Source organism: Ochotona curzoniae, unplaced genomic scaffold (genome assembly GCF_017591425.1).
Source record: "Ochotona curzoniae isolate NIBS_2020 unplaced genomic scaffold, NIBS_Ocur_1.0 contig_1274, whole genome shotgun sequence".
Lineage (NCBI taxonomy): Eukaryota > Metazoa > Chordata > Mammalia > Lagomorpha > Ochotonidae > Ochotona > Ochotona curzoniae.
This window is the reverse complement of record NW_024465023.1, coordinates 687,493-759,581: the sequence shown is the minus strand read 5'-3', so window position 1 is coordinate 759,581 and position 72,089 is coordinate 687,493. Positions and strand designations below refer to the sequence as shown.

The 72,089-nt window shown below is 43.5% G+C and overlaps 1 protein-coding gene across 1 annotated transcript; it reads left to right on the top strand.

The window, feature by feature from the left end:
• Positions 1–22,241: 22,241 nt before the first annotated feature.
• Positions 22,242–57,625, top strand: CLTRN (collectrin, amino acid transport regulator). Its single transcript, XM_041001218.1, has 6 exons — positions 22,242–22,553; positions 22,880–22,938; positions 27,076–27,161; positions 41,285–41,398; positions 46,422–46,616; positions 56,671–57,625. Exons 1-6 carry the CDS (start codon positions 22,496–22,498, stop codon positions 56,807–56,809), a joined length of 651 nt encoding a protein of 216 aa, XP_040857152.1. The 5' UTR covers positions 22,242–22,495; the 3' UTR covers positions 56,810–57,625.
• Positions 57,626–72,089: the final 14,464 nt, after the last annotated feature.

Below are 72,089 nucleotides of genomic sequence, written 5' to 3'. Positions count from 1 at the left end.
ATGTGACTGGGCTGCTTTAATGCAGGCGGTCAAGAGAAGGCATCTCTGAGGATGTGCTCTTTAAGCCAAGACTATATTAACAGGGAGACTTGCGCAGTTGTCTCTTGGCAGGAGCCCTAGATGGAGGGAAGGGATGGTCTGGCTGCCAGGCAGTACGAGTCCCAGCAACACTGTTGTTAGTGGGATGAGTAATGAGGGCAAGTTAATGAAGCAGGACGTGTTTAAGATGCAATTCAAGTACTGGGCTGGATTCGACGTGAGCTGCCATAAAGAAGGCTGCTTCCTGCGTAAACAGGCTTCTTGCACTAGGGAACAGCACCATGTAATGTAAGAGGGCTGGAAATGGCATTGCAGAGAGAGGGGCTGACAAGTGGGTGGAAGAAACTGATACTTGGGGAAATGGGTCAGTTTTGAAATGACAGCTCCCCTGGGGATGCCTTGTGGTGGTGGGAAGCCTACTGTAGCATCTGTTCCTTTAAGACCCTTGATTGGCTGGGGAAGGGGATACGATTTCCAAAGACAGGTCCTGGCTGTGTCCTCACAGGGCTTGCCGGTGGGCTCATCTGGTCCAGTCACCGTCAGCCCAGGCAGGCAGTGGAGGAGAAGCCAGGGATCCCTAAGAGGGACACAGGCACAGGGGGTGGCCTGCGGAGTCAGCAGTGGCATCTCCACTCCCCTCCTCACAGGACATGGGCAGGAAAGGCTTCCTGTGCACACGGCTAGGGCATGCAGTCAGGCTGGTGGCACAGGGCCCTGCTCCAATTAGCTGGTGCCCACACCATGCCAGTGACTGCATGTTCCATGTTCTCCTGGTCATTTCCCTGCTGACCTCAAGTCAGGCAGAGCAGTGCTCCAAGAGGGTGGAGCTGTCTATGAAGAGTGGGGACCACCTGTTGCCCCCAGGTGATGCTCCCAGCTGGCAGACACTGTCAGGGCTCCCTCAAGCAGCCACAAGAGCTGTGGCAGCTGAGGCTGTGGGGGATGTGCTCGTGTGCCGTACGTGTGCCATGGGAAAGAGGTAGTGCACACCTCTGAGCTAGAGGAGCGTTAAGGAGGCTGGTGACTTGAGTCACCCATGCATGGCTGGCAGAGGACAGCTTTCTGAGCACAATGTGGAGGGTGCAGATGGGTACATGTGGGAGTCCCTGCTACTGGGCCCAGAAGCAAGTGAGGAGAGGTGAGGAGAGGTGGCAGAGCCAGCAGAAGGTGGCCGCTGGAGGCAGAGTCATCCCGGGCATGCAGCAGCTTCACCAGCGTGCACCACCCATGTCAGGGGAGAGACAGTGTGGGGGTTCCCAGAGGGGGCTCCCCAGGTCCCACTGAAGCACTCTGAAGAGAGGGCATGTGGGCATGTGCCAGAACAGTGCCACTGAGTTTGAGAGGGAAACACAAAGGGCCCTGGTGACAGACTGAACCTGGGCCTTTTCTTCTCTGTCTCGGCTCCCTTTCCCACATCTGGGTGAGTGAGGAGGGGGTACGGGATGGGCACTGCCTGCAGGAGGAGGCAGAGCAGATGCGAAAGGGCCCTGCTTCTAGAACTACTGCAAGAGATGCGGCTGCGTGAGCTTCCATCTCACTGGTGGCCAAGCTTGGAGACCGGCAGGGACTGCAAAGCCAGGCCACCTGCTCCAGATGCTGTTGCGAGATGAAGAAAGAGCCGACAGAGAGCCCTAAGACCCTTCCTTGGTCGTGTCATGGGAGGCCAGCCTGTGCAACTCCACTGCTGTAGCCGCACACACAGACCCAAGTCACCTGTGTTCTGGCTGCTGTGTGCCGAGCACTACGAGATAACCCTGCTGGGGAAACCACAGCCTCAATCCGCATCACTGCATGGATGGCAAGATCCTGAGTACTTGAGCTACCACCAGCTGCCTCCTGGAGTGCACCTTAGCAGGGGCTGGAACCAAGAGTGGGGCTGGGACTCTAATTGGACACTCTAATAGAGGATGTGGCAACCCAAGTGGTAGCTTAACTTGCTGTGCCAAATGCATATCCCTGAAGAATCTTAAAATAGAATGTTTTATATATAAAAAACATTATATATATAGACATTATATATATATAGAATATATATATATTATATATTATATATATATATATATATATATATGTTCTTCACAGTTTTTAAAGAATTGCCTCCGTTTGATTTTAGAGACACAGTTACCTTCTATTTGCTGGTCCACTTCCTAAGTACTCACAGTGGTCTAGGCTAGGACAGGACAAAACCAGAAGCAAAGAACTCAAAGCAGACATGCCACCCACAAAGGGGCAGAAAACCAAGTACTTTAGGCTACTTCCTTCTGCCTCCTAGAATGTACACTGCAGGCAGCTGCACGCTTACCGGAGGAGGGAAGACTCCATAGCAAGCACTCTGACATGGATGTCAACATCCGTGTGGCACCTTAAATGCTTCACCAAACACCGGCACCTAGTTTCCACTTGGAATCTGTTTTTTTGAACCTGAGACTCTGGGAGTATGTTTGACCTTGTGTTTAAGATGCTAGCATCCAGAGGAGAGCACCTGTTTTTGACACCCACGGCTGCTTCCTGATTCCAGCTTCCTGCAAATTTGGACAGTGATGACTCCAGTAGTTGGGCTCCAGCCATCTGCATGGAAATCCACATTGAGCTCCTGGTTTCAGTCGATTGGTGAAAGAGTGGCTGAGAGCTTTCTCTACCTCTAAATATCTGCCTAGCTTATCCAAATACTGGCTCTTAGGTAATTGACCATTCTTAATAGAAGCACAAGTCTAGCACGTCCATGTAATGAATTTCTTCTAATTATTTCAAGATGAATCTTGTGATCTGAAAAGGAGCACCATGCTGTTGTCCCCACAGTAAGGAGATGAACAGTCTTGTGCTTGTAATCCGGCAGAACAGTTCCTAGTTACTCTTTTTGATTTCCAGAAACAAGAGCTCAATTCTTACCAGCACTTGGACACAACAGGCCCTGACTGGCGCCACTGAGGGGAAATGGCAGGGGAGCCAGCTCTGAAGAAATTAGCATCACCGCAGTGTCTCCCACACTGGAGGAAAGGCACAGGGCCTTTTTACGTCTTTTAAGTGATTTACTGCAAGAAACAGCCTGCTTGTGTGTTAATATAGTTTCTTGGTAAAAATGACTACAGTTATTACTGAACTGAATTCTTAAAACCAATGTTTACTACCTCAAAAACACAGATTTTGTAGGTATTTGTGCTGCTGACATTTCGGTGTGTTCGTTCCATTGAAACCTTCTGTTCCAACACGTTCAGCTTGCCACAAGCCTGTGGGCTGCTAGCTCTCCACTCTGCAGATGCCGGAGGACATGCAGTGTGGCCACCTCTGAGAGAAGGCCCATGCAGAAGTCAGCTAGTTGGACATAATCTGTCATTGGAAGGGGTATATACCCTCTGGTTTACCAGTAAGTTAACTGCTGGGCTCAGCAGTCAGGCCTCATTTTACTCCTGTTTAGCACCATTTCTCCTTTCAACAATGTACACTTCTTCTTGGCTACCTTCATTAACAGTATATTCAGAACCCCTTTTTTTATTCCAGTTTTTTGTTTGATAATGTGTCTACTATTCACTGGCTTTCTCTGCAAATGGCCTCAATGGCCAGGGCTGGGCTAGGCTGAAACCAGGAACCTGTAACTCCATCCATTTCTCCCATGCAGACAGCATTTGAGCCATCATTTGCCACATCCCAGGTACCCATTAGCAGGAATCTGAAGAGGAGTAGCTGAGACTTGAACAAGTCTTAAAATATGAGATGCTATTGGAAGTAGTTCGTTGTGTGGTACCCGTACTGGCTGCTTAATGATCGAGATGACAGACTCAGAGAGGGGTGGTGTGGTCAGAGACCCAGAGTAGGTCCAGTAATCTGGGCAGCTGGGCATCAGGCAGGTAGGGTCAAACGAGCCAAATTCCAGCAGGGTGTCCTAGCCAACAGAACAGGTCACAGAGCCTTAGAGGAGAGAACCACTCCGGAACCAGGTGACAAGGCAGCCATCATACCAAGGGCTGACAAGGTCTGGCGCTCAGGGGCAACTTGGCCTTCCGTTCTGTTAGAAGATGGCAGGAAAAGGTCTGAAGTTTGCTCTTTCTCTGCACCCCACTGCAACACCCTTCATTTGGGGCGACACCCTTCATTTGGGCTCCCACCATCTTTTACTTGCATTAATATGGCCCTGCGGTCCTGTAAGTGAAGCCATGGACTGTAATGTTGGCATCTCATTATGGGTGCCAGTTGGAGTCCTGGTTGCTCCACTTCTGATCCAGTTCCCTGAAAATGTGTTTGAGAGAGCAGTGGGGGGGTGGACCACATGGTTGGAACCAGCACCCACGTGGGAGACCTGGAAGAAGGGCCAGGGTTCTGGTCCAGCCTGGCCCAGCCCTGGCCATGGAAACCATTTGGAGAGCAAAGAAGTGAATGCCAGGGCCAGCATGGTAACGTAGTGGTTAAGGCCCTCGCCTTGCATGCCCAGGATCCCATATGGTAGCCGGTTCTGATGCTGGTGGCCCTGCTTCCCATCCAGCTCCCTGCTTGTAGCCTGGGAAAAGCAGTTGAGGACAGCACAAAGCCTAGGACCCTGCACCCGTGTGGGAGACCCAGAAGCAGCTCCTGGTTCCTGGCTTTGGATTGGCTCAGCTCCAGCCATTGCGGTCATTTGGGGAGTGAACCATTGGATGGAGGATCTTCCTCTCTGTCTCTCCTCCTCTCTGTATATCCGCTTTTCAATAAAAATAAATAGATCTTTAAAAATTTGAATATAAAAAATAAAATAAAAAAAGTAAATGCCACAGCACTCATTCTGGTATTATTAATTCATACAGATGTTTTTGTAATGGTACCAAGCAGAGGAAAATCAGCATATACTCAACACACAGAAAATAGATTTCTGGCAGTTTTAAATATACTAAACGCTGTATCTTTCATATTATAAATCTTTCATAATTATAAAATTGATGCACCCATGGAGCCAGTGGAAGACAGGAGTTCACATCACCACGTGGGAAATTAGAATGGAGTTCCAGGCACCTGGATTCAGTCTGTCCAAGTCCCTGGCTATTGCTGCCAACTGAGTGGAGAACCAGCACATGGAGAGATCTCTCTGGCTCTCTGGCTCTGTAGCTGTGGATTCTAAAAAAACAAAGGAAATTCTTTTAAAGACATCCAGTATGTTCCACATTCTTGCTGACAAAGCTCAGTCAGCACGGCCAGAGGGAGTCTGGTGCTTCCTCTATGGAGACGGCAGTGTTCTCTAACTCCAGACAAAACCACCAGACCGTGTCTCACCTGACTTATCCATAGAGTCTTCAAATTCCACAAGGAAAGAGTATCCGTTATTCCAGATGTGGAGGCAGGTAGCCGGATCATAAGAGATGGCCAGCGGTGTTAAGCCAGGGTCGTAGACACTGTCTCTCCAGCGGATGTTGATGGGTGACTGCCGGTCGCCCCCAGGCACGAGGTCCAGGCTTTCCCAGAGTGGATGCACTAGGAGCGAGCGATGCAGAGTGCGCCCATCAGCAAGACCCCATGCTCCCGTGCTCCCGTGCTCCCGAGCACCACACTCGAGGCACTCCCACCTCCCACCTCCCACCTCCCACCTCCCACCGAGGGCAAGCTGCCCAGAAACAGCAGCTCAAGCCTTACAAGTTAGCCAGAGGAGGGCCTCCAGCAGCTGCCTGGAGTAGGACAACGGCAGGCCAGAGGGCACGGTGCAGAGCCCCAGCACTCTGCCAGACGGCCTGTGGGGCCAGCAGCACCTCCCAGGCTGCTGACCAAAGGCACCGAGACCCAGAGCCCTCAGACTGGGGCAATGGCCACGTGCATGCAGAGCTGCGCACCCCCGAAATGCGAGGGCTCCCAAGGGAGTTCTCTCTGCACCGGTGTTTTCCTGCACCCCGGCTGCCCCTAACAAGCTCTGCAAAGTCTGCTGCAGGTACTGATCATGAGCAGACTACTGCCAGCACAGGCGATGCAGGCAGAGCCTTGGGCAAGCGGACCCACTGCTGCTGTGTGGTTGGTTGTTCTGGAGAAGCCGAGGCTGCCACGGGCCTTCTGCAGCACGCTGCCCCCACCTCAGCGTGCACACTGGGTGCCCGAGCGCTGCGGTCACCTCTGACATGAGGGCTAGCAAACCCTGCCGACCCTGAGTCCATGTGCACCCTGCTCGCGTCTGCGCAGTCCGCAGTCTGCCGCCAGCCCTGGACGCATCTTGAGAGCAGGATGCGGACAACTCATCCCACACACGAGCTGCTGGTGCTCGGCTGATTCTCTTCCACAAATACCATGTCCCCATTGCAAGTCCCCGAACAATGCCAGCTGCCGTCCTGACAAGCCACACAGGCCTGCAGAGACCTCTGGGCATGGTGAGCACAACGCAGGACGCACCACAGGTGCTCAGGATCCAGACCAATGGGAAAACCAGGACCAGCATCAAGGGGCAGAAAACACCATCAACCCTCTGCCTCTCTCCACACTGCTAAGATGAGGCTGCGGGGTTTAAGTGGTAACAAGGCAATTGTTGTGTAGTCCAAACCATCAGATATTGTTGGGCCATACTCTGATTGTCATAGAAAACTTCAACCTGTCTCTAGAAGCCACCCGCAGATACATTTTCCTTTCTTCTGTTGCTGTCCAAAGACAGAGGATTAAGATCGTATGCTCTTCCTTTTTATGGGGGTAGGAGGGCAAAATTACTCAGGGGTTATGGACATTCTCTTCTTCTGTTTGTCTCTAGAAACGAGTGAGGAATTCTGTCCTTTTAGGCCAGTTGGGAATGTGTACACTTTCTGGTTGTCAAGCTAGAGAATGATAGTGCCACCTTGTGGGCTATCAGCAATGCTGCTAAATAGCCTTCACAGTACAGGATTGGGCCTCTATTGCAAAGCATGATCCGGGCCAGCCAGAGTTGTAGCATGAAGCTGTTTCTTGGGAAACCTGCACACCATAGGAGCACCTGCTCAACTCTAGGGTTCTCAGCTTCTGATTCAGCTTCCTGCTAATGATCCTTGGAAAGCAGAAGATGACACAACTATTTGGCCCTGGTATCTAAGCGGGACACCAGAAAGCAGCTCTGAGGTGTTGGTTATGGTCATTTGGGAAGTGAACCATAGAACAGATCTTTCTCAAACTTTGCCTTTCAATAAATAAATCTTAAAAAAATAATAATCTGGGCCCAAAGGTTAGGAGTGCTAAAGTTGAGAAATCTGGCCCCAGTTCAAGACTATCTACCCCCACTGATTTTCAACCTTTGCAGAGACTTCTGACTCGAATGTCTGTTTTCTTGGTTTAACAGAACCTGCTCCTATGAGAACAAGAACTTTTTAGAAAATACACCCAAAGTAGCACATGTTTTAGTATTATAGTCTGACCAGAATACAGACATCATCCAGAAAGTCTGTGATGAGAGTTGCTTTTGTTTTAAAGATGGTGGGCCTGGCATGATGTCTCAATTGGCTAATCCTCCTCTTGCAAGTGCCAGGATCCCATATATGGGTGCCAATTTCTGTCTCAGCTGCTCCACTTCCCATGCAGCTCCCTGTTTATGGTTTGGGAAAGCAGAGGAGGATGGCACAAAGCCTTGGCAGCCTGCAACCATACGGAGACCTGGAGGAGGTTCCTGGCTCCTGGCTTTGGATGGACTCGGTTCCAGTTGTTGTGGCTATTTGGGGAGTAAATCAGTGGATGGAAGAGCTTTCTCTCTGTCTCCTTCTGTTAATCTACCTTTCCAATGAAAATAAATTTTAAAAAATGACTGGTACATGGGGCCAATGTCATGGTATTGTAGGATAAAACTCCACCTATAGCACCAGCACCCCATATGGGCACCAGTTCAAGTCCTGGCTGTTCCACTTCCCATCCAGCTCCCTGCTTGTAGTCCAGGAAAGCAGTGGACAACGGCCCAAGGCCTTGGGACCCTGCACCCATGTTGAAGACCCAGAAGCTCCTGGCTCCTGGCTTTGGATGGGCTCAGCAACAGAAACTTAATTGTTAGGCTCTTCTGACACGTAAAAAACAAAATTAACAGACTCTGTTAGACGATCAAAAGGAAATAAAGATAGACGTTCTATAATGGCAAATGTATGGATGCTCCCAAAGTTAGCAGTGAGAGAAGATAAATGCAGAATGGTCACACTATTTGTGCCTTAACTGCCACCTGCTCATTTCTCTTACATCAGGGCCCGCTTGTATTTAGCAGGGACAGGAAATGATTCCCATATGGGAGGCCAATGTTTGCAGGTAGAAGATTAGCCAGTTAAGCCATTGTGTCATCCCATAAACTTAAGAATAAACTTTAAGAATAAACTTTAAGAATAATACTGTCGGGCCCGGCGCGGTGGCGCAAGTGGTTAAGGTCCTCGCCTTGCATGCCCAGGATCCCATATGGGCGCCGGTTCTAATCCCATATGGGCCCCGGTTCCCTTCCAGCTCCCTGCCTGTGGCCCGGGAAAGCAGTCGAGGATGGCCCAAAGCTTTGGGACCCTGCACTCACATGAGAGACCCGGAAGAGTCTCCTGGCTTTGGATCGGCATAGCATCGTCCGTTGCGCTCACTTAGGGAGTGAATCATCCGACGGAAGATCTTCCTCTCTGTCTCTCCTCTCTGTATATCCGCCTTTCCAATTTAAAAAAAATAATAAAAATAAATCTTAAAAAAAACCAATACTGTGTATTTCTCACAGTGCAATTATAATTATATAAGCAGGTGCCCAATGCTTGGTTTCTGCTCTGTGAACTGGCCTGCTTTCAGTGAGGCTTGTGGATGGAATGAGGAAGCGCTACCATGCCTCTCCTTGTTACCATAGTTCCTACTTCTTCTAGAGTTTGCACATTGCTTCTCTTTGAAGAACTCTTCAAGTTTATTTCTTCTGTGCCTTGCCCATGACCAGTAGCTCCCACCCACGACTACAGAGAAGCTGCTTTCTTCATGATGGAGCCTCCTCTTTCCTTCCCTCCCACTGGTGTGTTTGCTACTAAGCAGTTCTCCCAAGCTACTGCATTTATCATGTTGTGTTTGCACGAATTCTAATTTTGCGTCAACTTGCTTCACCTTTAATTGAGGTCCTCACCTTGCACGCTCGGGATCCCAAAAGGGCGCCGGTTCTATCCCGGCAGCTCCACTTCCCATCCAGCTCCCTGCCTGTGGCCCGGGAAGGCAGCAGAGGACGGCCCAAGGCTTTGGGACCCTGCACCCGCGTGGGAGACCCGGAAGAGGCTCCTGGCTTCGGATCGGCATAGCATCGGCTGTGCGCTCACTTGGGGAGTGAATCATCGGATGGAAGATCTTCCTCTCTGTCTCTCCTCTCTGTATATCCGCCTTTCCAATAAAAAAAATAATAAAAATAAATCTTTAAAAAAATTAGTTAATCTCATCTCTCCTCCTCCTTTCCAAACTTTGGTCATCCCATGCTACTCTGCTTGGTCAGCTCAAAGCGAGAAGTGCTATCAATGCAGGACATCCACCAGGCTTGCAGGAGTTGCTACAAAGTAAAGAGTAGAAGCTTGCTCACAAACAATTCTTATAATAGCCATAACCTCCTGGATGTACTGGCTTAAATAGGATATATTTCTAGAACTAGTTTCAACTGTTTCTTTTCACTTTTTCTAATGTGACTATTAGAGAATCAGAACTACACCAGGGAGCTTCAAAAACATTTATTAAAAATGTGTACTATGAAAAAACTGGCTGAGTTTCAAAACTGTTCTGCACAAAACTACACTTTTTAAACTTATTATTTTTGCTAGAAACGCAAATTTACAGACAGAAGGAGAGATACAGAGAACAATCTTCTTCTGCTGGATCACTCCCCAAATGGCCACAATGGCCAGAGCTGAGCCAATCCAAAGCCAGGAGCCAGGAGCTTCTTCCAGGTCTCCCACACAGGTGCAGGGTCCCAAGGCTTTGAGCCTTCCTCGACTGCTTTCCCAGGCCACAAGCAGGGAGCTGGATGGGAAGTGGAGCAGCAGGGACAGGAAATGATTCCCATATGGGAGGCCAATGTTTGCAGGTAGAGGATTAGCCAGTTAAGCCATTGTGTCATCCCATAAACTTATTTTTTCAAACTCCATCTTTCCACAAACTTATAGACACCTTGCATACATATGTGCTCTCATGTGGCTACCGGCTAGCCCACTGTTCTTCATACTGTGCCTTGCTATCCACTGCCCTTTTTTAAGGCGGGACGTGCCATTCTATCAAGTAACTGCAGTGTTATCATTGCAGGCCCTGGCCTCCCTGCCCACCACACACAGGATCCTCCACAGGACCTGGGTGAAGATGTCACAGAATCACAAATTGCCTTGTGCAAGTATCAGGGCCAGAAAAACACTTTGCTGACTGGGGAGTTGGTTAGCAGCTCCCAGCACAGCAGATTAAAGGCCACATTCCTGATCAGGCGCAGGCTCTGGCTCAGCGCTGGGCAGCTGAAGATAACCCTGGGCCACTGGGCATCCTGCGTGGTTCTCTAAGAACCTTTGTTCCTCTGGCTCCAGGGAAGCTAATGCCATATCAAAGAGTTTGGGGAAAGACACGTGGTCTGCACACTTCAAATTCCACCAAGTTAATTGGAACAATAAAAGAGCTTTATGATGAATTCAGTAATGATATACATCACTGCTGTCAAATGAAATCTCTCTGAAGATAGAAAAACCCGACATGGCAAGTGCCAGGCATGTGTAGCTATAACATTTTTATTTGTTTAGGGCTGGCACAATGGCTCAACTGGCTAATCCACTGCCTCCAAGTGCTGCCAACCCATATGGGCACCGGGTCGTGTCCTGGCTGCCTCACTTGCAAACCAGCATACTGCTTATGGCCAGAGTCCTTGGATTCTACACCCATGCAGCGGACTTGGAAGAACCTCGTGGCTTTGGATCAACTCAGCTCCAGCCGTTGTGGCCATTTGGGGAGTGAATCAGCAGATGGAAGATCTTTCTCTCTCCTCTGTGTAGATCTGCCTTTGCAATAAAAAAATAATATATGTCTTAAAAAAAGAATCATTTAAATAACATCAAAGTTATAGTATTTCTATGCAGCCCATACTCTTTGTTTTGTAAAGAGTTAATATTATTGGGCCCAGTGTGACAAATCCTTACCTTGCATGTGCCAGGATCCCATATAGGCACCGGTTCATTTCCTAGCTGCTCCATTTCTCATCCAGCTCCTGTGTGTGGCCTGGGAAAGCAGTGGAGGACGGCCCAAAGCCTTGGGACCCTGTACCCGCGTGGGAGACCTGGAAGAAGCTCCTGGCTTCTGGCTTTGGATTATCTCATCTCTGGCCATTGCAGCCATTTAGGGTGCTCTGGCCATTGTGGTTGCTTGGGGAGTGAACCGGTGGATGAAAGATCTTCCTCTCTCTCTCTCTCCTTGTCTCTGTATATCTGAGTTTCCAATAAAAATAAATAAATCTTCAATAAAAGAGTTAACATTATTAAACTTATTTTGTTGTGCTTTAAACTGTATGCAAACAGCAAATACAGGATAAATTTCACCAGATAATACATTTCCTGACACTCATATAGAGGGCAAAAGGAGTAAGGTTGGATCTTTGTTTTATTATCTTGTTTCAGCTTTCGAAGTGAGCAACATCCACAGTAGGTGCTCTCTGCTGCTTGAGCTAACAGTAGCAAGCACTGCCTGCAGGAGGTGAGACAGGAGCCACGAGTGTGGCAGCAGGCTTTCCCCAAACACTGCCTTCTGATTCTGTCATTGCCTCTATTTTTAAAGGAGTTTTTCATTTTTATTGGAAAGGCAGACATATTTTTATTTTGTTTTTACAGATTTATTTATTTTTATTGGAAAGTCAGATATATAGAGAGGGGGAGAGAAAAGAGAACGATCTTCCATCTGATGATTCACTCCCCAGTAGGTTGCAAGGGCTGGAGATAAGTCGATCTGAAGCCCGGAACCAGGAGCTTCTTCTGCGTCTCCCACATGGGTGCAGGGTCCCAAGGCTTTGGGCCATCCTTGCTGGCTTTCCCAAGGATGGGAAGCAGGGCCACCGGTATTAGAACCAGTGCCCATATGAGATCCTGGCATGTGCAAGGTGAGGACTTTAGCCTCTAAGGTATGGCGGCAGGCCTGGAAAGGCAGATTTATAGAGAGAAGGAGATACAGAGAGAAAGAGGTCCCATCCACTGGTTCACTCCCTAAGTGGCCACAACAGCCAGAGCTGAGCTGATCTGAAGCTAGGAGCCAGGAGCCAGGAGCCAGGAGCCAGGAACATCTTCCAGGTTTCCCACATGGTGTAAAGTCCCAAGGCTTTGGGCCATCCTCTACTGCTTTCCTGGGATACAGGCAGAGAGCTGGATGGGAAGCGGAGCTGGATGGAAAGTAGGGCTGCAGGAACAGGATTCTGTGCCCACATGGGATCCTGGCCCGTCCAAGGCCAAGATTTAGCCTTAGGCCCTCACACCTGGCTGCTACTTAATTGTAGCACATTGTCTGCTACTTAATGTTGGATTCCTAACCTGGCCAGCACTAGCAAAGGACTCTGCTGTGGGACATGGACACTAGAAATAGACCTGCTCAGAGACCCAGAGCAGAAAAGCCCATTCCACTCTTGAATTAACCCTGCAATTTCTAACACAGGGCAGAATATGCCCATATGCCACAACTACTGAACTGCCTGCAAACATTAATGTGCAACTTTCAGAAACTTGAATTTCACAGAAATCATTTCCAGGCTCCGGAACTGCTTCAGAATGATCCAAGCCAAGCAGGAAAGAGCTAGAAATGTTTTCATTTTCAAAATACTCCACAGTGCAGCTTTTCTTGAGGTCCCAGAGGAGAAGCTGGATAGGAAGATCTCTGTTCACTGGGGACTTGCTTACAGGTGGCCAACAATGAGTACTCAGGGCACACGCACAGGACAGCTTCTGTCCCCACCTTTGTGTGTGTCCTCCACGCTGCCGCGAGACGTGAAGAGTGGAGAGGAAATGAGCAGCTCAGGGCAGAGAAGCAGCAGAAAGCAAGGTAGTTTTCAATGGCATAATGTACAACACATCATCCTGTGCAATTCGAAGTGCAAATGTGCACCTCGGCTAACCTCAGGTGTTTGCCAAGGCTTTCCAGCAATATGAACGTGACGAAATTGCACTGACATGAACGCAGTCTGTCCGCGGACCCTGAAATACTCATGCGCAGGATGGAAAACAGATGAGAGTTTGCCACTCTTCAGTTTCTAGAACTGCAAGGTTCTCATCTCCTAGCAGCTCCCTCCACCCTCCCACCTGCACTCGTCAGAGATTAGTCTGGCGGCGCGAGGGCGAAGGCAGTGTGTAAGCAGGGACGAGACAGGCCTTGCCCTTTCCGACAGCGCAAGCTCCTTATCGCCGCTGCCCTCAGCGCAAAGACTGCCAGCAACCCGAACTTTGCCAGCTCCCGGGACCTGAAACTCCGGGGCGTACCCACGTTGGGACCGCCCAAATCGCGGCTCACCACGCCCAAACGGCCTGTCACGCACAGGCCGGAAGTCCCGCCCGAGCACGCAGCCAGCGCCCGAGCACGCAGATGCGGGCCCTGCTTGCAACAGAGCCTGTCTCCCGAACCCGTAAGTGCACGTATCCAGCCGCCAGCGCGCCCCGCGCCCGCGCGCTACACTTCCCTCGTCCTGGCGCCAGCGTGCGTCGCGCCCCGCGAGCGGCTGCGCCTTCAGACCCCGGGCACTTCCCCGCGGGCCGCGCGCACGCGCCCCTCCGCCTCTCCGCCGGTGGCCACGCCCCCAGCGCGGCCCCGCCCACCTCGCCGGGCACGCCCATGGTGTTGGCTCTCTGCTTCCCACGTCCCTGCTCTGCGCCTCGCGGAGCCCCGCCCGCTAGCTGGGCCAGCTTTGTCACAGCCTTGGCCCTCAGGGAGTTCTGGCCACTGCCCTGCTGGCATTCCTTTCCCACTGCCAAGGCCTTTTCCTACTCTCCAAATTCCTTCCCAAGTCTCGGGCCAGGTCAGGCTCCTTGGAATAGGACCATGGCCCTTTTGTACTTCATCCTATGCCCTGTCCATCCTGGCCAATGGTGCCGTGGTTGCTAGTCCACATACCAGGACACCATGACCCGTGTCCAGCACGCTCTTCCAGCGCATGTGTTTTTCAGTGCCTGCTGCCCTGGTCACTGCTTAGGGTCCCAGGCCACTAACTTTTGATTCCATTGCAGCCGTACCTGTCATATTGGTTCCAAATCCCTACGTCTTCCGTCTCCTGACCGACCTCATCCAGTAAAACTGCAGAATGGACGGCACCCACGGCCCCATAGCAAGCATGGGCACCTCCTTATTGCTGCCACCACTGAACACAACTGAAGCAGAAACCGGGCACACAACGCAACTGGTGCAGCAGTGGCCAGAGTTCTTCGCAGCTGCGTTTCATGTCTTCTGACTCCACTCAGGCCGCCAGCTGGGTACATGCGCCTGCCAAGGCCTCAACCAACTTTGAATGCTGCGCAGGCGTCCGGAGTAAGCACACTCCCACTTCCTGAGGTGTCTTCCCCATGCCTCTCCACAGGCTCCTAGTCTGCACAGGTTGTGTTCGGGCCTGCGCAGACGCCACCGCACTTAGCTACCTGCTGTGAACTCACACGCCTCCCAGAGCCTTCTGTTACACTTGCTCCCTTCACAATTTTACCCCCCTCCCCATGAAGAAAGTGGTTATTACAAGCTTTGCTTATTGTCCAGAAATGTATGAGCTACCTCTTCTACGGGGAGGAAAGTCCCCACCCATCCACCCACCCACTCATCCATCCATCCATTCGTTCGTCCGAAAGATTCGTCTAGTACTGTGTCCCAATGAATAAGCAAGCCCTGAACGGCGCTTGCAACCTGAAGTTCCTCAACTCGGGTTTCAATGAGAAAATTAAAGTAGTAATGCGGTTCATAGAGCCGAATTTGGGAACAGCTGCTCAATTGATCCAATTCACAAATATTTTGAAGCAGCTGACATGGGAAGCCACTTCCTGGTTCTTCCCTCAGGCAGTTACGCAGTCGGTGCTGAGTCCCTTGCACGTCTGCCCTTTTCACGGAGCGAGAGCCGCACCTGTTCCCTCAGTGAGGCTCCCTGCCTGTAACTCCGTGTGCTCTGGCAGTCAGGCCCTCATGAGGACACAGTTAACTGTACTTACAGCTGCTTTCTGCTTGCAGCCGCCACCCATTTCTGCCCTCCGGAGCATGGGAAGCGTGTGAAGGTTGCACTGGAAGAGCAGAGAGTAAGGATCGCTTTCAACAGAACATTCTTACTGAATTTACTCTGGCTCTGAGAGCCATATCATTTATTTTAAATGTTTCAAATGTCAGCCATAGTCTTTTGGGGGGACAGGAGCTTGGAAAAATAAACTTGTAGGAAATGGGCCTACCTACAGGCTGGACAAGTTGCTGAATTAATTTCAACAATATTTTTTTTAAAGAGAAACCAGTAAGATAGACACACAGAGAAAGCCCCTACCTGCTGGTTCATTCCCTACCTGTGCACACTGGCTGGGGTTTTGCTCAGGGACCTGGAAACAATGCAGGACTCCCATGGGCTTGCAGGGACCTGACTGCGGCCCTTGTTGCTAGCAGCCAGAATTTGCGTGAGTGGGAACCAGGAACTGAAGGCGGGCACTCTGATGTAGGCTTTAGGCATCTTGAGCACAGTGCCTTACGTCCACCTCCCTGCATTTTTTTTTTAAGATTTATTTATTTTTATTGCAAAGTCAGATATACAGAGAGGAAGACCTTCCATCCGATGATTCACTCCCGAAGCAGCCACAACGGCTGGAGCTGAGCCAGTTCGAAGCCAGGAGCCAAGAGCCATGTGGGTGCAGGGTCCCAAGGCTTTGGGCCATCCTTGGTTGCTTTCCCAGGCCACAAGCAGGGAGCTGGATGGGAAGTGGGGCTGCCGGGATTAGAACCGGCACCCACATGGGATCCAGGCATGTGCAAGGCGGGGACTTTAGCTGCTAGGCCACTGCACTGGACCCCCTGCGTTGGTTTTTATAGCATGAATTATAGACCATCTTCTTCCACAGGTGAGCTGATACAGCTAGTCAAAGCATGGGCAGCACTGTGTGAAGGCAGTTGCTGAAGGAAGCCGAAGGAAAACCCACGGAGGGAGAACAGCAGTGAGAAGTACAGCAGTGATAAGATTACATCTGTAGTATGCACACCATGGGATCCAAAGCAGTTGCTGAAGGTAGGCAGAGATTTTTCTGCCATAGAGAAGAAATAGCGATTATATTAAGGGCTCGCACCATTCATCAGGACCAGTTGTGGCTTTGTTTCATGGAAGCACGGTTTTTCTTGATTTTCAGTCCTGGGGGCTTTGCTGATTACCTCTGAGGATGATGCTGTGAGCTCAGTGGGAAATCAGTTGCATAAGGAGTGATCCCCAGATGCCCCACAAGCACCCTGTTGCCACCGTCTCCAAGCACAGTGCATTAAATCAACTCTAGGAGCCTTCCAACCTGCCTGTTCAGCTGTCCAAGCCCTTACTGGTCTGGGTTAGTTCAACGTAGCATTTAAAGCATTCATTATGATGGCAAGTACATTTTAACTTGCATGTCAGTTCTTAAGCATTCATGTTAGCTGGCTGAATAAGTCCAGACTGAGAAGGAAAACGTTCTGCAATAGATTGACAGTATGTTTTATGGCTGCAGAGATGGACAAGTGGCTCTGGACAGCAAGCCCCCCCCCCCCATCTGACGCTGATAAAGATACGGGTCTAATGTGTACCTTTTTCGTCCACGAAATAACATTCCTCATTATAAGATTCTTGTTGAAATTCAGACAGTTGAGGGTTCTTGGACAAAAACTCTAATATATATCTTTTGTTTGAACCAGCATGAAAGTAGGTTAAGCTGCTGTTAGGACAATGAGAACAGATAGTTTAAAACATACTTGGCCTGATGCACCTTACCATCCACCCCATACTTTTCTAGAAGTTGTCAACAGAAGTTCCCTATAGTCAAGGCTGAATGGGACTCCCCAGAGGCAAGTGTTTGGCCCAATAGTTCAGAAACCATCCAGAATGCCAGCTTCCCATACCGAGGCGCCTCCCTTTGAGTCCTGGCTCTGTTTCTGACTGCAGCTTCCTGGTAACACACCCTTGGAGAGAATAGGGCAGAGCTGTAGTACTCATGGCCCTGCCAGCCTCGTGGGAAGCATGCATCGGCTTCCTGGCCCCTGGTTCAGTCTGGGCCCAGCTGTGGCTTTGCAGCATTTCAGAGGTGTCCCCATAGATGCTTGCCCTCTCCTGTGGGCCCTCTCCTGTGGGCCCTCTCCTGTGGGCCCTCTCCTTCCCTCTCCCTCACTCTTCCCATGCCTTCCTCCTCCTCTTTCCCCTTCCACTCTTCCTTTCTTTCTCTCCTTCTGTCTATCTTTCACATAAAGAAATTAAAAATTTTAGATGTGGCTTACTGGACATGGACACCTCTAACTGACGAACAAATCATTGATTAAGGATGGGGAACACGGCTCCACAGATCATGGCTGCAATAATTGCAGTCTAGAAAAAAATCTTGACTTGCCAAAACCACAACAGAACTCTGAGAACTATCAAAGGACAAAATTAAAACAGATTTAGTTAATGGCTGAATTGGCTTTTATTGATATTTAGCTCGAGTTATAAGGCATTTAGCACAAGTGACTCCATTTTTGTCTGGCGTGGTCTGTTGGCTCTGATGCAGGAGCTTAGTTCAGAATAGTGGCCTCCCATAATTTTTGTTGAACCCACTGGAGCAACAGTAGAAAACGTTAGACATCTAGAAAGAAAACTAAAATCTTGCTTTTACTACCTGAGAGTCATTGCAAAGTGTTGGTCACCATGCTTTAAATGAAACACATAAACATGAATACATTCTGTTTAAGAGATTCTTTAAAATTTTCCTTAGGAATACAAGATGGGTAGAATTATACTCATTCAGTCTGTGTGAATTAATTTTTATTTTGGAGCAGTAGTGATTAACTTTATCTGAAGTAGAAAAATGTTAACCTGTGAGAAATAAGGCAAAGTTCATGATGGTTATAAGCTGTTCATTAACCTATAAGGTTTGGTGAGCTTTGCAAAAATTCTACCATCATATATTTTTCTCATAAAGGATATAAGATAAGGACATGAAGACAAAAATCTAAAAAATGTCAGTTTCTTGTTTTTCAAAGATTTTGGAAATTTTTTTTGACTAGCAGTTCAAAAAAGAACCTCAAAACACACGCTTTAGAGTATACTTCATAGTACTGTCTTTCATTTCTACATACTGTAGCTTCTTAGAAGTACAGTTTATGATTCAAAGTAATTAATCCAGTATTCTTAAACTATCAGATTTCCATGGGCTTGGAGAAATGCAAATATGGCCCAGATATAGTTCCTACCCTATAGAAACTTAAACTTTTGTAGGATACAAAACTAAATTATGTTGCCAGTAAATGAATGCGCAGGTGGCAACAAAATGCTGTGGAGACACAGAAGTGGAGGATAAAATGTTCCTGGATTCTACAAGTTAGTAATAAAACTACACAGCAAATCCAACAACAGCAACAAAAATGTTTCTTGGGGAAGTGATAATCGCGATGGACACATGGAACAATGGCTAAGAGATTTAGAGGGAAAAAAAAGTGCCTAGGAGTCCAGTAATGCAAATCTTGTTAAAATAAACACACATAAACCAGAGTGGCAGGCCATGGCTCAGTTGCTGGGACTGGCTGGTAGCGAAAGACACAGGAAAGGGTAGGGAGCATGCGTGTAAGGGTCCAGATTCCGATCTTAGAGGCCTGAGATGGACTCTCTCATACAGGTATCTGTGTACTAGTGAAGTGATGTGGGGATATAGTTTGGGTGTCAGTGGCAAGGAGAATACGCATGCAGTCATTCAGTGTTGGACTGGTAGCACGTATGTGCGCATTGCTCCAACAACCAGGGGATTATTCTTTTTCATTAGCCAGCTTATTAAAAAACATGAATTAATTTTAATGATGAATTCAGAATATAAAATGAATGATAGTACATCCTGAAGACAATTTCATATCTACACATATGGTTCCCTTTTAGCTTTTGTCCATTCTGGTGTGGGTTACTTTCCATTGACTCGACAGACAGAGAAAAAAGGTCCTAGATACAGAACTAAATGATGTTTCTAAAGTTTATAGGGTGGTTAGCATCATCTCTGGCCTCTATTCGTTCATGCGAGTCCTACCAGTCTTTGCAATTTGTGACACCCAAAAATATCACCATACATTGCCAGATGTTCTCCAGAGGACAAAATCAACTCGGGTTCAAAAGCACCGAATTAAAATAGAATATTTGCTCACAATAGAGAAAAATATCTAGGACCTGGCATGATGGCTCAGTGACTAAATCCTTGCCTTGCACGCACTGGGATCTCATATAGGTGCTAGTTCTAATCCCAGTGGCTGCTCTACTTCCCTTCTAGCGCTCTGCTTGTGGCCTGGAAAATTTAAGGATTCAATCCATTTGAACAATTTATTAATGTAGTACACAAATATAAAAACTCTCTGATTATATTAATAGATACTGGAATGATAGCTGCATATAAATTACAACATTAGTTACTGATAAAATAATTTAGCAATTAGAAATAAAGGGATACTTGTATGACATATTTGTTTACTAAATTTTTATGTATATTTGACTCATTATAAAGGCAAGAAGACATAAGCAAAGAGCTCCCATCTGCTGGGTCAGTTTTGCGATGCCTGTGGCAGCCAGGGCTGGGCCAGGCCAGGGCCAGGAGCTCAAGCCACGTCTCACATGGTGGCCGAGAGCCGAGCACTCAGATCTGCGCTCTCTGATGCGGTGTGTGCACACCCTAGGCAGCATCATTTTTTACTGCAGCTCACCTGATCCTGTGGAATAGCAGCATGTCCACATGACGTTACTCTGTTCCGATTGTGCCAGTATATGGAGCAGAGCAAAAACAGCATCATCTAAGAACGCAAGAGGAGACCGAGGCTAGCAGAGTTGTCCTCTAAGTGTTAAACACATGAACATTTGTCGTGCCTGTGGTGACATGTGTCTTTCCTACTTTTTGTGTATTTTCTGTACAAAACTTCTATTGCTATGTGTTGTCATTTTTTAAATGATACTACAAACATTGAGAATCAGACTTGATCATTTCTCAAACTTTTTGGATAAGATAAAATTGAGAATCAGAATTTAAAGAGATTTTCTTTGGGGCCAGCCCAGTGGCATCATGAGCTAATCTTCACCTTGCAGTGCTGGCATCTCATATGGGCACCAATTCATGTCCTGGCTGCTCCACTTTTGATCTAGTATCCTGCTTCTGGTCTGGGAAAGCAGCAGAGGATCGCTCAAGTCCTCTAAGAAAAATGCCTTTGAAATAAAAATAAATAAATCTTAAAAAAGAAAGAAAAAGAGATATTCTTAGTTTCAATGAATGGCACAGACTAAGGCTGGCTATTCTCCTGTCCTCTACATCATAGTCACATAGTCTAAGAGCATGTGGACACATTTGCTACTCGGACAAAAATGCAGCCAAAGCAGCTGTGAGCGTCCCTGACGTGGCTCTGCTCCGCAATGTGACCACTTGCTACCTCCTCTAGCCCTGTGTGTATTGACTTTTCCTCCCAATATTGACTACCTAGTCTAACATTTTTTCAAGATGACTTCATCTAATCTGACCCTTTTCTCAGGGGTTAGTTCAGTGAGCTTTTCCTTCAAGGAAATTTCCATTGTGCCTAAGACTGAAATTGCTAGTTTGGGGGAAGGGCTAACTTTTGGCAGCTTCTCCGTTCTAGTACGACTTTTTGAGCCAAGGGGAAAGAGATGAGAGTAAGTTTGATGGATTTAATCAAGAGAAATGGATCAGCTACAAGCAAATACCACCCTTCCTAGGAGAGAGACAGTGTGTCTCTCGAGCTGCCATGGAAGTCTCCTTGTTGTGGATACTTCTCTCATAGTTGTTTTCATCTGATCAGGTTATCTGGCATTTGCATCTCTTTAAACTCTTTAGACTGGAGCCTTGACACACCTCTAACTTATTTGCCTGGAGAGTGCAGCAATACAGAAGAGGTTACCCTGAACCGCAGTTCTGGCTGGGGGCTTTATCTTTCTGTCATTCGGTACTCATCGTTTGGCCGCTCTTTACCCTCCTCCCCAATCCTTCCCAGCATCTATTGAATATATGTGTCAATTTATCACACATGGCAGAGTTCCGAAAATCAAATTCCACCTCCATTTTTTTCTCTGAATACTGAGAGGCAATGGAATATGAGCCAAGTCATCATGCTGACTCTCTGCCACTCGAGGGGGAGGCCTGGATGGGTGGAGTTCTTGGTTCCTGGCTTCAGCATGGCCAGTAGCTGGCTGTTGTAAAATTTCCTATTTACCAAGTCACCCAATCTAGTTTTTCCACTGATGATTTTTAGGAGCAAGATGAGAGATGGGGCCTGAACTCAGAAAGAGGCAGCATGGAAGAGAGGGGACCCTGACGTTGAGCCCCTGGGGGTTACTGTTGGCATCTTTGGATGCCCACCGGGAAAAACAATCTCGGAGCCTCCACTGTAGTTGGACTTCCGACAGACAGAGACACACGGCACTTCAAGCGCCAGTCAGTGTGGCTGGGAGCATGACACCCGTGCCACTCATCCCATTTTTACCAGTGATTTCAACACTGCATTTGCAGTTCTCTGTGTCCGATGATCACAGCAACAGTTGCGAGGTGTTTTAAGTATTAGGGGAATGATTCCGCAAAGCGAGCGCATTGTAACTCTAATTACTGTGGTGTGGCTGCACGGAGCAATGAAGCTAGGAGCTCCTTGTCCCTACTTATACCGTATTGGTGTGAAACAAAAGAAGTCAGTTTCTCAACTGCACTAGGTCCACCTCAGGTGCTCAGGGCTGCCATGTTGCATAGCACAGGGAGGCGCAGAGCCTTCATCATCACAGAATGTTCCGCTGGGCACCACTGCTCTGTATCATTAACTGATTTTACACAACTGCCAGACCATGGGGCTGAAGGAGAGCAGCTCCTTTGTTTGCAGTGGCAGCTCTGCCCGGATGTTTACCTGCAAGGTGAGAGTCAGGTGCGGCCATTCTCAGAAGGACATCCTTTGTTCTGCAGAGACAGAAAGGAGTGAGGTTTGCTTCTCAGATTCAGATAGATTATCCATGAACCAGATATTTTAGTCCTGGAAAGGTGGAAAATTTCTGCCAAGGAAAATCTCTGGATTGGACTCAGTTTTTCCACAGAGCATTGGACCAGACACATTCAGGAGCAGTAGGGGAGGACTCTGCCTTTGTCAGCAGAGGAAACATTCTTTTGAGGTAGAGTTTGGGGAAAATAGCCAAATCTGTTTTCCAAACACATTTTTGTAAATAACTGACAGGAGATGGGGGCTGCTTCTATGGAAGTATTAACCCAAGTGATGGTGTTAATTATTAACCCTGTTAGATGGCGGCTCACTGGTCTTTGTGATATTCTAATCCGGGTCACAGAATGGCTAAGACAGCTTTAAGTGGAGGGTGGATTTTATTTTTCTCAGTTTGCCTTCTCTTTTCCACTCTGAAAGAATGTTGTGGCTGCTCTTTTTCCTGGTGACTGCTATTCATGCTGAACTCTGTCAACCAGGTACGGAACCCACAAACTCAGAGATCAGCAGTTTTTCAAATGATTGACACAATATTGACTTAAAGAAGTTTCTATTTTCTAAATCTGCAGACACGTTGTGGCTTGAAAGGGAGTTTATAGCTGTTTTATAAATTTGAAAGAAAAATTTGAATCCTATAAGATGGTTTGGGTCAAATTTTTTAGCAGCATTCGCAACAGTTATATTGGTAGCTCTGTGTTTTGTTAATCTGAACTGCGTTAAGTGTTGTGGCTTACCTGATTCTGTTTTGGCTAATTTTATTATTACATACTGCTCTCTCTCTCTCTCTCTCTCTCTGGTCTGGCAGATGCAGAAAATGCTTTCAAAGTGAGACTTAGTATCAGAACAGCTCTTGGCGATAAAGCGGTAAGTACAGAACGTACATGTTCATTTGAAGTTTCGTTTGCTAATGCCATTGTTTTTTCTCTAATAATAGCCCTATCTTTATAGTTATCTTAATCTTGAAATATTATTTCTACAAAGCTCAAATTTGATCTCCTTTTAAACTAGAGATCTTAGTAAAACAGAAATTGCTCATAAAATGGGCTAGCCTAAAACGTTTAATCTGTAGTATATGCTAGGATCCAATGTGCAGTTTTGCATGGCACAACCCAGTACAGAGGCGTGTGAGGGCCTGAGTCCGGAGCTGGGGTCTCAGCTTTATTTGCCTCTCATTGTTCTGACCATTTGGATTTTGTTAGTTTCAGTTTTCTGGTGATTGAAAAGCAGGGCTGATTTTACTTGCATAAAATCTTTCCTCAGATTTCATAGTTCTGATGTGTCATTTCTGTAACAATATGAGAAATGTGTTAATACGAGGAAAAAAGAAAGTCATGTGGATGTGGAACAGTAATGACTAGTGGTTTGATAGGCAGCATTATCCGAGTTTCATTTCAGTTTGCCAGGCTGATCTGCAGAATTTTCCCAGTAAGGTAATATTAAGAAACCCCAGGATAGAAATCAAGAAAGAATACTAGAATTTTGACATAGACCAGTCCACCAGTATATTAGGTTGCTATTCACTGTGTAAGTGAGGATTAATTTCGTAGCCAGGATTTGTTGAGAACTGAGTTTGCTTTCCAGCTGGGACCCTTGGGAGCATGTCTTACAGAGACCCTGGGGGGACGTAATGCAGGTGTCCCATTTCCCATTGAATGACGAAGGCATAGAGTGCCCGGAGGGGCTGGGGAGGGCAGGAATTGCTCAGGCATGAAATATTCTGCCAACCAAATGTGAGTGTACAAAATGATCAAGTATTACTGGAAGAAAAAGTGCTCAAGGACCTTGGGTTTCTTAGTGCCTAAGAAGAGGTGCTTCTGCAAGGCCTGCAGCCTGAGTAGAAGATGGAAGAAGGAAAGACTGAGAGAGCAGCCATGCAGAGCTCATCCTGGGGAAGGAAGACTGAGGGGTCTACAAGTGGGGTACTGAGGAGTTTACAAAAAAGGCAGGGCCAGGCCAGTGAGTTTCGCTTCAAGACAAAGGGAGTGATCAAGAACGTCCAGTGCTGCGGAGAGCTAAGCAATACGGAGATTGGCAGATATGCCGTGTGCAGGCCAGTGGTGTCTTTAGCAAGAGCTGCTTAGTGGAGTGACAGCTGGGAGGCGAAGAATAGAGGCAGTGAGTAATACATGGGTGGTGAACACATGGACACAGGAGTGTGGGAAACTCCTTGGAGACTTCTGTCCATGAAAGACAGGAGACAACAGTAGGTTGAAGGAAGGCAAGTTGAGTAAAGTGATTTTTGCTGTGTGCGTGTGTTTTACTGGGAAAGACTTACATGGTTAAAAGTCAGTGGGCAGAGTTTAGTCGGACTCGACCACAGAGCAGGGAAGGGGAAAGTGGCTTTATTTAGAGCCTAAGATGAACAGAGGGCAACAGTGAGGGTTTCTGGCGGAGCCGGAAGGACCAATCCCTGAAAGGGGCGGACTGTGGTCGGCGTGGGGACAGTGCCTAAGCTGCGTGTCTGTGCGTGAAGCTCTAGGTCTTGGTGTCAAGAGGCTGGGGGAGGTGAAACTGATGCCTGGAAAGGTGTCAGTGCTGTTGCGCTCTCACCCAAACTGGACAACTGCTGGCACAGTGTGCCGACTGAAACGATGCTCTATTTGTTTTATTTATCTGAGAGCGGAGACGGGAAAGGGGTTGAAAGGAGAGAGAACATGCCGATCCTGCGGCTCACACCCAGCTGCCAGGAACACTTGGAACTGAGCTGAAACGGGGAGGCAGGAAGTTGGTCTGGCTCTCTCACCCTGGGTGGTAGGAAGCCAGGAGCTGGAGCCCTTTGCTACCTGGCAAGTGGTTGCAGCAGGAGGCGCGAATCTGGAGTGGAGGCCACACTTGAACCCAGGCACGCCTGCAGTAGTTACCCGTCCCTCCAGCTTTTGTTCATAAGGGAAACTGAGGAAAGGACTGACAAGCAGGCTGAATTATCCTCAAGATCTGAAAAGCACCTGAAATTCGTGTTTCAGGGAGAGTTGGCTACCATCTTCATCTTCATGGCTGCACACAGGTTCTCTCATTCTGAGTCTGATCTCGGCATTCTGTTAACATTCCTGTCAGAATTGTGTTTGTGTGTTTGTAACCACCCAGCTTATGCCTTATACATTGTTCTTATTTCTTAGATTGAACTATAGCTACTATTATTCCAGGTAAGACTTAATTTTTCAGGTAAATGCACTGTTGGGAACAAGGTTCTATGCCACAGTTCATTATTTTCAGACTTTCATAATATATATACTCTAAAATAAAAGTTTGCCTTAGAATATTGAAGAAGCACTTCAAATATTGTATAAACTTGGCATTAGAGACCCTCTTAATGGTTCAATTGTCTAATCCTCTGTCTGCAAGTGCTGACATCCTGTATGGGCTCTGGTTTGGGTCTTCCACTTCCCATCCAGCTCCCTGCTTGTGGCCTGGGAAAGCAGTGGAGGACGGCCCAAAGCCTTGGGACTTGCACCCGTGTGGGAGACCCAGGAGAAGCTCCTGGCTTCAGAGCAGCTCAGCTCCAACCATTGCAGCCATTTGGGGAGTGAACCATTGGGTGGAAGATCTTTCTGTCTCTCCTTCTTTCTGTAAATCTCTTTCCAATAAATATGAAAAATCTTAAAACCCCACAAAACTTGCCATTAAAATACCATGTTCAATTTATATGTGAGGAAAAAAAGAGGTAGACTTTTCCTCAACCTTACTATAGTTATACAGGGAAGGACTGAAAGACAAGAATGAAGCAGAAACGATGACGGAAAGTTTACAGAATGCTCCGAAGGTATCTGGGGAAAAGGAAGTGCAGTCATGAGCTTTGTTCCTCTGAGATGGTAACTGAGAGGTACACAGTGTTTAGGAATCATCTCATTGTACTTACTACCCTGCCCCCAAACTCTTGATTAGAAGAAGAGAAAGGGAACAATTGAAATATGCTTTCCTGTTCTAGAGTGAAAACCAACTCCCAGTGGCGTCTGGATCAGAGGCCAGCTCTGCACCCTGTCCCTGTGCTGCGCTTGGTTTGGACTCTCTGGTCCCTGCCTGGCTCTGCCTTCCTTGCACCAGGTTCTACCCTTTCTGCACTGTCAGGATACATTCAGTGGGGTAGCTGGGCCTGCAGAGCCTGTGCGACCCTGTTGAGAAGAGGCTGTGGCAAGAGGAGGCGGAGGGCCTCTCACCCCGAGCGCGCTCCTGCCCCCAGTGAACCCTTGGATGTGCTTTCGTGCTGCCCTGGTATACGGAGGACATCTGTGCTTAGTTGGCTAGTTATCCTAGATCCAAGTAGTGCTCCTTATCCATATCTCACACCAGTGGTGCTTTGTGACAGGAGTTGTATATCAAACCTGATAATTGCAACCAATGTCTGAGCTGAACTGTGTTTGAAGTGTTGCTTTGCTGAATGTATTTAAACTAGAACCCTGAAAATAAACTTTGTCAGTTGCATAAGAAAGTTCTGACCCTTGCCCCATTTCTTCAGGTCGCATCTCCTTCCCAGGAACCCGCAAGATAAACTTGCACTGCACCAGGTCCCTTGATGTTCCTTGGACATACTGATCTCTGTGTGCCTCAGGGTCTTCCATTACTGCAGGAAGGGACAGGAGTAATATAGATGTGTTGTTTACTAGGGATGCTAGCCAAGTAGCACAGAGCAGGTGGCTTCAGCAACAGAAATCTGTTTCGTCTGTGTTCTCAAGGCTACAGGTCCAAGGTCTTAGTGTCGGCAGGCTTGGTTCATTCTGAGGGCGGGGAGGGCGTGACCTGCTCCAGGCTGCTTCCTTTGCCTTGGAGCTGCTTGTCTTCTTCCTGTAGCTGTCCAGTATCTTCCCTTTGTATGAGTGTGGACAAATTCTGTATTCTTTTTCTGTTTAAGAATATTTGATTTTTATTTATTTGAAAGGCAGTTTCCAGTTTTTAGTACCTGAGGAAGATGAGGAGGCAAATTAAACTGAGAGTGCATGTGAGCGCCCCCCAGTGGGCCATGTTTTATCCCTGCCGCTACCTTTTGCTATTTTTCTTTTCTTTCAGTATACCTGGGATACAAACGAAGAGTATCTCTTCCGAGCGATGGTGGCTTTCTCCATGAGAAAAGTTCCTAACAGAGAATCAACAGAGTAAGCAAACAATTACAAAGGTTACCTGATTACTTGCACTATCATTGAAATGATATACTATTTCAAATTGTGATCTTGAAAACTTCAACCTAATTTTTTGAAGGTACCCATATTATGAAAATTATTTATTTATTTGAGAGGGAAAGAGAGAAACAGGGATCGCATCCCAAAATGTCCACAGTGGCTGATGTTGTCTGCGCCCAAAGTCAAAAGCATATTGGAATCCAGATCATCCAGCTGGGTGGCAGGAATCCAAGCTGGAGCCAGGGGCTAGAATTGAACGTAGGCCCCTCTGTGTGGTATGTGTCCATTTTAAATGCTAAGCTTACCATTCACCCTAAAAACCCGTATTTTAATTGACTTGTTTAAAGAACATTTGTTATCTTGCTGAGCTTATAGGTTATATCATGTTGTAACACAGCTCTTTGTCCAGTAGACACTATGGAGATAAATGTCGCCCCAAACTGCTATTATACATGTTCAGCTTTCTTTTGAAAAAAAGATTTATTTTTGTTTATTTCAAAGACAGAGTTCCAGAGAAGAGGGAAAAGAGAGAGAGAGAGAAAGAGAGAGATAGAGAAGGAAAGATCTTCCAACTGCTGGTTCACTCCTCAAATGGCCACATTGACTGGGGCTGGGCCAGGCCAAAGCCAGCCAAGAGCCAGGAGCTTCCTCTGGGTCTCACATGTGGAGCCCAAGCACTTGGACCGTCTTCCACTGCTTTCCCAGATGGATTAACAGTTGGCAGGGAGCTAGGTTGGAAGTAAAGCAGCCGGGCCTTGAACTGGTGACGGTATGTGGTGCCAGTAGTGGCTTGCTGGTTGCACCACAACAACACTCCACATTTTTTTTTTATGATGATGTTTACATAGTTGATCATGGTGGGAAGGGTTGAGGATAAGGGGAAAGTGGGTCCAAATTTTCTTTTTCTTCTTCCTATATCTGGGAGTGGGGGGGTGGGGACATAAGGGGAGAAACCACGTCCAGCTGGGGAACAGCCACCCAATGTCATCCCAGCGTCTGTGTTGTTGAGCATGTTCTGAGGGTTCCACTCAAGTGATTTAGGTAGTTCTGAGATGCTGTTGATATCGCCGCTCCAAGGATGAGGCAATCCTTCCAAGGCCAATTGGCTGACACAGTCACCTCTGAGTATCCATTCGCCCAGAAATTTGCTGTTAAGCTTTGTTGGGATAGTTGATCAATTTATTCTGCCATCCTTCCTCTGCAAACCAATGGGTACTGCAGCCCAGCTCAGCTCTGCCCACCACACACTCAACCTTCACATACATTGGGGGGAGCTCTAGCCCAGTCAGAGCCACGCCCAGGGACCCTCACTGCACCTCTTCCCCAGCCCTTGTTCCTGTGCCTGCCAGCATGTGCAGTGGACTGGTCCGGTCTGTTCCACATCCCATTCAGATCTCCTATACATCATTGGGCAATGAAGCCTAGTTCAACCCAACTGACTCCATCCTCCAGTCCACTCATGCCAGTATGTGCCACCGCCTGTCCAGCCAGGCCTGCTCCCAGTCCTGGTTCTCATGCTCACCAGTGGGAGTTGCAGCCCATCATAGAGGTGCTAACAGCCTCCCCATTGGACCCATTCCTTGACCTGGATCTTGCATTCTTCAGGTGGTTCTGCAATCTAGCTCAACAAGACTTGCCCCCAATCCTATTACTTGCCATCTGGTGCTGTGGCAAAGCCCAATCAGCCTGCCCTTACTCTGGCTCATGCCTGCACCAGTGGAAACAATATGTTAGCCCAGTGTGGCTCTTCAGCTAACCCAGTTCACACGTAGGCCAACAGGTGCTGTTGCCCTGCCCAGATTGATTTGTTCCCAGTCCCAGCTCTCATGCTTAACAGCAAGAGCAGTGGTCCAGCAGGGGAGTCCCCACTGCTCTCCTACCAGGCTCCTTCTACCCCTCGGGTCTCCCTTGTGCTGATTCGGTGCTATAGCCCAGTCTGTCATGGCCTATCTCACCTCAGCATTTGGTGGGTGCTGTAGCCTGGCCTGGCCCAGTCTGCCCCTTGTTCCAGCTCACACTGGTGGGTGCTGCCACCCAACCTGACATAGTCAGCCTCCAGTCCCAGCCCTAATGTGAATGGTTGGTATTGTGGCCTGACCTGGCCTATCCTGCAACCTATCCTTGTTCTCAGATCTGCCCGAGGGTGTTATGAACTGGCCCAGCCTGGCCCTCCCTGAGACCTGAGCCACACATATGCCAGCGGGTACTGTAACCTGGCCTGGTCTGGGCTGCTCTTTGCCTTGACCACCCCACATATTAAACTTTCTATATTTCTATTGGATGTTCGATTTTTTTCTGTTTTGCACATATATGGTAGATACTAATATACTCTCAGATTTTTAGAATAAACTTACATATGTATTGGTTTTTTCTCACTGTTTGTATACACCACAGCACTTTATCTTTTTAGAAGCACTCACTACAACTTTTAATCATTTCTCCCTCTCTCTCTCTCTCTCTCTCTCTCTCTCTCAGAGAGCAATCTTGAGAAGTGAAATGACTTAATAGTGAGCTAGAAGGAAAACCTGGATCTGGATTTCTGCTCTTTTGGGCCGAGCTTGTCTTTGACATCAGGCATTGTTCAATGCTACTTCTTGGTTAACTGCAGTACCTGGCCCACACGGGCCAGCAGGCATTTGTAAATCTGACATTGCTTTTCACTGTCAACAAGTGTTGTGGTCAAACTGTGCCATGTCACCTGAGGGGCATTTCATTATTTTGCATATTACTACAGCATGTGTGATGTCTGCCTTGGTTTAGCTTTACTTGACACATTCTGATTGAACTGATTTCATTTCAGGATTTTTTTAAGTTAGGAAGAAACTTTGCCTACGTATTATAATGATATTCTCTAAGCTGGCCTTTTATTTTGGTCTCCTATTTGTTCTTTTTGCTTGTTTGCTTTAATTCCATATTGGCTGAGAGTCTAGTGGAGAGAACTACTATTAATTGGTCTCCCTGAAACCTACAATATCTAATGTATAGGCTGTGCACCGACAGAATAAAGCAAAAGAATGGGATTTGAGGAGGAAAATAAGCATATGGTATATATATTTAATCTGCATACTCATATTTATTTCAAAATAATTATCGAGGTGACTCAAAAATTTAAAGGAGGCATAAGATAAAACACAAATTTTGTTCTAAGTGAAGTCTATACTTTTAGATTTTATTAATAAATTTTTAAGTTATTTATGCAAGAAGCCCCACAGAGAGGGGCAGATTTCACTCCCTAAGTGTCCTCAGCTCTGGAACTGGGCCAGTTTGCAGCCAGGTCTTCCAGATCAGAGACCAGAACTCAACTACTTGAGCCATCATGGCCACTTCCTCAGGTCTGTTACCAGGAAGCTGAAGCGAAGAGTCCGAACCAAGAGTGGAACTTAGGTACTTCAGGCTGGGACACAGGCATCTTAACTGTTGGTCTAGAATTGTAGAAACAACACATTTACTTTTATTTTATACAACTACATGACAGAACTGTGCAATTCTTTTCAGTATTTATAATTCTTTCTCAGTTCCATGATGCTATTACAAAAAAATTGAAAAGGAATTAAATAAAGGGGAAAAGCCAGTAACACATCCAAAAGACTCGTGACAGTTTCCTGTAGCCCTTCTTGTAAGCAGGTTGTGTACATTGCTGTGTTCCTAGCAAGATTAGTTCTTCAAAGTACCTGCATTTCACCTGGTACATGACTATATTAAGTCAAATGTTTCCATTCTCAGGAAAAAAATTAAATGTGTCACCTTTCAGGCTTAAGTTTGAAAAACTCATCTTTGAGATACTTTCCTTTAGAACCGGAGGCACTGTAAGAATGTGTGTATATCTGATCTAGTCCATTCAAAAGGCTTTTTTGCACATAATTGGGCGAACAGGATATATAGATGTGTTATTGTGAGTGCTAGTTGTAAAAACCAGAAAGCATGAAGCTTGACCAGGGATCAGCAGGATGGGTGAAGCAGTCTGAGTTTGACAGTGCTGCCCTCAGCGGGGTGAGTGCCAGGCGGGAAGTGAGTAAGATACCCCAGGGCTGAGCTGGGCTCCACGTGTTCCTGTGTGAGCAGGCTTCTATGGCAAATGCAAGGTGGCACGGGTCCAGTTGTAAATTTTCTGACTGAAGAGAGGGCATGTGGGCATGTGCCACAACAGTGCCACTGAGTTTGAGAGGGAAACACAAAGGGCCCTGGTGACAGACTGAACCTGGGCCTTTTCTTCTCTGTCTCGGCTCCCTTTCCCACACCTGGGTGAGTGAGGAGGGGGTACGGGATGGGCACTGCCTGCAGGAGGAGGCAGAGCAGATGCGAAAGGGCCCTGCTTTTCAGAACTGGGGCTGATGGCACAGCCCCCTTCCTTTGCTATGATATGGCAGGGCATAGGTCTCAGACATTGAAAGTGTTCTGTCCAGGTGGCAAGATTGATATGATGAGTAAAATCAATTGCTTAGGATAACTAAATGGCATCTGGTATCAGAGCTACACCAAAACCCAGCTTTTGTAGCCGTTATGGATGTCGCACTAAATGTGACAGCAAGATGACAGCCCTTCCAAGAAGCCATCACTTTGTAATCTCATTATCAAGTCGTTTCCTTGCTGTTGGGTTTTTCTTAGAAGCAGAATGAAAGAAGGATTGAAAAAAGAAGCTGCGAGAAGGCTTTTGTTTCACTAGGTCGTGTTACTTGAGTTTTTCTTAAGACTTGGATTGAAGTTGGTAACCTGATATTTTCTAGTATTTAGAAGATTTACGTCAAGTGGAGTAAGACAGTTTCACAGGAATTAAAATGTTGATAGCAGTTTCTAAGGGACAGCTTTAGCTGAAGTTCCAAGTTTAGTCTATTTTCTAGGAAAACTGGGATATTTATGTAACTACTTTATGCAAATGTTTCTTTTAAATAATTCCTCATTTTCCCCCCAAAGAAGTAGAAATTGAACTCAGTCATGAATTTCTCCCTCTGCCCAGTTATTAAAGGATAAGTCTTGTGACCCTGAAAGGAACAGCATGCTCTTGTACCACGCTAAGGTAAGGTGATTAGCAGTCTTGTGCTTGCAGACACGGCAGCCCAGTTCCCATTTAGTCTTACTAATTTGTAGAAACAAGTGCCTGATTCTTACTACTCTTTGGAGACAGTTGGCCCTGACTGGCTCTGCTGATGACAAATGGCAGTGGAACCAATTTTTAGAGAATCACCACTCGAGGAAAGGGGGAGAACATTTTTATGTCTTTTTTAGTGATTTGCTTAAAGGAGTCACTTATGTATGTGTTAGTATATTTTCTTGACAAAAATAGTATGATTGTGACATCAAATAATTCCATCAGACCTGGTATGAAAGCATAAAACATGTCTAATTTATATTTATCTGTGCTAATATCATTTCAGGGTACTCATTCCATTAAAGTATGCTGGGGCTAACATTGTGGCACAGTGGGTTAAGCTATCACCTGCAGTGCCAGCATCCCCTATTGGTGCCATTTTGAGTCTCAGTTATTCCATTTGTGATCCAACTCCCTGCTAATGTGCCTGGGAAAGCAGATCCAACTGCTTCGGCCCCTTCCCCCACTTGGGAGACCCAGGGGAAGCTCCTTTCTCCTGGAGTCAGCCTGGCCTAGCCCTGGTTATTACTGTCATTTGGGTTGTGAACCAGCAGATGGAAGACTGACTTCTCTCCCTTCCTTCTTCTCTTCCTCCCCATCCCGCTCTCTCCATTTGTAACTCTGCCTTTCAAATAAATAAATCTTAAAAGGGACATAGACATAGCTCTCAGCAAGGATTTCTTGGCTGCTAGCTCTCCACTCTGCAGATGCCGGAGGACATGCAGTGTGGCCACCTCTGAGAGAAGGCCCATGCAGAAGTCAGCTAGTTGGACATAATCTGTCATTGGAAGGGGTATATACCTTCTGGTTCACTAGTAAGTTACCCACTGAACTGTGTAGTCCTTCTTCGTGTTATTTCCTCCTTGGCACCTTTTCTCTTCATGTTCACACTTCCTCTTGGCTGTCTCCATCAACAATATATTCAATATTCTTTATCAAGAGAACTCTGTGTGTTAGTACGTTGTCTCAATCTTTGTTGCTGGGTTAACAGTTTGAGGGAAATAATCCCCTTCCTTCCCTCTGTACCTTTCCTGTTTCTGCAGGCCTGGCCTAAATAACTCAGTCTGTCCTCACTGGACAGTGTTACAAACGGTGAGGGGTCCACTTGGTTTACTCCACCCATTTCCCAGCCGTGTGCTGAATCCCCACACAGAGCATTCTCAGGAGTACAGGGCCTCATAGCACAGAAGACCAGCACCTTGCCCTCAGGCTCAGGGCCCTGAGAAAGCTGCTACAGTGCAGGTGGGCAAAGTATGCCAGGAGTCTCCCTGGGACCCTGCGGCTGCTGGCATGGCAAGGGCTGTTCTTTGCTTAGAGATCATGAAGTTTGAAGCAGAACTGGGATCAGAGATCCTCTTGATAAAGACTTTAGGCAAGACACATGAAATCTAGAAATCCTTTGCCCTTCGCATGTTCTGGGTCTATTCTCAGACTGGGCATGGAACTGTGTGCTCATGCTGGCATCATGAACACTGCTGGAGTCCTTGTTGGTTTGCAATGTGCTGGTGGCCTCCAAGACATTGGTGTTAGTCCTCAGTGGTCTGAGGATAACTAAATGGCACCTGGTACTATGGGAGGGTTCATGGAATCTAAATGCACTTGCAGTAGGAACTCTTCTAACCATCCCATCACTAACAATATTATCTATCAAGCTTGGCTCTTGGCAAATATTGATGAGTCAATGAAATGTGCTTATCATCCTGGCACTGAAACGAAAAGATTGCCTATTGACATGCAATGGACTCAACAAAACAGTGCTCTCACTCACCCGTTTTTCTTCTTCTTCTGCCTTAGTTCGGTGGGAGGATACTGCCTTGACAGTTAGAGCACACAGTGGCCCTCATATCTTCCTATTGCCTGAGTTTTGCTCTTGCTGAGCTTCAGTCTTATACTGCTGGGGGGAACTAGGTCACCAGCTAGTCTTCCCAAGCATCGCCCAGACAAGTAGGCAGCCGCAGCCCATGAATGCATATGTCATCTTCATATGCATCCCTTGCTTGAGCTCTGTCTTCAGGGCAAAGGTTGGCTTTCTCTTGGCCTCTTTCACACACCCTCACCATTTCTAGTTCAAAGATCTGGATGTCTCTACAATTAGATTTCTAGCATTGACATTCATTAGCACTAGGAAATGGTGCCTCTCATGGCACTAGTATACTGGGAGAAGTCTTTATAAATATTTGGTACACTTTGAATATATAACAACTATTTTTTTAAAATTTGAGATTATTATTAAAACCATTCTTATGCTGATGAGTAGCAACATCTTGCCTATGAATACAGGTCTTTTACATTTTGAAACTTGTATTAGTTAAGCTAGTAAGAACTCATTGTTACAATAGTCTCTATTTTATATTATAATTTTGTATACCTAACTAATATTTAAAATAATTCCTTTGCTGTATGTAGCATCCTTGCAGTGCTTTTGTCTATCTAAACTTCCTTCAAATGAAACACACACACACATTTTCTATTGATATCTTTTTTTTTTTGTTCTAGAGTGTGCTTGTCCTTCGTGTGATCCCACTCTGCTTCAGTTTTTCTGTTGTCCTTTGGTTTCTGTTTGTTTTTACTTGGACTCTTTTGAAGAGATTTACGAATGTTTCTTAGTTGAGTATGATATTGGCCACACCTGAGGAGCATATGGGACTGGGACATGCGTGGGAGTTCCGTCTATGAATGGAAAGTTCTGTGACATTTGGAGAGTGAGGATGAGAGGCAACAGATGTTGTGCAAGGCTTAGGACATCCCCGCTGTGACATCCCACCAAAATGCCAACAACACCCCTCATTGACACACTGTGAGCCGAAGCCATTCCTAGTAGCTCACACATGGCAGAAGGTTGGCTTGAGTCGTTTGGCACATAATAAAGTTTAAAATAATAGTTTGTTCTTCAGAGATATAATCCTGTTTTTTTTCTAGCAATAAAGGCCTCCATTGAAAATGTGGAGTTCACTATTTTCAGCAATCATTTTAATCTTCTGGGTATGTTTCTTTCTTTTGTAAAAAAAAAAAAAAAAAAAAAAAGACTTATTTATTTGAAAGGCCGAGTCAAAGAGGAGGGAAGGATAGAGGGAGAGAGAGAAAGTGAGAGAGAGAATGAGATATCTTCCATCTGCTGGTTCTTTCCCCAGATGGTTCCAGCCCAGGCTGGGCTGAGCCAAAGAAGTCAGGAACTTCATCTCACATGGGTGACAGGGGCCATCTTTGCTGCACTTGGGCCATCTTTTGCTGCTTCTCTGAGGCTAGTAGCAGGGAACTTGTTCAGAAGTGGAGCGGCTGGGAAATGAACCAGTACCCATATCGTGTGCCTGCCACAAGGTCAGCTCCTAGTTAATGTTTAAATTTTGGATAATTTGAAGTTTTACAAATAGTATTTAATTTTACCAGCACCACGCTCTAATCAACTGAGCTAACCAGCCACGCTTCAAATAGTACTTTATTTTAAAAAAATCTTGCATTCCCAATTGTTAGTAAAAATATATGTCAGAAATTACTCAGGATACAGCGTGATGGCTGAATTCTCACCTTGCAAGTACCAAATTCCATATGGACGCTGGTTCATATCCCAGCTGCTCTACTTCCCTTCCAGCTCCCTGCCTGTGGCCTGGGAAAGCAGTCAAGAATGGCCCAAAGTCTTGGGACCCTGCACCCGTGTGGGAGACCCAGAAGAGGCTCCTGGCTGCTGGCTTTGGATCAGCTCAGCTCTGGCCATAGTGGCCAGTTGGGGTGTAGACCAGCAGATGGAAGGTCTTCCTCTCTGTTCATCTCTCCTTCCTCTTTGTATATGTGTCCTTCCTATCTGCACATCTGCCTTTCCAATAAAAATAGCTAAATATTTTAAAAAGGCATTCTACAAGATTGGTAGAGACAGATTTTGCCAATCATGTGCTATATCATTTTATTCACCTTTATCTTTGAAATGTGTTGTGAAATGGCACTTTTGGGAGATGGTACCTGACTGTGAGTGCCAGTAGAGGTCACTGTCCCCCACTGTCAGTTTTGGTTCCCTATTCCAGGGATTATTTGATACTGCCTGGACTCATTGGTCACTGTTACAACTGGAAGCCGCTACTGGCACATAGTGGGTAGAACAGGAATGCTACTAAAATGATACAGTGCACAGGATAGTTCCCCACAGGATAGATTGATCTGGTTTTAAATATCAACAGTGCCAACTGGAAAAAGCAGGTAGAAAGTCAGTAATAGAAAGAACATGCTATGGATATAAATATAGATGTAGATATAGATTTTTTTAAATCAAAAACAAGACCAAACATGTGCCCATAAAAACTGGCACCTGGGAGTAGCCCAGCTTCTTGATAAGTCTGTGCATAGGGACCAGGGACAAGTAGTTGGGTAGATATGGAAAAGCATGGATCCTGATATGGAAAGTCTCTTTAAGCTGGACTCAGGGCAAGGAAGTGGATCTGGAGGTAGCAGATCTGTCAGCCTGGTGAGTCAGTGATTCATGGGACAGAGCAGGGGCCACTGGGCTGGGCCTGTGCATCTCAGCAGGTAGTTGCAGGGCCCTGACTCTTTAAGAGCTCAAAGGGACACCAGCAGAGTTGGCGTGCTCAGGAGTAGATGGAATCCTTAGTGTGGGCTCATGTGTGCTAGCAGCTGCTCTGAGCTCTGCAGTTTAGGTTCTATGACTGTGCCCTGGGCTGGCTTGGGTCATACAAGAGCCAGGGCAGCCTTTGGGAAAGTTGAAGGAAACTGGACAGCAGGCCATGGCCCTTCTCCTCCTGGCATATTCATTTGCTGGGAGATGACGCCCCTGTTCGTTGCTAGTGTAGGCAGAAGGCCTCGGTACTGGGCTCCTTATTTCTTTAGGTGTTCAATGTCTCAAACCAGGGCAGCCATGGAGCTCTCAGTGCTGCCTCCTTGGTGCAAGGATCTGGGTCATCCTGCATGAGCATATATTTATAGAGCTTCCTGGAATGGTCTGAAGGAGAGATCTGCAGGGTCACCAGACTACAGACCCCACGGGGTTCCGGCCTTGCACAGCTAGAATTTCATGCAACTTGGGTGTTTGTAGGCATGCTTCAGCCCTATGAGGGCCTCCAGGGGACTGACAGCCTGCTGGTTAGGCATACCCAAGCCTTGGGCCTTGGCCTTCCAAGTCTGGGCATAGTATAAAGCCGGTGGTATGTTGCAGGGGGAGGAGGGTCAATGGGAAGTGATTGGGTCAACCCAGTGCTTCTGCTTCATGTGGAAAACTTTTTAAGTGTTATGAGCTTGGTGGGAGTGAGTAGACCTGGGCAGCAAGGATGGCAGCATGGCCCTGGGTGTGCCCAGGTACCTGATCATGCATCTGTTCAGTTAGAGGTCCAGGAAGTCTGCAGTGGGTCACCTTGGAATGGCAGATTCAATTTTTCAGCAGCAAAGTTCACAAACCCGTAAGTTTGGGGGCATTATGCTTGCAGGACCTGCTGTCCAATGGTACCCCACAAGCCCTGTACCCATGCTTTGTGAACATGGAGGTATCACCCTGCACAACAGCAGCTGTGGAGATGGGAGTACCCCGTGGTATTAGGAGGACCCGGGAAGCTCCAGCCTCTGTCTTTCCATTGCTGGTCCCACTGCATGACTGTCTACAGGGGGTGCTGTTGCTCATATCTGTAGAAATACTTAAGCACTTTTTCCCCCCATTTCTAAAAAATTATTATCATTTTATGATACAGTTCCATAGGCCCTGGGGTTTCCCTTATTCCCTCTCCAAATTCCCCTTTCTCCTCCCCACCGATTTCCCCTGTATTATTACCATAGCATATTTCTTCATAAACAGTCATATGTCCATCATTGCAGAAATGGTCAATGGCAGACTCCAGAGTCCAGTATCCTATTTTTAATAGTTTCATTTGGCGTTCCTCTATGATCTGGAAGTAGAGATACATATTGCATTGTATTCTCGCATCTGGATATGATAGTCTCTATTACACAGTTACTATACATCCTCTTAAATGAAAAGCAAAATCAACAACAGGAAGCAAAAGCAAAAACAAAATCAACAACAGGAAGAAAAATAGAAATTTGCAATGCCATAAAGTTAAATAACATGCTACTGAATGATTAATCTGTCTTTGAAGAAATGGAAAAGAAAATCAAGAACTTTGTTGAAGAAAATTATGCGACTGTATAACCTGTGAGTCAGTGAAGAATTTAATGAGAAAAAATGTTTTGAAAAAAAATGAAAATAAAAACAAAAACATCAAAATCCATGAGATATAATTTCTGCTGATCTTTGTTAGTGAGATATGTAGGCAACAGATAGATGGGTTTTGTTTTTTTTTTAATACAGTTACTGAACTATGACGTTTGATTGATGGATTTAAGCCATTTGCATTCAGGGTTGATATGAATAGGTGATAATTTGGCTCTGTCATTTTAGCAATGGATTGTTCATTGTTTAGTCTTCTGTTATTATTTTACTGAGATGTTTTTCCCATTTACCTTTGGTTTTGCTGGGTGTTATTACTTTTCTCTATGAAGAGAACATCTTGAAGTATCATTTGTAGGGCAGGTCTGGAAGAGACATATTCTTTGAGCTTTTCTTTATTGTGGAAGAATTTTATTTCATTTTCAAAGACAAAGGAAAGCTTTGCTGGGTACATTGTTCTAAACCGACAATTTTTTCCTTCTAGAATCTGAAATATGTCGCTCCATTCTCTTCTGGCTTGTAGTTTCCTGTGAGAGAGCTCCTGTGAGTTTAATTGGCATTCCTTTATATATCAACTGATTTTTTTCATGTGCACATTTCAGGATCTTTTCCTTATGTTCAATTGAAGAGAGCTTGATGATCATGTGTCTTGGTGAAGATCGCTTTTTATCAGGCCTGTTGGGAGTACTGTGCCCCTCCTGGATGTTGTTTCTCAATTTTCTCCTGATTAGGGAAATTTTCCTTTATTATTTCATTAAATAGATTTTAAACTCAGCCAGCTTCTCTTTCTGCACCTTCTGGAGCTCCCTTGACGCTTACATTTGGCCTTTTAATAGTGTCTCTTTTTGGATTGATCCAGTTCTGCTTTTTGATTGTTTCCGTACTGTAACAAGAAATATCTTCCAATTCTGAGATTCTTTCTTCTGCTTCATTCATTCTATTATGGAGACTTTCCACTGAAGTTTTTTTTTTAAAGATTTTTTTTTAATTGGAAAGGCAGATATACAGAAAGGAGAGACAGAGAGGAAGATCTTCCGTCCGATGATTCACTCCCCAAGTGAACGCAACGGCTGATGCTATGCCAATCCGAAGCCAGGAGCCTTTTCCAGGTCTCCCACTCGGGTGCAGGGTCCCAAAGCCTTGGGCAGTCCTCCACTGCTTTCCCGGGCCACAGGCAGGGAGCTGGAAGGGAAGTGGGGCTGCCAGGATAGAACCAGCGCCCATATGGGATCCCGGGCATGCAAGGCGAGGACCTTAACCACTTGCGCCACCTCGCCGGGCCCTCCACTGAAGTTTTAATTTGCTTTGTTGTGTCCTTCATTCCCAATAATTCGGCTTGATTTTGTTTCAGTGTTGCTATTTCCTGTGTGACATAGGCCTTAAATTCCTTGAACTCCTGTATGTTCTTCTCGTTGTTGAGAAGAAGCTTTATAATAGGTGTTTTGAATTCTGAATCTCTTATTTTCTTGATGTCTTCCTCAGCTAACTCTGAGGTTGGCAAAAGGGTTTTGCTCCTTTGCAGGGGAGTGTTCGGTAATATTCATTGTACCTCTGTCTCTTCTTTTGCTCTTGATCACTGTACTTCTGGTTAGCAGACTCTCCCAAGAGCAAGTTTCTAAACTGTCACACACAGGTGTACAGTTCAACTTTACTGATTCCATTTAGTACCCGGTTCTTTATTTGCTGTCACTTGTGCCACTCCCTCCAGCAAGTTTCAGGTCTGGGCTCGTGTGTTAGGCTTCCACCACAGATTTCAATAGCCCCAACTCCTGACTCACCATTATCTACCTGCTGTGATCCCATGCTGTGGCTACACTGTTGGCTGTACAGTTTTTCTCCTACTTCCAGTTCAAACAGTTCCCAGGATTAGGGAGACAGCAGGTGTTCTAAATAACTAGGTTGTTGTTGGTGTTGATCTTGCCAGAACCTGCTGGTCATGATGTCTGAGGGCCACCTGGACCTGTTTTGACCCATAGGACACCAAAGTTGGTATTATTTTCCCTGAGGGACCAGTGCAGTGCACTGAGCAGGAAATGAGTTTGCTCCCAGCTCAGTGCATGTGCAGCTCACTTTTGTCCCTCTAGCCTCAAAGTCTTTGCCATGCTGTACAAAATGGCACCTCATGTGCCACTGGTGGAGTTCTGGACCTGCTGGCCGCTAGGTCTGGGGAACACCCAGATCTATTTTGGGTGGGCCTTGTAGGATGCCACATTGCTGCAATGTACTGAGGTAGAGAGGAGTTCACTCCCAACTTAGTGCATGCATATTTTGTCCCACTGCCTTTGCCTTCCTACACAAAATGGCACTCAGTGCATCTCTGATGGTGATCTGTGCTGTGAGATCCACCCTGTTCCTACACTGCCTGTTTTGGATCTGGTGCTACTCTCTCTGCTCCTGGCCAAATCAAACAAATCAGCATGAGTGGCAGTTCTTTGCCTGGGTTCACCTGCTAAGCTCCTGGTGAACTCCCATTCCCACCTGGTAGAGCTCCAACCACTGGTGGAGCTCAGATCACTGCTTGTTGACTGCCACTGGGGTATGTGGTCACTGCAGTATCACACCATTGTCCGAGGTGATACAAAGTGAGATCCTTCACAATTTGCACTGATCAGTTTATTTATTATTTTTTTTTGGAGGATTCCTGATTAAGAATGATTCCCAAGCACATGACTTTGAAACAATGAAAAGTTCCTGTGTAATTTTCTCCTTACTAAGATTTTCATTCAGAATGACAGACGTGATTTTTAAACATAGCTAGAACACCTTTTACGATGGGTATGGCTCCAGTGTGAGTGATGTAATATTTTTTGGGATGATATTATTATAACTCATTTTTCTTTTTATTGTCTACAGAATTTCCCATGTCTTGCTTTGCAATGTAACCCAGAGAGTGTCATTCTGGTTTGTGGTGACAGACCCTTCAAAAAATCACACCCTTCCTGCTGGTGAAATACAGTCGGCCATAAGGTAATACCCCTACATGTGACTTCTGCTTGTCAGTCTTATTGCTGATTAGTTCAGTTGTTTTTGTACATGCTGACGAGTTCTCTCTCTGCTCCCCATACTATTTATTAAGATGTGGGAGCTTTCATTTTGTTATTTTTTTTCATCAAAGATTAATGTAGATTGGTGGTTTTATTCACAAGCCAGTTTGCTTTCAAGGAGTTATTGGCAATATCTGAACATATTGGGGAACATTTATAGACATTTTTGTTGTCATAACTGAGGATGGAGGTGCGTGTACTACCTACTACCAGCACTGAGTAGGCAGAAGTTAGCAATGCTGCTGGCCCAGTGTGGTAGCCTAGCAGCTAAAGTCCTCGCCTTGCACATGCCAGAATCCCGTATGGGTGCCAGTTCATGCCCTAGCTGCCCCGCTTCCCATCCAGCTCCCTGCATTCAAGGATGGCTCAAGGCCTTGGAACCCTGCATCTGCAGGAGAGACCCAGAGGAGTCTCCTGGATCCTGGCTTTGTGTCAGCTCAGTTCCAGCCGTAGTGGCCAACTGGGAGGTGAATCAGTGGACAGAAGATCTTCCTGTCTCTCCTCCTCTCTGTGTATCTTACTTTCTAACAAATAAATAAATCTTAAAAATAAAGACGTTAGCAATGCTGTAAAACACCCTACTGTGTAAAAGATGGTTTCCCATGGCAAAGAATTATTTGACTCAACATGTAAAAACATTACTTTTAGGCCTGGCACGATGGCTCAATGGCTAAATTGTTGCATTGAAAGCACCGGGATCACATTTGGGCTCCAGTTGGTGTCCTGCTTGCTCTACTTCTCATTCAGTTCCCTGATTGTGGCCTGGGAAAGCAGTGGAGGATGGCCCAAGGCCTTGGGACCCTGCATCCATGTGGGAGACCTGGAAGAAGCTCCTGTCTCCTGGCTCAGTATAGTTCCCGCTATTGTGGCTACTTGGGGAGTGAACCAGTGGACAAAAGACTGTCTATCCTTCTCTTTGAAAATATGATCTGCCTTTCCAATAAAAGTGAATCTTTCTTAAAGATTTATTTTATTTTTATTGGAAAGTAAGAGATAAAGAGAGGAGAGACAGAGGAAAATCTTCTCTCTGTTGATTCACTCCCCAAGCGGACGCAATGGCTGGAGATGCACTGATCCAAAGCCGGGAGCCAGGAGCCTCCTCTGGGACTCCCACACGGGTGCAGCGTCCCAAGGCTTTGGGCTGTCCTTGACTGCTTTCCCAGGCCACAAGCAGGAAAGTGGATGGGAAGCAGGGCCACTGGGATTAGAACCGACACCCGTATGGGATCCCACTGCGTGCAAGATGAGGACTTCAACCACTAGGCTACTGCGCCAAGCCCCTAAAAAAAAAAGTCTTTAAAAAAAGAAATTGCTTTCATATACTTAAAAAATGAATAAAGTCAGATTTTGGCATGTCCCTAGTAAATGAGGGAATTAGTTAAGATAGGAAAAGTGTTTCAAAAGAGACTTCTAGGAATAAGATACAGAAATGAGATATAAGAAAATGCACTCAGAAGATACATAAGTCTGTCAGGCAGGAGCCAGTCTTATTTCAGTAGACACAATTCATGTGATAGATTATGGACAGAAATCATCTATATTATGTTGATCTTCTAGGACTTCTGTTCAGATAGAAGAAATGGAAATTGTCTGAAGAAGCAATAGGAAGAATAGCAGATAAGACAGTAGCACAGCTGGTCATTGTCCCTAAAGTCCTTCCCCTCATTGGGATCTGAATAAACTTTCCAAAGTGAAATAATTTTTTTACTTAGGAGAAGCAGAAAGAAACAGTTCATTTTATCTCAATTAATATATAATTTGTATGTATCCAAGCTTCAAATAATGCATGTGTTTGATGTTGGGCAAAGCTGTATTACAAAAATGAGTTCAGTAAATCCACTATTTCCTGAAAAAAGAAGAAAAAAGAAAAAACCAAGGCAAAGTAACTCCCCACGAAAAAATTCCAGGTTCCTGAACTGTGCGTTATTCCCTTGATCTAGGACAGGTACCTACTGAAAGAAATCACTTGCCCTCCGTGAAGTATTAACACTTAAGACAGTATAATCAAATGTTGAAGGTTTTTGTGAACAATCATCTGTTTGTCTTGCGGCAGCAAATACACTGAAGACCTATACCAATGGGAAATGCTCTAATGTGCTCCAAGAAGATGGAATTAAATTGTTTCTGCACTTTTATTAATAAACATACTGTTAAGACCCACCATTTGTCCATGTTTGAAACACACACTTAAGTAGCATGATGATGGACATGTGACTGTTTATGGAGGATTGTACTACTGCAATAATATGAGAGAATTCAGTGAGAGGAGAGGACTTGGAGACATGGGAGAGGAAACCCCAGAGCCTGTGGAACTACATTATAAAATAATAAGAAGAACAACAATAATAAATACAATTTTAAAAAGAAAAATTAATGCAACTATTAATTTAAAATTGATGTATTTATGATAGTTTTCACTTATAACATTCAACATATTAATTATATAGTATTTTAGTAGCAGTTGCTATATATAATATTACTTTAAAAATAAAATATTTTTAACATTAAAAAAATGGTACTTGGTTCCCCTAAAATTTGCACAACTCTGTCTGGTTTACAAGGCAGATTCTTAGTCATATGTGACATCTAATACTGACAGCAAAGATTTGGGGTAATTATTATTGTCCCTAGTTTATAAATGAGGAAACAGGCTCAGTGAAATTAATGCTAGAATGACAAAGAGGGAGGACTTGGACTTCAGTGCACTACAAGCAGGTCCAGTGATTTTTTTCTCTCTGCTGGAGTTTTCACATCTGTGCAATGAGATACAGAGGTGGTCAGCCATTCCCAGGTGACTGTTGAAGCTATTTTGTGAGGGCCTGACGTCATTCAGAAATTCCTAGTCACAGATCCCATTTTGGGGTTGCAATTAGTAGAAGAGGTTTAATCTGTCCCCAAGTTACAACTTCCAATCAGCCTGAAAGGTGAATAAATTCTTACCCTGGAGGAAGAAAATAGCAAAGGGTTAAACAACCAGGAGGGCAGAAAGAGAACTCAGATATTTTGCAATGTTCTCTGAGTTATAGCTTAGCAGTAGGGCTCACTATTTTGTGGAAAGTTTTGTGTTCCTAGATTATCGGTATTAGGTTATGAAACATGAGAACATTCCATAGTTTGATAAAAGATGGCATTAAAAGATCCTTTGCTGTAGAGTAGAGTATCCAGCTGGAGTTCTCTTTCACATGCACAAATAATCATGCCTCAGCTCTAATGGCCTGATGCTGAGCTGTTTTCAAGCCATTCCTCACAAACTCTAGCCCTCGGCTGGCTAATACAGTGGCCAGTGGCTTGGCAAGCATTGCGATGTGGCTTATCCAAAATGAGGTATCCTCTAACTGTAAAATGCACATTGGAATTCAAAAAGACTGAGTACAAGATAAAACATGAGCCAACTCACATTTTATTGTGTTTCTTTGGATATACTGTATGAAGAATACATGATTAAAAATTACTTACATTTGTTTCTCTTTTTTTAAGTACAGCTACTAGGAAATCCTTTTAAAAATCATATCTCATGAGCACATATTTTAACAAATATTTATTTTTACTTATTTGATTATTAAAGGGACAGAGATAGAAAGAGATAGAGACCTGACATCTACCCATTCACTTTCCAAATGCCCAGAATAGCTGGAGCAGGACCAGGCCAAAGGCAAGGGTCAGAATTTAATCCTGGTCTCCCTTGTGGGTGGTAGGGATCTGAGCTCTTTAGCTGTTGCTTGCTGCCTTCCAGAATGCACGTTAGCAGGAAGCTAGACTCTGAAGTGGAGCTGGGACTGAATCCCAGGCTCTCTATGTGAGCGGGAACATCCCAGGTGGTGTGTTAGCCACTGCACCAAATCTCTACCTTGAGAAAATTGTAAAGAAGTCTTTCAAACCCAAATTATGTTTCTACTTACCAGAAATGCTCTAGAGGTAGATGAAGTCAATTTATGTAGTACAAATTTAATAAAGGCCAGAAAATATTTCCAAAGAATCTCTTTGCCTACTTTGCAAATTCTACTTAGAAATGCACTAATCACTCTACCACCAAAAATGTATATTTGTCCAGGAAAAGGAATATGTATTTTTCTAAACTTTGGGACTTCTAAATCACCATAACCTATATAATAAGGAACAATTTGTAGCAAACTAGACAAGCCATACTTTTCAGGTCTCTATGGCTGTGCTCACTACAGACTTCCATCTAAAGAACTCCGACTGTACCTCTAAACACAGCTCAAAAATTTTCTCGACAGGAAGATAGCCTTGACTTCTCACCATAGTGCCCTTGGCCCTCCTGCCAGTTCCTGCTGTACCTGTACTTGCTTATTTCACCGTGATTGTGGATGTTAATCTGCCACTTTTCCAAAATTGCGTTAGTAATTTGATCTTACTTTGTGTATCCAACACTTAGAACAGAGTTGGATACTTTCTAATCATTTGCTTTTGGCAAATGATTGCTGAATCAATGAAAAAAAAGTAAATTGTTGGATTTGAAGCCAGTCCTGATTGATATTTTATTTTCTGCTCTAAGTTTTCTTTTAATGTTTGTCTCTTACTTTTTGCACGTAATTTTAGTTTTTTCAGTGTACTGAATATTTTGTGAGCCACCTTAGGTAGAGTTCTGTTGACCTCATCTAGATGCTACCTCTCAGGAATTAAACATGGCAGGCAAAACTCTGAACACAGGTCCTCCAGTTGCTCCCTTAACTTGCACAGCAGTAGAGGGCAGCAGTATGTAGAGGGGTATCTCTTTGGCAGCCAGCACTACAGCTCGCTAGAACAAGCTATGCCGTGCTGGCCTTCAGCAAGCTCTCTACTCAACCTGAAGGCTCCTGCTACAAGGATGCTCTGTTGATAAAACTCCTTATAATCATCAAGAGACATGTCAGCATTTTATTTCCAGTGAGGATTTTTTTTTTTTGGTCTTAATCTGTTTGTTTTTAATTGCCATTGTATTTTAGGATGAACAGAGAACGGATCAACAATGCCTTCTTTTTGAATGACCAGACTCTGGAATTTTTAAAAATCCCTTCTACCCTTGCACCACCCACAGACCCATCTGTGCCCGTTTGGATCATCATATTTGGTGTGATATTTTGCAGTGTTATAGTTGCAATTACACTGCTGATTTTGTCAGGGATCCGGCAACGTAGAAGGTAAGATACTCGAAGTGAGTGATTTAATAAGCATTGTTTCATTTACTCTTGAACTAGAAAAGTGAAAAGGTTATGCTTTGAAAAAAAAATGGATGATTTCCTAAATATGTGTTTGTCTTTAGATGCTGTTAGGAATTTGTGTCCCTTACTTTATGAGGCTCCTTTCATCATTATCTTTCTCTGTGTTCTATACCACATGGATAACTCATATCTAGACTGGATTTTAGTATCTGAGTGATTTCCTAAGCTGGATATACAGAGCTAAGCAGTCTTTTTGGGTAATTGCTCAGTTCCAATGCCAACAATTCTGTTCTTGCCTTCCTTTCTTGGTTGATTCTTCTTGGCCTAGTGCCTTAAGGCCAGCATCCTCACCCAGATGTTCTTAGGCTGTTTTGTACTCCCCTCTTGTTGAACGATGTTCACCCTCCTAATATCTATGAGATTATATGCAGCTGTGTTTCTCATGGCCTTTGAATCAACTCTCTGACAGAATCACTTGAAATACTTAGCTTTGTAAAAATGTAGGGCCTTTGATCCTATGGAAGACTCACTAGATTAGAATCTCTCAAGGGGATTAATTTTAATGAATACCTAGGCTATTCTAATTCACTTCATTTGAAAGATTTCAATTTAATGATTTACATATTAGCCCTACTCCTTGAATTCATTTACCTGCATGTTGTAAACTTTCATGTCTAAATCATTGATATTGCTTCAAGAGGGACTTTCAGACCACAAGGAAACTTGCTGAGGAAATGCTAAGGAGAGGAGACATGAATTCTTAGTATGAAAAAGGGGGAAAATAATTTTATTTACAAATACTTCTAATCCAGGGTTGGGGGAGAAAAGAACATTCTTAACTCTTCACCAAATGCTCTGCTGATTTTAAACCTTCCTGTTTGATGCTAAGGAAGTCACAGAGACAAGTATTTCAAAAACCACATAGGCATGTTTTTAAAAAGAGCTGGCACCCATATAGGACATGTGGGACGTGTTTGGCCAAGTATGTGATTGACCAAATGCTTCTCCTGGGGTTTCATAATTTTTCTTGTTTCACGTTAGTTCCTAACAGAAGGGTAATTATTTTAAATCTTGGACTTTCTGACCTTTTCACAAATAATTACTGAAATGCTATGGAAAAATCTGGATTATGTCAAGCCCCAAAATTAAACTCAGAAATTAGAATAAAGTTGTACTCTGTTGATTTTTCTTGATCAGTGCTGTGAAATGTCAAGAGGCTAGGCACAAGGTGTTTGTTTTGGTTTTAAGAATATTGTAAAATATGCTCTTTCAATATTTGAATACCAATGTTTAATCTTTTGTTTTATGTCAACCCTCAGTTGCTCTATTTCTTTGATTTCTACTAGTGAATATACTTTATCTTCTTGGCTTCCATTTTCACCCCAGTATAGTACAGTGTAGGAGTTAGAAGAATGGCTTTGTAGATAGATTGCTTAGATTGGAAGTATTTATCTTGTAAGATTCTGCCCTTATATATAATCCATTAACTGCATGGATAGCCGGAAGCACAATGAGTCAGGTAAGGCAAGCTCAGGAGAATATAACTTGTGATGCTAGAAGCAAGATGACTAAATTTATCTTTGCTCCCTGTGCATAGATAAGTTTTCTAGATTGACAGCTATGCTAGAAATAATTAATATTGTGGGATAAAATAAGTTAGTACAGTAGCGTGGTATTGGTACACAGTGAGTGCTTAGCAAGTGTTAGCCATCACTATTATTTTGTTATCTTTTCATTTGTTGGTCTTTCAGCTAGTTTGTGTTGGGATCAGCTGTCTCTTTCCTTCTGAGCAGATTTGCAGTAATGTAAGAATCAGGTGTGCAGCATCATGATCTGTTACCTGGGAGAAGCGGTGCTGTTGCCATGACTTTGCCTTCACACATTTATTTAGTTCATGTTCCAGCTGGGAAAACAGATGAACAGATCTCTTGTGTAAAACTGGAGAGCATCAGTCATTAGACAATGCAGTCTGCACAGTCAGGACAACTTCCTGGAGATCAGTTGGTTGCTGTGTTTTAAGCTTGATACAATGCCTGATATGTTTCTCTCCATCAAAACATTTCTTCAATGATGAGGAAAACATTGTTTGAAATGTGGAGCCCTGATAATTGTGTGGAAAGCTCTTGCTAATCATGGAACAGGTAGGGATACCCCATAGGATCTTCAATCCTGAGAATAGTCAAAGAAATGCTCCACAATCCACTCTAACAAACTCTCATCATTGTGTTAGCTTTGTCAGAACAGCATGATGTTGATTATACAGAGCCACTGAATGGAAAGTTGCAATCATTGGTGGTCAAAATAGGTAAAGTCAAATGCTAGCTATTCCTTTTATATGCAAGGGGCTTCAAAAAGTTCATGAGGGTGTTGGTGTTTGGCACAGCAGTTAGGCTCCACTTGGAATGCCACATGGAATGCCTAGGTTCAAGCCCCAGCTCCACTTTCTAGTCCAGCTTCCTGCTAATATGCATCCTGAGAGGCAGCAGGTGCTGACTCAAGTACTTGGGCCCCTGCCACCTGTGTGGGAATCCTGGTTGAGTTCCTAGTTTCTAGACTCAGCCCAGCCCAACCTTAACATTTGAGAAGTGAACCAGTGAATAGAAGATCTTTCTCTCCTCCTCTCTCTTGTCTTCTCCCTCTCCATCTCCTTTTCTCCCCCACTCATTCTATTTGTATTTTTTTGTCTTCAAATAAATAAAAATAAACTAATGAACATTTTGAAAAGTTCATGGAAAAAAGTTTTATTCGTGTATTTAAAAGACAGAAAGATCTCCCATCCGTTTGTTCCCTCTCCAAATGTCTAACAACCAGTGCTGGGCCAAGCGGAAGCCTGGAGCCAGGGACTCAATCCAAGTCTCACACAGGGGTGGCAGGGAGTAAATTACTTAAACCATTATGTGCTGCCCCCCAGGATATGCATTAGCAGGAGGCTTAAATCAGGGCCAGAACCAGAACTTGAATACAGAAATGGGATACAGGCATCACAGTCAGAATGGTTTTCTTTGTTTAGATTTTTTTTTTATTGGAAAATCAAATATACAGGTAGGAGGAGAGATAGAAAGATCTTCCATCTGCTTGTTAACTCCCCATGTGGCTGCAATGGCCAGAGCTCAGCCAATCTGAAGCCAGGAACCCAGAGCTTCTTTTGCATCTTCTGCACGGGTTCAGGTTCCCAAGGCTTTGAGCCATCCTTGCCCAGTCAGAATCTTACCCACCAAACTGAACACTTAATCCTGCATTACTGTTTAATTCTATCTTTCCACAAATGTTTTTTTAATCCCCTCATATATAATCTTGATTAAATCATCAAATTATCACGGGTCTCAGTTGTCTATCTGCAATAGAAAGATAATATCACAGAGTTTTCTTGAGGAGTGAATGATGTAAATGTATCTAAGGTATCCATGATCTAGTATGCTAAATAAACTATAATTATTATTACTACTCAAGACAAATTTAACCATTTTCTTTTTTAAAAGGTTGTTTTTATTTAATTGAAAGACAGACTTACAGAGTGGGGAGGGAAACAGAGAGTATCACCATAATAAAAGTTGCAAAGTGCTAATTTGACATAGCCTGGCACTTTGTGGTGTAGAAGAAAGACACAGACCCAACACAATTGCAGAATTAGCATGTACATAGTAGAATTGACTTATGAATCTGGTACATAAATACACTGTTATAATGCTAGACTTTAGTTCAGTCTATAGTCACAGCTGGGGCTTAGAAGGGGCCTCTACCAAGTTATCTAAATTCAGTTCTCCAGAAACCAAAGCCTAGAGAAGTAAAAATACATTGTGTCACATTGTGACACAGTAAAAATACATTGTGACACAGTGATCAGAGTTTTAGAATATAGTGTAGAAGAGACAGCACAGATAATATAGATGATATTGTCCTGCAAGGAGATTATAAGCTTGTAGTTGGTAACAAAGTCAAGTACAGGGCTTAGGACATAGAAAGCTAGCTGCTTTTTCCAGGCCTTTAGCAAGGAGCTGGATCAGAAGTGGAGCAGCCAGGTCTTGAGCCAGTGCCCGTATGAGATGCCATGTTGCCAGCAGCACTTTATCTGCTCCAATACAATGTTGGCCCCTATAAATTCTTAATTAAATGAGTAAATAGTCTTAAAATAAGAGTGTAAATAAAATGAGAAATTTTAGTGCTAGCAATAGCGTTTACTTAATTAATGTTTTAAGACATATAAACAGTGGGAATCTCATGTAGGTATGTTTTGAGAGGAGACACGGAAAACTAGGGCACTAAATCAATTGCATTCACCAGTCCTATTCCATTCTAAAAGACAAGTTGCTCTGCACATTTGAATCTCAGTTTCTTTATTTGAATAGCAATGATAATACTAAAGATTGTTCCATGTTGCAGTGGGAACTGAATAATGCCTAACTGCTGCTATGTGATGGGTATGTAGTATTATTGCCATTCCATGGGGAATTAAGCAGTTTGCCTACATTCACAGTTAGAAAGTTATAATATAAAAATGTAACACTGGCTAAGACTGATCCCAAAGCATAGTCTCACTGTGCTGTAGTGCTCATTCACAGTGACAGTTCCCTCAAGGGTCACCTGGACCGAGTATGTGGATGGCCCCAATAATTGATTGTGTCCTGTATGAAATGTTAATTTGTCTGTCTTTTATTGTTCTTTTCTGGCTGTTCTTGGGCTCTAACTCTTCAGCTCTATTTTGTTTGAAGAGCTAAGGACATGTATTTCCTACTTTCAGCTATTTTTTTGTGTGTTTCCATCTATATACAATTTTTTAAATATATTTTTTATTTTGAATTTTGAATTATGTGGTGTAATTTTGTATAGGCTGGGATGTCCCCCCCCCCAAACTCTCATCCCCATCAGATTTTTCCCATTTTGTTACAACAGTGTAGTCTTTCATAAAGAATCATAATTTTATCAGTCTCTTATTTAAGTGTACCCCGACATTGTTGGTACAGACAATGTCAGACAGTCCAGAATCCCATTGTCTACACATGTCCAACAGTTTCATTGGGAATCCATCTTTCGTCTGGATGCAGGGATGCATACCCCCACGTCTGTATATGATAGACCCCAGTACTCCATCACTATACATTTCCATATGTGAGAAGCCATGAAACAAGGCCAACAACTGGTATGATATAGAACAGCCACAACAACAACAACAACAACAAATTACAGTACCATTGAAAAAAAAAAAAGCACCACTGAGTAACCAACACATGAGTGACAAAAAGAAAACACATAAGTTTCTTGGGAAAAATGATGCCATCATACAACTCATGAGCCCGTGATGAATTTGACTAGAGAAAAGAGATTATTTGGAATGAACCAAACAGAAATAAAAAAAAAAAACATCAAAACACCTGGTTTACAGCCAAGAAAGCAAACAATCAAAAACAGTATAGATTGGATTATTGAAGTTACACTTTCCATGCTGGTTTCCTTATATGAGAGAGAATATATGGTATTTGTTCTTCTGTGATTAGCTCATTTCACTGAGCATAATAGTCTCTAGCTGGGACCACCTGGTTGTAAATAGAATAATTTCATTCTTCTTAGTAGCTGTACTTTCAGCTATTTTATTAGAACAAAGCAAACCCTGTTTGTCTACACGGTCTCCTATTGCTCCTATTGCCACCTGATACTTCGTTTATACCCCATTTTGCCCTTCTTCTCTTGGGCTATGTGAGAGATACACGCCCTCAAGGTTCATGGGAGCCACTTCCAGGTAGTTTAGTCTCACAGATTTTTATTGTCTTCCTAAATACCTGACATTGCAGGGACAGCGGAAGTCATTAACACTCACTTTTATTTTTCAGGAAAAAAGGACTCCTGTTTTCTTTTTTTCTTTTTAGCAAAACATCAAGTCAGAATGATCCAGAGAGATAATTAAGTTTTATTATACTTTGTATTAGTGATGCACAGGCACTGAATCAGTTTATTATAGCATGTGCTATGAAAAGTGACAAAGTGTCCTATTACTGTTAGGTAACCTTTGAACTGCTTATCATGTCTACCAGCCAGCAAGTTCCTGACATTGCAATTTGAGAAGCAATACCGAGACTCTGAATTATGGGAGCCAAGGTCACAAAAGCACAATGTATACCTAATTTGTTACTGACACAGCTTGATTTGATAAATGTATACAGCAACTTCCCAGAATCTTCATGGCTGACAAATTCTCTTTGAAAGAAGAAAATCTTCTCTGTTTGCATCCTCCTCTGTTCCTTTGTGGTGACCAATGGATTATTTTTTCTTGTTGCTGAGGATGGGGAGGTGGGATTTCTTGCAATGATTTGCACGTGTCCAGTTCTCTTCCATTTTTCTTCTAACTCCATAAAACCACTGTATACTGATGATAACTGGCAAACAGATGTTGCCATCCCATTATTTCTTTGCTTTTGTTGGTGTTTCCACTTCATCCTCCAGACATGGAAATTGAGAGGAGCCCTGACCTTCAGCAACAGTATAGAGAAGAGCTGTGGGAGTGGCAGTAGGAGACAGGCTACAGCCTGGCTGGAGAGGGAACCTGATAGGAAGGAAAATACCAGAAAGGGGGGCAGAGAGTGGTCGCCATGACACAAGAACTCCATCAGGCTCTCCATCTGGGGTGAGGAAGGGAACAGGGAAGTAAGGGCATTGCAGTGGTTTTTCCCAAGCCTGTAACGTCCACACGGAGGCTTTCTTTTTGGAAAGGGACTGGGGAAGGGAAAGTTTGAGAAAAGCAGCTGCCTAGGAGTCTTCCTGAGTTTCACATCAGACTATATTCCTACTCCTTACCCGCTTCTACCATTTGCAAAATGAATGTAATAGATGGAGCAAAAGAAATCAACATTCAGTTGAGCATGTTTGGTTAGACTTATGTCTGTGACGTGTGAGGGGAGCGGAAAACCATTCTTTCTAAGACTGCAGTTACATTGGCATCTGCTTCAGTAAGTGCCATCCACTAAACTTTTTGCCACATGCATTACATACTTACACAAATTACAAGGTAAGGTTGAACTTTTAAAATATATTCATTACCATGAAAAATTGTTATTCACTCAAAGTCCAATGTGGAATGATTAGGGGGAGATTTTTTTTTTTGATAATTTACGAATGCCTTTGCAACTAGGACTTCATTGCTATGAGAAACCACATCCTCTCTTTTAGAAAGCATTAGAAATGGAGGGGGAGGATGCGTGAGTGTGGTCCATCTTCTGCTGCCTTCCCAGGTGGATTAGCCCTTTTGTTTAGTGCAAGGACAGTGTCTCTTTCACACAAACAGTAGGTGCTCAAAACAGTTGTTGGTGAGTGTTGCGTACCGTGAATAGAAATGATGTGATTCATGATGGTACAAAATCATTTGCTTTTGGTTTCCAGAAGAAATAGAAAGTGACAACACTCCTGTACATGGGAAGAGGGACCAAAGTGTTTGAGTCCTATGTGGTGGGTGATTTAATCTGCCTGGAAGACCCCTTCATCACATTGAACTCTAGTCTAGCCAAAAGCTGTGCTGTTCACTGATTGTTAAGGCTTGAAATAGCCAGTGCAGTGTCTCATTCTGAGGGTGGAAAAACACAGCAGCTTTCCTTTTCAAGGATTCTGAGACTGCAGCCCCTGACTTCAACACAGCATTGGGCCAAAAGTTTTATAAATGACTAAAACCCATTGACTTGAACTCAAATATTTCTTATCATAACACTTGGGATGCTTGATAATGGCATACATGATGGCAGAATTATTTGAAATGATGGGATTGTGATCTACAGTATTATAATGCTACTGGTATTTTAAAAATATACCCCAATTATTTGAAGTTATTTAATAAGCATCACCAGGGGGTGGGCATTGTGGTGGTGTGGCTTAAACTACCACTTTTGACATTAGTATCACATATTGAAGTGCTGGTTCTAGTCCTGGCTGCTCTGCTTCTGATCCAGCTCCATGCTAATATACCTGGGGAGGCAGCAGAGGATGGTCCTAGTGCTTGGACCCTGTTACCTACATAGGATAGCATGCAGATGGAGTTCTGGGTCCTGGCTTCAGCCTGGCTCAAGCCTGGTTGTTGCAGGCATCTGGGCAGTGAACCAGCAGAAAGAGGATTCTTATTCTTTGTCTCTTTGCCTTTCAAATAAACAAATATAAAAACCAGCAAGCATATACAAATGACACTTTCAGGCAGCACTAATGGAAAGTTCCTCCTTGGTCATCATGAGGCTACCTTCTCATCTGTCAGACTCATGGTCCCGAAGGACTCCTGTACTGATGGAAGGTTACCATCAGTCACCACAGCAATGCCCGGCATCCCAGCCAGGAGATTCCCTCAAGTCTGCCTCTTCGGAGTTCCACAGATTTCTGGACAAGATGATCTTTGGCTGGTCTGGGAGCCTCATGCCTAAGAGCATGCTTCCACGGTGCCGCCATGGAGGGCTGTCCACAGCACCCAACCTGTGATAAGCCTCAGAGACACCCATCCTCTCTCTGGTTGTCTAGAGGTCCCCATCATTCCTTCCCTTACTGTCTGATGTCAGTTATGATTGGCTCTGGATCTTATTCTTTCACAAAAGATAGAAAAGATTTTGGATTTGATGCTACATCTTTCCATACTCCAAAAAAATAGTAAAGATCTGCTTACCACCTGGGTTAAGGTAACAGGATGTATAAAATGTCCAAGTGTGAGAATGTAACAATTTTATATTGTCATATAGAGCTTTTTGGGCTGCTTTAAAGTTGCTGCTTTCAGTTGTAATTCAGAAAAAAATGCTGTGAGGTCTAAAATCTTGACTTACAGATCAATACAACTATTTAAAAATTTTTTGTTTTGGAAAGTCAGATATGCAGAGAGGAGGAGAGACAGAGAGGAAGATCTTCTGTCTGATGATCCACTCCCCAAGTGGCTGCAATGCCAGAGCTGTGTCATTCTGAAGCCAGGATCCCAGAGCCTCTTCCAGGTCTCCCACGCAGGTGCAGGGTCCCAAGGCTTTGGGCCGTCCTCGACTGCTTCCCCAGGTCACAAGCAGGGAGCTGGATGGGAAGTGGGGCTGCTGAGATTAGAACTGGTGCCCATATGGGATGCCAGTGCATGCAAGGTGAGGACTTTCGCCTCTAGGCTACTGTGCTGGGCCCCAACAGAACTATTTTTTAATGAGCCCAGTAGCAGCATCTATAAGGTACTTACTTTCTATAAAGTAATATGACTTTTCTTTCCAAAATCTCATTTTAATTTGATGTTGGTCAACATTTGTGGACCATGAATTGTCAAATTCTTTGAGAATTTATTTTTTTCAATCTAGTTTTTATTAACTTGTCTTTCTAGAGCTAAATTTTACTTTTATTTTATACTTACAATTTTTATTTATTTGAAAAATATCCACAACACGCAGAAAAACTTCACAATCTTTTGGGTTACTCTTCACATGGCTACATTATCCAGGCTGGGCCAGAATGAAGCCAGCAGCAGGCAACTCAGTCCATGTCTCCCATGTGAGTGTTAGGGAACCAGCTCTGGGGCCATCGCCTCATGCTTCTCAGAGTCTACAATAGCAGCTAGCTGGAAGTGAAAGCAGACCTAGATCTCTAATCTAGACCTAATATACGAGACCAGCATCCCAAGTAGCGACTTTACCACCATATCTGATACCTGCCTCTGGAAGTAACGTTTTAAACTTGCCGAGTTGCCATAAGTTTTCTTCCCATCCCTTTTGCTATTGTGCGTGTGTTTGTGTGTACTTTTCCATATGCACATATTTGTTCATATACATATGTATTCACTCATAAACATTTTCATACATATTTTAGCATTCTAAATAATGCCACTGGTTCCCATCGACATGTGTGTATCACCCTTGCAGACTTTTTGTTTTGGCAGCATTTTGTCATCTCCCTGAGTTTCTGTCATCTTTGGAACATCTCTGAAGATACTTGCTATCACCCATTGCTTCATTTTTCTCGGGTCCCTATTCTCCTTTCTGCTCTCCATGTGTGTACCATACTCAGACATGCTTTTTCTTCCTAGATTCCAATTACTCTCTTTCTGTGCTTTCAGGAAGGATAAAGGTGCATCTGAAGTGGGTGACGCCGAAGATAAGTGTGAAAATGGCATCCCATGTGATCCACTAGACATGAAGGGAGGGCAAGTTAATGACACCTTTGTGACGGAGGAGGAGCGCCTCACCCCTCTCTGAAGTCTGCCGTTCTGCTTTCTTTGTGCCTGCTCAGCGTTCCAAATACCAAAGGCAGATGATGTATTTTGTTTCATTACTCTTCTTTTGTAAGAAATTTTAAACATTCTTCCCAGTGCAAGGAATCAGTTATACCCATGAAAACCATGAAATCATAGGCTGATGACTACTTAAAATAATCTGAAATGTTTTCAGCTTATGAGGTGTTTGTAGTTATTGATTGAAATATTTCAGGAAATAAGTCAGGTGTGTGTGTGTGTGTGTGTGTGTGCATTCATATAAATATTGACACTTTGAAGGCCAATAAAAGGTAATCTCTCCAGTGGCAAATACCTGTAATATCATATAAAAATCATTGAAAATCATTGTTCCTTTTTAAATATTGCTAATATTTTGTGTAAGAGTAAGTAATTCTTGTAAATTGAATGGATAACAATCAGTTACAAAGAGAATTTTATTCTGTTATCATGCCTATGGTTGCCTATAAAATGTATGAATATCAGCCTCCAATAGGACATTTCTATTTGTTGGTTTTATAAAAGTTCAATATATGCTAATTTAACAGTGCTAATCTCATTTTTATCATGTGATTGATTGTGGTCTGAAACTCATTTTCACATTGTGGAACATAGTGAGAATAATTTTTATTAGCTATGTTTAATGTACTCTGTAGCCCTAGAAATGAATTATTTTGGTTGCATGTATACATGTTTGAAGAAATCCTGTAGTTTAGATATTGATTTTGTTTGTAGATAAGTCATGTGCCATTCTTAATTCCAATAATAATGATTACACATTTATTAATGGAAATAAAAGTTACTACTCAACCTCCCTCTGCCGTCATCAGTAGTTAATGTTACAGCAGCAGTCTCTGAATTACTTCCTTGCCTCTGTTGTTGCTCCTTAGATAGAGATTCTAAAATGTGTAGTTGCAAACAGAAAGTTTACTGGGGAGTGCTCTCAAGAGACACACCTGTGAGAAGAGAGGAGGGCAAGTATGGCAGGCCAGTCCTAAGATCTCCTCCGTCAGTCATTCTGATCTCCTACTGCTCACGTCGTGTGGTCACTCTCCCTGCGTGAGTACGGGACTTCCCTTTGCTTACTCCTCATGAAAAGAATATAGAAAAGATGATGGGATTTCATAATCCTGCAATTAGTTTATATTATCTGAGTTCTTTGAAAAGTTCTTTTTTTTTTCTGTGTCTCTCTGATTTTAATAAAATAAAATAAATATGTTTTTTTTCTATCATCATAATTTTTTTTATTGTTGTTTACCTTGTATTATGTGGTACAGTTTTATAGGTGCTCAGACCACCATGGGATGAAACTGGAAATCAACAACTCAAAACTCCCCAGGAAGTATAGGCACTCTTGGAAATTGAACAATATGCTATTAAATGAACAATGGGTCAGAGAAGAAATTAAAGATGAGATCAAAAAATTTATGGAAACCAATGAAAACTCTGATACAACATTCCAAAACTTGTGGGACACCGCCAAAGCAGTGCTACGAGGTAGATTCATCGCAATCGGAGCCCATGTCAAGGCCCAAGAAAGACGCCAAATACAGGAACTAACCACACACCTCCAGGATCTGGAAAAACAGCAGCAGAAGAGTCCCACGCACAATAGGAAACAAGAAATCATCAAAACAAGGGAGGAGATAAACCAAATAGAAATCAAAAAAACTATACATAAAATCAACAAATCAAAAAGTTGGTTTTTTGAGAAAATAAACAAAATAGACACTCCACTGGCCCGATTGACCAAAAAAAAAAAAAAACAAGAGAAAGTGAGAATCAATAGCATTAAAGATGACAAAGGCAACATAACAACAGACACTGCAATCATTAAGAAAATAATTAGAAATTACTACAAAGAACTGTACTCCCACAAATTTGAGGACCACCAAGAAATAGAAAAGTTCTTGGACTCCCACCACTTACCAAAACTCAGTCCGGAGGCAACTGAAGAATTAAATAAACCCATAACCGAGGTAGAGATTGAAACAGTCATCAAGGATCTCCCAACGAAAAAAAGCCCAGGCCCAGACGGCTTCACTACAGAATTCTACAAAACATTCCGAACAGAACTAACCCCAATCCTCTACAAGCTCTTCAAAACAATAGAGGAGGAAGCAACCCTTCCAAACTCATTCTATGAAGCCAACATCACCTTAATCCCAAAACCGGGCAGAGAACCGTCAGAGAAGGAAAACTACAGACCTATTTCTCTGATGAACATTGATGCTAAAATTCTCAACAAAATCCTAGCCAATAGAATTCAAAAAATCATCAGACAGATCATTCATCCGGATCAAGTAGGATTCATCCCTGGAATGCAGGGATGGTTCAACATTCGGAAATCCATAAATGTTATAAACCATATCCAAAAACTGCAAAACAAGAACCACATAATAGTTTCAATAGATGCAGAAAAAGCTTTCGACAAAATCCAACACCTCTTCATGCTAAAAACTCTAGCCAAAGTAGGCATAGATGGGAAAATCCACAACATAATCAAAGCAATTTATGAAAAACCCAATGCCAGTATCATACTGAATGGAGAAAAGCTAGAACCCTTCCCACTGCGATCTGGAACAAGACAAGGGTGCCCGCTATCACCACTGCTATTCAACATAGTCCTAGAGGTACTTGCAGAGGCCATAAGACAAGAAAAAGAAATCAAAGGCATACGTATAGGAAACGAAGAAGTCAAGCTTTCACTATATGCAGATGACATAATCCTATACATAGAAAAACCAGGAGACTCAATACAGAAACTACTAGAACTTATACGAGAGTTTGGCAGAGTGGCGGGGTACAAAATTAATGAACGAAAATCAACAGCCATAGTGTACGCAAATAACACCAAGATGGAAGAAGATCTAACCAACAGGATACCATTCAAAATAGCAGAAAGAAGTATGAAGTATTTGGGAATAAATCTAACCAAAAGCGTAGGAGACCTATTCGAAGAAAACTACAAACTATTGAAAAGTTCTTTTAAAAACAGATTTAAAAGGTAACATGAATGTTATGCATACTTTTTAAAGACTCACATAAGTGTGTCTTTCTAGCAGACTTGTTCTGGATACTATTTGGTGGCTCAATTTACTTAATGGCCATGTTGGCAAAACCAATGTAAAAGAAACAGGATGCCTCTAGGAACTTTGGTGACCTCTTGGGACCTAAGACAGAATTCAGTCTGGCCAAAACTTTGCAGCTTGAGCAGGGGATCTACCTAAGTTGTGTGCAGTCTCATCATAGAAACCAAGGTAATGAATTGTATATTTTTAAGTCATTAAGTTTGTGGTATTATGTTGTGCAGCAATAAACTAACAGAGCAAGATTAGGCAGAGGGCAAAATGCCCAGCAGTCTCTCAGATGGAGCTCCGTGACAAAGAACATGCCGAGGTTGGCCCTGGTCTCCCTCTCTAACTCTTATCACGACCCTTCTTCTCTGGTAGTTCATTACATCTAGAGATGAAGCTAAGCCCTTCCTCCTGCCTCTTGTCACTCTAACAGCCTGTCTGTAGACTCTCAACAAGTTCTCCTTTGCTGGCCCTCCTGCTGATGTGCTTCTAGAGCACTGTGATTATTTGAAATATGTTTTTATGGAGGAAAGGGATCACAAAAGTAAGAAAGCTGGAGGTAGTACATAAGTCCTGATACAACCTTGTCTCCATCAACATCTTCATAACAGAATTAATTAACTGTTGCTTTGTAACCTCACATGCAAATCATAATGGTGGTAACACTTCATTTTATGTATTTGTTTATAGTCTATATTCTTCACACTAAATATAATATTCTTAGAAGCAGTGGTCAAAACATTTAGCCTGGGGTCTCCCTCTTATTTTTTCTTTCCTTTAACAAATATTAATTTTAGAGGCAGAGGGAAAGAGATTGAGAGAAGGAGGAGAAGAAGGAAGAGAGAGTGGGCGAGCAAGTGAGCAAGAGAGAGACAGAGAAATCTTCCCACTGGCTAGGATGAGGCCAAAGTCAGCAGCTAAGACCTTTACCAAGTCTCCCATGTGAGTTGCAGGGACCCAAGTACTTAAGCCGTCATCTACTACTTCCCAGGGTGCATAGTGGAAAGAAACCAGGTTGGAAGCAGAGGTGAGACTCAGTCCCAGGTAACCTGATAATACATATGGATACTCCAAGTAGTGCCTTAACATTCAGCACCCACACCTTCCTGTTCTTTTTCTGCTTTCTTTCATTTTATAGTGATGAGCAAAGCCAAACACAGTCTGCATCCTCATGGAAGCTGCAAGTCTATGAGTCAGAGCTCAATAAGCATGTGCTGAGAAATTTGCGAATGAGATAGTAGTTGTTGAAGCTCACAGTCATATCCCTTCTAAAAGCAAAGGCTGCCCTTCTCTCTGTAAGTGGAGGAGTTTCAAGTTATGAGTGCAGTATTTTTTTTTCTTAGAAAACAATTTGCCTTAAGAACAATATGCTATATAATACAATTAGAATTTCTTTATTTTTAGCATAGGAAGGAGATCTGACTTTTTGACTTGCAAGATGTAAGTTGCTAAATAGCCATTTTTATCTCATGCTCTCTTGAGCTATAGACTCCAGGATAATAGTGGTGTTTTGCATATAGAAGTCTTTAACTGGTTAAATAACATCTGGATCCAACGAGTGTCCACCAGCAAGCATAATCCAACATGTGCATCTCCAACTGGGTATAAATTGTTCTTGGTGAGGAGAAAACATTTTGAGATATGATAAAGATTTGTGGCCCTCTAGATAAGCAGCATACCTCTGGCAATAAAATCTCATGGGGGAGAAGTCCTAAAAAGTCTCAATTATGAAAAAGAAAAGGTTGAGAGATACTTGTCTTAGATATGCTGCAAATTCTGAATGTGTCAGATGAACCTCTTTGATAATTTTCTTCACTGTGTATTCTGAGAGGGGATTTATTCTACTGCTCCACTGAACATCCTGATTGGGGAAGCTTTTTACACAGGTAGAGATGTGCTGTAACCTTGGCAGTCAACATAACAGCAAAATAAAGCTTATTTCTTCTGCCTCCTGCCTTTGACAAACACATTGTGTAATTAGAAAGTAGTCAATCATCAACCATACATTTCATTTTGAACTTAGTGACCCTGTAGTATGTCATGAGGGAACAGTGCGAGATGAATATAGTGGAAAAGAAGTGAAAACGTAGCTATCATTCCACTCCCCAAATCCTTAGCAAAGACTGCTTGATAAAACTGAAAAAAAAAATAGAAATGTCTGAAAACCAAATTGTAACTGAATGAAAAAATAGCTGGGATGCTGGTAACTGTACTTGCTCCAAAGAAGAAACGAGAACATAGACAGTTTCTATTTTGGTTTCAGTGTGCTTCATCTCCTGTTGTTTTTCCTTCAAGAACAGCACAATTAAAAACATCATAAAAGAGTATTGTGAATTATTTATGTGTTGAATAGTCATGTTGAAATTCCAGAGATAGGTACATTTCTGATCATTCTCAGGAAAGCAATAGCAGAAAATACAGCTTAAGAATTAGAAGGCATGAAAAGCTCCAAGTCCAAATTCCCAGATCTTATTTTGAAATCTTGGGGCCATATAACATAATATATTGTTTTCTGTTTTACATCTTGTTTTACTTCATAAAAATTTTACAGCATTACATTTTACATTTGGTTTCCTTTCATCGAAAATTTGCATATCTAGTCATCTCAGTAACACAAGCAAATTTGTACGTTTTCTTTCCTTCCTTCTAGCTTCCTCCTTCCCTTATACCTTCTCCTTCATTAACAATCTATATATTCAAGATGCATAGCAGCATTGACAAAGAATGTCTTATAAGTGACCCATTCATTATTCCCTTCTTTTATAAGAAATTTTGGCTTTCAGGAATCAATAATTGATTTCCAGTTATTATTTAATGAATTGTTATCTTAATTTTCATGCTATTCAAAAAATTGCACATCAGTTATAAGCACAACATAGGGAGGGTGTTTACTGGTTTACTGCTTAAGATGCCACTTGGCACATTCATGTCCCACATTGGAGTGCCTGGGTTTGATGCCCAGCTCTGACTCCTGACCACAGCTTCCTGCCACTGTGAACTTTGGGAGGCAGTGATGAAGGCTTAAGTGGTTTGAGGTTCCTGCCAGCCATGTGGGAGACGTAGACTGAATTCCTGGCTTTGGACTCGCACTCGAGGTTACTGACTCCTGAGAGCAGTTGGAGAGCAGACTGGCAGATGAGAACTCGCTTTCTCTCTGTCTCTCAAATAAATGTAAAAAAATAAAATATAACACCAATGTCTTTGTATTTTTAATTAAAGTTTTATTTATTTTACTTGAAAGTGTTTACAGAGACAGAGGGAGAGACAGGAAGGAGGGAGAGAGAGAGCAAGCGAGAGAGAAACTTCCATTTACTGGTTCACTTTTCAGCTGCCTGGGCTACATCAAGGCTCTTCCCCATGGGCGGGGGGAATACAGGCAGCCTCAGCCATGACTGCTGCAGCGCAGGACTTGTTAGCAGGAAACGGCTCAGGAGCTGGGGCCAGGCCTGGAACTCAGGCACTCTGCTGTGTGACACAGGCATGCTAACCAGTTTCGTTACCCATTTGCATGCCAGTTTGTGTCCAGGTTGATTCTCTTTGGAACCAGCTCCCTGCTAATGGCCTAGGAAAGGCAGGGCAGATGGACCAAATGTTTGGGCTCCTGCCCCCCATATGGGAAACCCTGATAAAGCACTTGGCTCCTAGCTTTGGTCTGGCTCGGTGCTGACTTCCCAACCATCTAGGGAGGGAAGCAGCAGGTGCAAGATATCCCTCTGTGTTACTTTGACTTAAAAAAAATCTTTACAAGTTCTTTAGGATCTTTATTTATTATACTCGACAGTTTTTATTAATAAAATTATTGTATTGTAAAATACAGAAAAATTCAAATATTTGGTAATAAAATTCTACCTCAGATCCCACTAGGAGTAGGTCCATCTGTGGTATCTGTCCAGCATTACCTGTAGTGCCTGAAATCCAACGGTAACCCTGCATTTCTTACTGGGATGGCCGAACCCGAGCAGGCTTTCATAAAGGCAATCCAGCCAAATCACTTGCTCTCATTTGATAGAAAAAGAGTAAAGACTATCTTTAAAAATGAATTATTTTGGGCTAGGCATGATAGCCTAGTCACTAAAGTCCTTGCCTTTCACATGCCAGGATCCCATATGGGCTCCGGTTCTAATCCCGGCAGCCCCACTTCCCATCCAGCTCCCTGCTTGTGGCCTGGGAAAGCAGTTGAGGACGGCCCGAGTCCTTGGGACCCTGTGCCCACATTAGAGACCCAGACAAAGTTCCTGGTTCTTGGCTTCAGATCGGCTCAGCTCTGGCTGTAACGGCCACTTGGGGAATGAATCATCAGACAGAAGATCTTCCCCTTTGGCTCTCCTCCTCTCTGTATATCTGCCTTTCCAATAAAAATAAATAAATCTTTAACAAAAAAGGAATTAATTTGGGGCTAGTGCAGTGACAAAGCATGTTACCTGCAATGCCAGCATCCCAAATAGGCAGTGGTTCAAGTCCTGGCTGCTCCAATTCCATTCCAGCTCCCTGCTTAAACTGCCTGTGAGAGCCAGTGAGGATGGCACATGTGCTTGAATCTCTGCAGCCACTTGGGAAATGTGGATGAAGTTAGTGGTTCTTGGCTTTCCTCTGGCCTAGGCCTGGCTGGTGCACAGCCACTTGGAGAGTGAACCAGCAGATGGAATATCTCTCTCCCCGTTTCTCCCCCCCTCAGCCCCTTCTCTGTAACTCTGCCTTTCAAATAAATGAAATATATTTTTAAAATGAATCAATTCTTGCTGTTTTTGTCTAAAAGTTGTTGTTAAATAGAATGAAATAATGAGAAACAACAAAATTAATTCAGAAAGTGTTTCTTCGTAAATGATCATTTTATTGGTGAAAATTGACATTTTAACTATTTTGAGATCATAAAGGAATAAAATATTTATTTAAGGAAAATATTTTGCTATATGAATGTGTATTTACATCTAAATCTCAGAAACAAGACAAGCCAACGTCAATATCATGGCCATCTTCTAAGGGGAATTAAAGCTCTTACTCAACTCCAACAGACACTGTGTTTCCCTGCGAGAGCAGCACCTGTACAGCCCCTGGGAGGAGCGTTGGGGTACCTTTGAGCAAATGATTGCAGCTTCAGGTTGCAGTTATAAAACGGTGTTTTGTCATAAGTACTTTCCCCTTTGAGAATTATGCCAGGGTCCCTTCAGGAGGAGGGATTGAGTGTGTTATAGGGTCTAAAATTGGTATTGTTGTCCAATACTTAACCATTTAGTTGATTATTTTCCTTAAATAGCTTCCTTGATTAAATTCATGGACTCCAGTAGTTTTACTATCTTTTGTAAATAATGTAAGAAATTTTATTCACTCAACTTTATTATTTTTAAGCATTTGTTCCATTCAATTCTTGTAACAGTCCTTTGGATTGCTCAGGCCACTATTAATAACTCTAGTTAACAAAAGAAGAGGTGGAACTTAAGGGAGTTGAAACATATGCCTTTTAAAAATGTCCATACATTACATTAGAGGATTGAGCGTAATGGGTTTTTTGTTTGTTTGTTTGTTTCTGTGTTTTAATTATTGATTTAGTTTTATTTAATTTATTCCCATTTAAAATGCTTTGTCATTAACTCCTTTACCTGAAAGAAGTTGAGCATGTCCTCTTCAACATGCAAGGTGCACAATATTCAGGCTTGCTCCAAAGAAGACATGTAGTTCAAACTGAACACAGAACTAGGACAATAATGGGGCAAAAGGTCAGACTGCTTTACACAATTGGAAATTGGTTATATTTTTGCTTTAGCCATCCACAAAGCACATTGGACAATTGTTGGTGATTACTGTAATATAACTTGTTACAGGTGATTTGCTGTTTGGTGTTTTTAAAAAGATTTATATTTTAAAAAGATTATTTTTAGAAAGATATATTTTACAGGGAGGGACGGAGTGAGAGCAAGGCAAGAGCTCTCTTCTGCTTGCTGGTTCACTCTCCAGATGTTACCAACAACCAGGGCTGAGCCAGGCTGAAGCCAGGAATCAGGAGCCAGGAGTTTCATCTGAGTCTCCCGTGTGGGCAGCAGGAGCCCAAACACTTGGTCCATCTTCCACTGCTTTCCCGGGCCATTTGCAAGGAGTTGGATTGAAAATGGAGCAAAACTGGTGCCAAACTGGAGCCAAACTGGTGCCCATTTGGGATGCCAGCATCACAGGGAGTGGCTTAACTTGCTATGCCACAATACCAACTCCTGTTTGTGCTTTCTTTTTGAAATTGTATCATATTTTTAACTAAATTTAATTAATTATTTTCATGTTATTTGAAAGGCACAGAAGGAGAAACAGATCTTTTATTTGCTGGTTCACTTCCCAAATGGCCATAATAGCCAGGGCTGGACTAGGCTAAATCCAGGAGCCTGGAACTTACTGTAGGTCTCCCACATGGGTGAAGGGATGGATGCACTTTAACTGTCATCTGCTGTCTCCTAGAGTGCACATTAGTGGAAAGCTGGATCAGAAGCAGAGGAGCTGGGAGTTAAACCAGGTCCTCTGAAAAGGGCCATCCAATGTGACATCTTAAGTGCTATGCCAAAGACCTTCCACTGTGCTTTTCATATGAGTGATACAGGCCCATTTCAGAGATTTTGGTAAAACTACATTCAGAACTACAACTGTCCTCAGCCTCCTGGTTTAACAGGAATCTAGCCATTTTGTTCCTTTATTCAAACCTCTCCCTGCCTACCCCCACTGTCGTTTTCCCAGAGTAAAAGCCGAAGTGTGCACGTGGTAACAAGAGCCCATCTAACCTAGTCTCAACCCCATAAGCTCTCTGTATTTTTCATGATAAAAATGGCCATGGATAAAGACAAGTTGGAGGAATATGATCATGGACACCCATTATATCTATCATCTTGATCTAACTGTTCAAATCTGTTATTAAAAAGGGCTTGGAGAGATGAGGTCCTGGGAGGGTTGAGCGTGAAAGAAGAGAGGACACACCAATTGATCTGTTAGAGATATAATGTGTGTGCTAGGAGTGGGAAGAGTGGGCTCAGCTGCCCATTAATCTGAGTTCCTTAGAGCAGGAGTGGGAGTAGCGTGAGGGAATGGGAAAGAGGCCATAACTAGGCTGTTAGGGTTTGTTCCCAGAGTAAGATTTAGCTAGAACCCTGGCCATCCATGCCCTCATCCTCATTCAGGGCACACTCAAACCCTCCTTGGCCAAGGAGATCTATCCTATGGAATTCTCCAGAGACAAAGATTACACAACACCCTTTAAGAGTCTGCGTCAGTGTTTACAACTGTTAAGTGAGTCTCCCTTAGGACTAAACATGAGCTTTTTCAGTCCATTTACTCCTGTTCTGTTCTTGGGAGAGACAGAGCAGTCTGGACATTATCTCCTATGTATTGACGTCAACAAATTTCAAGGAAAAAGTACTGTCATTTTCATCTATTTTTTAAATCATTATTTGTTTCATTTCTAACAAACCTATTAGTTATTCTGAGACTTTATCATATCTCATGAAAGGAAGGAGTTGTAATAAAAAGCACACTGACAAGTTAAACCCACTTCTCTTCCTGGGTGACACAGCTTGGCAGTAATTTTGCTGAGCATATGAAAAATACCAGTTTTCACAATGGTGATTGTGTTCTCTCAGGGAGAGAAGCCATGTGCGTTGGTGTCCTGCACACAGTAAATACTCCAATATTATGCCCCACACCTCACCCTCCTGTTCTAGTCAGAGCTGTTTGTCTAGACTGATACCCTATGTAGTATTTATTCCTCCCATTTGCTATGTGTTGTTAAGATCACATTATAAACACATCTAAACAGGAGGGTCAGATGGTTTGAGCTTGAAGGCCTTGATACCTGTGATCTTGAGAGTAGGTGATTTCTGTTCTGCTTGGCCCTGATATAGGGAGATGTAGGCAGGTGAATCTCACACACATGTTATTTCTTAAGAACAGTATGTTCACAGCACTATGTAGCTTAGAATTCCTCAACCTCGGGCCCACTTTGATGGCGCAGTGGCTAAAGTCCTCACCCTGCTGGACACTAGTTCGTGTCCCAACTGCTCCACTTTCCACGCAGCTCCCTGTTTGTGACCTGGGAAAGCAGTGGAGGACAGCCCAAAGCCTTGGGGCCCTGCACCCTGTGGGAGACCTGGAAGAGTCTCCTGGCTCTTGGCTTCAGATTGGCTGAGCTCTGACCATTGTGGCCACTTGGGGAGTGAATCAGCAGATGGAAGATCTTTTTCTCTGTTTCTTCTTCTCTGTGTAAATCTGCCTTTCCAATAAAAAATTAAATAAATCTAAAAAAGGGACAAATTTAAGTATAACACAGATGTTAATCATCATTTGTAGCTTACACAGACCTATACTCTATAGTTAATACGCTAGAATTCTCTTTTTTTCCAAATTGTCTTTGTTAAACAAAAGTATCTTTTTCATTCTTCTACTACTCTCATCCCCCACCTGATCATTGTTCTAATTTTTAGCTTCCCAACACCTGTCAGATTTTGTGATCCCCCCCACCCCCCGCACCACCGCTGGAGCTCTCCAGGGTGCTGGATTTCACTGCCTAATACTGAGTGATGAACATTTGGGGACCTGACCTGATGCCTTGCTTTGTGACTTCTGTGTTTTGATATGACTAGCAGTTTTCTCCTTAAGATACTTCCAAGATTGAAATATCAACTGAGTAACAGATGGAGAGTTTTATCTTTTCCGTTTTCTCCAGCTTGTCAAAGAAAATATTACTTTTAGGCATGAATCCTGGTTACAGAAGTGTCTCCAGAGCTTCCCGTGCTTTCAAATACATTGGATCTTCCAGAAACATCTTTATGGAGATAGTCAAGCTATTCTTGAATTTCAAGTTCATATTAAATGTATACATAACTTGAGCCTGAGATCCATATAGGATGCTGAATCAGCTTCCAACCAAGCTGTTAAATGAGTTGTAACTTACTCCTGCTCATCAGCTAATTTCAAGAAGACTGTAATGGTAATGAAGGAAAGATAGAAAGTCTTTGAACCAGAACAACTACTATATGCAGAGGAAGGCACTAAGTGTGTCCCTCAAGCTTTCAATTTTCACAACTACTCAATAATTTCATCCTTGCAGCGGTTGTTAAAGCCTTCAATGCTTTTTAGCAAGTGTTGAAACATTGAGCATCACTGGTATTTAAAAATAGCATCTTGTAGCATGTCCACATTGCAAGGCAATAGGTCCCTGGTTTCTTTCTAGCTAGGATCCAAATAAACATTATTTATTAAGATCTACTACATCTTCACTGTTCCTATAAAAGATATAATGTTGCCCTAGAATTTATGGTGATATGTATACTGAGCATATTTCTCAGCCCAAGGACATTCCTGATGAGATTGGAGACAAACTGGCAAATTTTATGAGGATGAGAATCTTTGATGGCAAAATAGTAAAGTTCTTACATAACTTCACTTAGTAGCACTACATCTCTTGCTTAATCAAAAGTCAAAAGAGTTTGACTTAATATGCCAGACTCTGAGGTCTCAAAGAAGTTCTTATATAATTACAACTATTTAAATTCACACGGGCATGACATTGAAACAATGCAATTTTTACTTCTAGAGGGGTTCCCATTAAAGATCAGACGTTAGGCATTTCAGGATTTACAGAGTGATGTATCCATTCCTTAACTTGGTGATGTAGTGAAATGAGCTATTTCTGTAACCTCTCATATGTTCCCTCAAATTTAACACAGTTATTTAGGTTCTACAAAGACAAAATAAAGGAGTCCTGCAATCAAATAAATGCAAGCATCCCTGGGCAGGGTACTGGTATTACAGGATAATCTAGAACAAAAATTGAAAGCCAAATTAGGCTGGGCTCTCTGGTAGTACACACCAGACTAACAAGCTTCCTGCTGAGCATCACCCTGGGCTTCCTAGCTTCCCTGAGATCTGATGTCCCCAAGAAAGAACACATCCCTACCTTGAAGCTTGGAAGCTTTCCAGCATCACTAGTGCCAATGAGCTCTCTCTCTCTTTCTTTTCTTTTAATATAAATGAAATTTGTATTCTCCCAAACATTTAGATACAGAGATGGCTGCAGAAGTCATGCTAAAGAAACAAAGCACCATAACAAAATATCACAACATGGCCTTGAATTTTCAAGTATCTTAGATAAAGAATGGTCCAGCTACTTGACATTCTATCTTGGGTATATTTAAGAATGTACATTTTCAAAATAGACATCCCTCCCCAATCGAAATGCTGGACTCAGAATCCTAACCAAGAAAAGAGAGAAGACAGAACAAGTCAATCAACCATCTCAGCTATATCTTGGCAGCGAAATACGGGGCAAACAGAGACTCTATGATGGACTATGTCAATCAGTGGATTCTTCAAAGACCTCACAGTGCTTGGAGTGGCAAGATTGACAGTGATTCATAACTGGTGAACTATCAAAACCATTTGAGCAAGAACCTCAGAGCATACCCAACATGCGGGACCTGGGGAGAGTGGGAAATTGGGTGGGCCTTCTCCCTTAATACCCCCCTTTAAACATGATGGGAACAATATGGAAATAATAGTCTTGACCACTTTCTTATAGCCCTTGAAACTTTTTACCCTAATTAACTATGTAAAGATTGTCAAAAGTATAACTTTAAGGAAAAAAAAAACAAAGGAAAAAATAGACATCCCTTAGTTTAATTTTATCAGAACCCAATGAGCTCTTATCTGACACATTATGTGTCTAAGAGGGGCGAATCTAGAAAAGAGAATTCTGCACTTCGTAGAGTTATCATTCTAAATATCTGCCATGCCATTCTGCCTTCACGATAACCACATTTTCCTGTAAGGTCTTTCAGAATATTATTTTTGTGATATATTATGCAATAACATAGTCAAACATCTTGACTGTACTTTATTGTTGTCTTATTATCACACATTATCATACATTATTCTACTTTGGATTGGTCACCCAGCTATCAGTTATGAATCAAATATGTTACATATAAATTTAGGGTGACATCATTATCTTATAAAGCACAGAGGTGGAACCTCAAAGGCTCAGCAGTGTTCTGGGTTACACCTGCCATAGAATTCCAAAGGTCTTGTGATTCAGAGCTGCTCTATAATCACTGTCAGCTAGTTTCTTCTGAAGTAATCACACCCATTCCAGCAGCAGACTTGTGTTCACAGGTGTGGCATCTCTGAGAACGCCAAGTCATAATAATCTCATTATGGTTCTCCCAATACATTGTCACTGTAGGAGTAAATGCATCCAACATGTCTACCAGAGCAAGCTTTCAGTTTAGCCAGTATTTTGGCCTCTTTTCATGGGTTTGTATTTACTTATCTCATCTTTGTTGCAATTAATAACTGGCTACAAGGACCATCTTGAAGACATAATAGCTCCTCAAGGAATACCATGGACTCTTAACGATAATCTAACCTCTTGAGTTCAAGGTACTTCCAGATTGTGGAATAAATTAACAGTGCTAAAATTACCATGCTCATGTTTCACTGGCTGAATGAGTGTATACATCTCCTGACTCTTAATATAAAATAATTATTTTATAGAATTGTGTTCCATTTACATTATAAAATAGTGATATTCTACTTTATTTTTAAAAATATGTATGTATTTATTTGAAAGGCAGAATGAGAGAGACAGTAGGAGAGAGGGAGGGGGAAAAAGGAGAGAAGTTTTCATTCCAAAACTCTGCACCAACCAGGCCTGGGCCTGGCCAAAGCCAGGAGCCAGGAGCTCCCTCTTGGTCTTTCACATGGGTGATAGAAACTCAAGGACTTAGGCCATCATCTGCTGCTTCTGAAGCACATTATCAGGAAGAGGAATTGGAAGTAGAGGTGGAATTTCATCTCAGGCATTCTGATATGGGATGTGTTTGTTCCAAGTGGCAACTTAACCTGATGTGCCACAATGCCCACACCAATATTCCACTTTAATATCCTGATTAGAGTAATATCCTCCATCTCGTCATCTAAGGATTTTTATAAGCTTAGTTGTGGGGAAAATGAAAGCTAGCTTATGGCCACAGATGAGACAGTACTTACTAAGTAGTAGCAAAGGATCAATGTAGCACTGACATTCTAAAAATATTTAATATTTAGTAAAGCATTTAATATTATATTAAAAAGTATTAATGAAATCATCTGGATAAATTTCCATTGCTTTTACTTCATTCATCAACAGTGAATTTCACAGTCATTGGTGAGCTTTGGCATAAT

Coding starts and splice junctions, on each gene's coding strand:
- CLTRN (XM_041001218.1), top strand. CDS start 22,496: ATGTTGTGGCTGCTCTTTTTCCTGGTGACTGCTATTCATGCTGAACTC. Junction 22,939..27,075: donor CAGCTCTTGGCGATAAAGCG/GTAAGTACAGAA, acceptor CTTTTCTTTCAG/TATACCTGGGATACAAACGA. Junction 46,617..56,670: donor GGGATCCGGCAACGTAGAAG/GTAAGATACTCG, acceptor CTGTGCTTTCAG/GAAGGATAAAGGTGCATCTG.